This window comes from Synchiropus splendidus, chromosome 5 (assembly GCF_027744825.2).
Source record: "Synchiropus splendidus isolate RoL2022-P1 chromosome 5, RoL_Sspl_1.0, whole genome shotgun sequence".
Classification (NCBI taxonomy): domain Eukaryota; kingdom Metazoa; phylum Chordata; class Actinopteri; order Syngnathiformes; family Callionymidae; genus Synchiropus; species Synchiropus splendidus.
In genome coordinates, this window is record NC_071338.1 from 30,224,575 (window position 1) to 30,277,580 (window position 53,006).

At 42.3% G+C, this 53,006-nt stretch overlaps 1 protein-coding gene across 1 annotated transcript; it reads left to right on the forward strand.

Moving 5' to 3' along the window:
• The first annotated feature begins 309 nt into the window (after positions 1-309).
• Positions 310-28,278, forward strand: tspan15 (tetraspanin 15). The gene is made up of 8 exons (XM_053866483.1): positions 310-471; positions 9,563-9,748; positions 10,789-10,863; positions 12,678-12,773; positions 20,063-20,176; positions 25,165-25,215; positions 25,366-25,482; positions 27,214-28,278. Exons 1-8 carry the CDS (start codon positions 382-384, stop codon positions 27,379-27,381), a joined length of 897 nt encoding a protein of 298 aa, XP_053722458.1. The 5' UTR covers positions 310-381; the 3' UTR covers positions 27,382-28,278.
• Positions 28,279-53,006: the final 24,728 nt, after the last annotated feature.

A 53,006-nucleotide genomic window follows, 5' to 3' on the forward strand; every position in this document is an offset into this window, starting at 1 on the left:
AATCATAATTAGTAGTCGGAAATTTGTTCATTTCTTTGCCAACATGATAAATAAAGATGCACATTTAACTGTTGCTGTGGAACATACAAAATAAAACACATCAGCCGCTCGTGCGTGTATGTGTGATATGCATTAAACACCAGTTGTTTGCTGCTTTACAGCTCCAATATGAGCCAACATACATGAACTAACATGACCATTTCAGCGTCCTTCACAACGTCACTTCACGTCAGTGCCTTTGCTCTACCATCGTCCCGTATTGACGTTGCTTTGAAAACAAGCAGGGAGCCGCACGCGCCTCCAGGTGTGGTGACGACAGCAACGCGGAAGTGTTTTGGGAACGTTGCATGAAGCCGTCGAAGTGAACTGAAGTGGGTCGCGATGGGCAACAACGAAGAAGTTCGATACTGCAATAGATTCTCCTATTTCGTCCTGAAATTAATCCTCTTCTCATACGCCATCGTGTGGTGGGTGAGTGAGCCTTTCTTTGAATTCAATTGTCTTTATTTTCCTCAATGACTGTTTGTCCGATGACGCTCACAAATAATTGTTTACAAGTTGTAGATGCTCAGCGCGAGTGTTGTGAGAGAATTACTGGTGATTTAGAGCTGAAAAGCGACAGGTGTTGCACCTGTGGATCGCGTTCTCACACACGTTAGGACGAGGCCACACCCTGTACACCTTTACCCAGACTGTGTCACCTGTCACCAAACATGACAAGAGGCAAAAAGAATGAAGAAGGTCGAGAGGTTGCGTTTGCTGTGTTTATGTCCCGCTGCGGTCACACTGTCATGTGTCGGACATCACATGGATGTCCGCACTGGTTATGGTGAAGTTCTGTTTATAGTGTTGTTTCTGTTTTGGTTTGACTCTTGGGGAAAAAAACACGAAATGTTTCAAGTGTTATTGTGGTTTTCAATTTTTTTAGTCGAAGATTTTTCATGAAAATCATGGTTCTTTTACAATTTCTCACAAGAATCTTTCTTAAATGTCTTATTAAAAAGATGTTATAAGTTGCTACTGAGCCGATTTCTTTCAACTCCCACACCCATTGCTTAGAGGTTTTCACAGAGCCACATCCTGTATTTAGCAAGTGTTTACAAACCTCTGTTTGTTTGTCTGGTTTCCTTTTATACAGAAAAAAAGGTTTTGAGCCCAAATTGCTTTTGCATTTAGAATAACAATTATACAGTACATAAATAATCCAACAAAAATATGTTATTTAATTAAAAAAGGTTTATGGTTCAGATCTTGTAACTAAAAAAAATCTGTACCATCCCCCAAAGTCTAGTCTTTGGACTTCAATATCTGCTAAATATATGGATTTGAGAACTGCTCTGTTGTACTTCCCTTTCTTCTACCTGTGAGAGCCTCCTACAGATGTAGAGCATAAGTGAAAACATTTAATTTCCTTGTGTTTTAGGTGACTAATAACTCTGTTTTCTACACGTGTGTGTCTCGAATGTGCGGAAAACATTCGGCAACTGAAGGTAAATATGTAATGCGAAACCAACACTCACACGATAGTGTGATTTAGATCAGAATAATGTGAAGGACTAAACTAAATTAAAGTCACTGCTGGATCTGATCCAAGTTTGACTATTCATCTGAAAACTCATCTGGACAACTCAGTGTAATAAAAGACAGACGATTCAGAGTATCAGTCTATAATGATGATTATTCTTGCATAAAAATTCTGTTTAAAACTATGACACTTGCAGATTCATTCACCACACGTGATCGGTTGGTAGAGTCTTGATCTCTACTGTAGGCCATGTTCATATACTGAGCATACAGTGGTCCTCCGCCAGTTTCACGTACAAATGTCTAAACACCGTTGAGCAATGCTTGATAAAATAGTAGGGATAGGAAACCAGGTCTCCAGGTTGAGAGGCAAATGCTTGATCCTCTACTGTAGGTTTCATGCCGTTGTCACCTGCTAATAAAATACTGTGCAATGAGTTAGGACTCCATTTGTCCCATGTTCTGGAACATGCTCTGTGATGCTACATCATGCAGTGGGTTTGTAGGAAGACGGAAGGCGAATGAAGTGCTTCTGACCAGTGGTCAGAAGCATCAATAATTAATTTAATAAACATCAATAGTGGACTCAAAATATCAATACGTTATCACAATATCCCAGAGTGTTGATATTTTTTGATACCCTGACCCAGCAATTTATGTTGTATCTGTCACTCTTTTTACATCATGATGAACATACGCAGTTAGTGGATGCAGAAAAGCATTTTTCTTAAAAAAAAAAAAAAGACGGAAATAAAGGTGCAATAGCACACCCTATTGCTCAGCCGCCCTGCTTGCACCCAACTTTCTGGCATAGTTCAACTATCTACACTTGTCATTCATAGCATTATCTATCCATGTGTTTATTTTTATCTCTCTAGATTTGGTTTGTGTTCTCTTTGTCAATACATATGCATGAGGGAAATGGAAAAAAAAACAAAGAAAAATGTTCAAATACATTTTTAAAAATGGAAAAAAATGACATAAATAATTGCTTGCTCACTTCCTGTGTAGACTGTGAACGTTCCTTTGCCTCATTGTCTCTGTCTTGGGCCCGGAACGTGAAGTGACAGTGAGAGAAGTTGCTCATCCCGAGACGTACAGCTGCTTTCACTGAGAAACAATTATGATTGACACAACACTTACTGCTTACAGATAACCACTTCTACTTCCCACACTCGAGCTGTTTATGTGTTGACAAAGGGAGTACTCGGTTTGTACAAAAGGCACTAATGGCGGTCTCCTGGAGGATGAATGGTGTCCTGATAGGAAGATGAAATAGATAAAAGGCTTTTATTTATTTCGCTCTTGCTGCTTATTTCAGTGGTGTCGCAGAATCATCCGAGGTGTTTCCATGTTATCTTCCATGGGCTTGATAAAAGAGAACCAGTTCTACTCACTCATATGTCAGTTACATTTGCATCACCAGTTATATTTTCTTCAGACAAAAGTGTGTATTATCATTCCATTTCTGATCAGGCTTATCGAAGGGTATTCTCAACCCAATGAAACCATGGCTTCTGAGCATTTTGTGTGTGATCCATGACCACTGAAACTCATACGTTTCTCTGTAAAGCACAAATATGTAATTTGTCACAGCACTATGTTATTTAACTAAACTGTAGGTGTCCCACAGGACTGTTGGTCTGAATCATCTGCACAGTCAAATCCAATAACATCTGTCGGAACTTGGTTGTACACAATGATCTCATTCACTTCCAGCTCACTGCAGAAAATAGCTTAAGGTTTTCGTGGACAATAGAGTTGCATAATCTAAGCTGCACAATTTGACAACAACATTTTCCTGTCACAGTAAGAGGCTTATGATTGCACATTATTTAACCTTTGCCTATCAGTTGACTAGTGATATATGGTGCTGTTTATTTTTCTGAACAAACTGTAAAACTCACCACTCATTGTGTATTTAGCTTTTTAAATTCTTCATTTTCGTGTGTGCCCCTACAATGACTTCATACTAGGGATGGGTGATGTGGGCAAAAAAGAAAAATTATGATACATTTTGTCATTTTGGCTGTAACAACAATTCTAACAACAAATACATTTTCATTCTATAGTCTCTTTTGTAACAGTTTTTACAATGAATCTTTTGTTAATGTTTATATATCATAGCATAACTAAACGTCGGGGATGAGAAATTCAATGTTTCACAACCGGTCTGTCTGCCAGCTTTATTTAGGGGTTAAATGGAGCCGTCTGTCTGCTGTATCTCATGTTTCTTAACAGTTGACTTTAACTATGGACCAGTCTGGACACATGTTGGATGCAATTGAAGAAATATTAGAAATAATGCGAATTCTATTCTCAAAATCATTATACAAACTCAGTCCTTTGTCTAGTGTGATGAAAGATTTTCACAATTCTCTCTCCTAAAATGTTTTATCTTCATTGGCATGTTTGAAGATTTCACTAATTCTTCGACCGAATCAGAATTTGTTGATGGTCCCTAACTGATGCATTAGCGCTGCCTGTGAGAGTGTGTCCGCGACCAGTGAACCCTAATTGCCGCCAATAACGGAGCGGATGTCCGTCGAATATCCGACTATTTTCACCACAGTGTTTCGCCTGCATCTCTTGATGTGAACCAAGGCAAAAAACCACATCAGAAAACGTATTAGGACCACTCGAGCTAATAAAATAAACACAGTTCCAGGGACTCAGAGTCGACCAATACCATTGTCAAAGGTGCCAAAATTAAAACTACGATCCTGAACCAAAGTCCACCACGCTCTCCGCAACTGTCACACGCCGGTGTCGGCTGTCAAACGCAGCGGAGCTGGAGAGTGCGGTGTGCCGTCATGGTCTCGTCATGTTCATGTAAGCAGGTCCATTGCAGCGACGCATGCTTATTGAGTTGATCATGAGATGAATTTTGAGGATTGTTTATGGAGGTATGTCGTGTACAATAACTTATGGCCGATCATACATACTTGCATACATCTTCAGTTAACCTCTGCTACTCCTATATGCATACACATACAGGAATATGTGGATATTTAGATGCATGCAGAGAAAAGGAGAGAAAAGTAAATGGCTCAAAAGAAAATGCGTTTAGTTGTTTTGTTTTCACATTTAATTTCTTAAAATAGTTCTGCAAGAAGTTGCAAAGCCAGCCAATGCAGACCTGTGGGATGTTGACTTTTCTGTATTTTTATTGACAGAAGCAGCTTTTCTTTTTATCAATTTATGTCTTAATCTACGCATTAAAGGTTGAAGTCTCTTGTGACAGCCATTTCCTTGCAAGTGTCATCTACTTTGATCCAGTCAGGTTTTTATCCAAAATACAGTGGCTAAATGTCAGAAGGCATTTGACAAATAAATATCCTGTAAACTCTAGTAGAACATTCATCCTGCTCCGTGTTGATGGGAACAGACTCTTTGCCTTCCGTTCCTATTCAGCTGAGCGATAACAGTTGAACTGGAGTGTAGATTTGTTGTCAAAACATCAGCCATTGCTGCTGACAGAAAACATTAGTATCTTTTAGTGGGATGATAGTTCAAATGAATTGGGCTAAACTACGTTTGAGTGAGTGCCCAACCACATGGAAGGTTGATGCATGGTTTGTTTGGTGAAAAGAGAGTGCTGCCCTTCCCTCTGGAATCCACTGGCTATGCTGAAAAGGTGCTGCCCTTTCCTAAACTCTGTGGTTAAAAAGCAAAGGACTTTCAGTAAAACTTTAAATTAAGGTGAAGGTGAAATCACTCCATTGTGCAGTGAGGGCGGATCAGCCTGCCGCTGATGTCTGGCTCATGTTGTTTCAGAACCTTGATGTTGAATGATACCAATGGTTCCCTCTAAGCTGCGCGTGTGCACAATTATACACAGCTGATACGATCTCAGCACAGTAAAACAGCTAAGCGGCGCAACCAAAATGAATCCTGAATTGAATATAAATTTCCTCCGGGGCTTCTTGCTGTCAAGACACAAAGCCTTGTGACATTTAGAACAATAAAATGAAGTGCCCACTGCGCTGTTCGACCGTGTGTATCCTTCCCTGCCAGCATTGTGTAGTAGTGCTTAAGACCGTCCGCCGAGTCACACCACTACATACAGACAATGGAACGAACAGCAACTAGAAGAGCTGCTATTTGAATTGAACGATTGACTGCCAGATGTTTAAAAGCTGATTTCTCTTAAAGTCGCTTGTGGTTGCTCAAAATGTGCATATGCACTGCGCCAATTGGGGTGGCGGAGTTCCGCATAGGAGAGAGAATTGTTGCAGGTTTCAGACTACAATACACTCAGACTACATGCTAGTCAGGTGAAGAAATGAACTGTGTAGTCAGCGAAATAAACCTGTTCCTCCTTCATTTTAGCCTGATCCACACAGGCTCACAGTTCCATGATTCATGAGCCTTATCAATCTGTTTGAGAAAGGATAAATGTTTGTAAAAGTTGCTTGCAGTTCTTTGATATCCAGCGCCCTCAATGGTGTCATGTAACTTCAAAGACTACAGTTAGTTTGCTTATTGTATTGGAAGATTCTTCAAAACTGCCACGGCACTTTCCTGGCAGTTGGAAGCGCGAAATGACAGCAACAGTTTATTTTCGTTTAATTTCCCTGCTCTAATGATGACATTTTAACACATCGTTCCCAGACGTACGTTTTCCTTTGTCCTCCTCCTGCAGTTGTTAATCACTCTGAAAGCAGTGTAGACATGTTTAAACAAAGTGTAATAACCTGTTTATGCCCACATTAGCTTTGCCTCAGCTAAGTGCTCAGCGATAAACACAGTACGACAGTCAGGTTACATTACTGCCGCTACTTTAGTTGAAAAGTGCCAACCTGAGTGATTCACGAAACAGAATCACACAGTATCCAGTGTTAACAATATCTGTCACAGCTGAAAGTACCATCTGTTTCTGCCTTATCTCCTGGATCTCTTCTGACAGCCAAAGACTCACTGCTGGACATGTAAGGTCAAAACAGTGGTGAAAAGCACCTTCTTCACTCCTTACACCTCATCTGTTGACGGAGAAGCAAATAAACACGTCTTCTTCTTCTTTTCCTTTCGGCTTCTCCCTTTGCGGGGGGCCACAGCGGATCATCTTCCTCCATCTCATCCTGTCCTCTGCTTCCTCTTCTCTCAAACCTACAAACCTCGTGTCCTCCTTCACCACCTCCATCAATCTCCTCTGTGGCCTTCCTCTCCACCTTCTGCCTGGCAGTTCCAACCTCAACATCTTCATCTACCAATGTACTGGCTCTCTCTCTCTCCTCTGTACATGTCCAAACCATCTCCATCCAGCCTCTCTGACTTGGTCTCCTAAACACCTGAGCACATGTGCTGTCCCTCTGATCCTATCATCATCCTGCTCACTCCCAGAGAGAAGCTCAGCATCTTCATCTCTGCTACCTCCAGCTCTGCCTCCTGTCTTCTCCTCAGTGCCACTGTTTCCAAACCATCCAACATTGCTGGCCTCACCACCCTTTTGGACACTTTCCCTTTCATCCTTGCTGACACCCATTTATCACACGTCACACCTGACACTTTCCTCCAATTATACCACTATTCCCTAAGTTCTTAAAATCCACCACCTTCTTCATCTCTGCATCCTGTAACTTCACCTGTCCACTTGGCTCCCTCTCATTCACACACATGTATTCCCAACCTTCATTCCTCTCCTTTCTAAGGCAAACCTCCACCTCTCTAGCTTATCTTCCACCTGCTCCTGCTCTCACCACAGATCACTACGTCATCTGCAAACATCATCGTCCAAGGGGCTTCTTGTCTGTCAACCTGTCCTTCACCATGGCAAACAAGAAGGGGCTCAGTCCCACCTCCACCTTGAGCTCCTCTGTTACACCTGCAGCACACCTCACCACTGTCTCACACCTGGCATACATGTCTTGCACTGCTCAGATATTCAATTGAAAGTGTAGTAGACATTGCTGCTTATTTGATTTTTTTTTAAGACTGTAAATACACTGAGTAAATATTGCAGTTCTTCCTTCGCCCAATTCGGAATTTACTCTCTACCTGCCACTAGGGACGTAGTGTGGGTAATTTACATTTAACGCAGGTTAGTACATGTGTTGTTTTTTTAACTTGCCAATATAATATAATAATCTGACACGCCAGAATCATGGTGTGTCAGGGATTTGTAGCCACGCTGGTTGGCTGACCTTCAGTCAGGAGAAAGAGGGAGATGGACTGTGAAATGGTGGAAAAAAAAGTACAAAAAATGTACTAAGATGATTTAGGACGTGGTGGTGGTCCTCTGAGAATACAAAGGTGTTGCATATGTTGGTGTACCAGGATTTCTTTTGAGCAGAACTACTTTGAAGTAAAGGAAAACCACCCTCTTATCTTTGCAGTTTCTGGACATTACTCACCCTCAAGTACTGGCTCACAGGCTGTTTGGGGATTTACATTAGTGGCTGATGGACTTCATTTGTTTGTTGCATCACTGTGCTTCAGTTACCCTGTTTATCCCCTCAGTGTTTGCACTGATGTCTTTTATTGATCTGTAAACAAACCAGTACCAGAATAGCTGCTTGTCAATACAGTATGTTTGCTCAAATATGCTGATGATTCAATTATTCTTAGCCCTTTGCAGGACCAGGGCCTTCTTCAGTTAGTGTGACCAAAGGTCATTGATAACCTAACTAAAGCTCAGCCGCTTTGTTGTTGTTTGTTTGTTTCAAAATCCAAACTGAAGACCAGTTCTTTTAGTTTTAGAACCTAACAAGCACTTTAATGAAAGAGTAAAAGGTCTGTGTGAACAGGTTCAACAGGAAGTCGTGTTCGAAACCCTGCTACCTACCTGATGTTTTACCCATTTGATCAATGACTCTCATGGATTTGTGGGATTTTAGTTACTTGGAATGGCCTCCCTTCTGAACAAAAAAACTATCCATCACCCCCCCACTAAAACACCCTTCCCCCGTTACATTCCCCCATGTTTTACAGAAAATGTTGGAAATATAATTTGATCATCTTTAAAGCTAAAAAAAGAATCTTGCAAAGGTGTATCGCTGTGAAACAATACGTTTCTGCTTTAATTTAATGCACGGAACTGATGAGAGAGTTACTTTTTTTCCTCAAGAATCTAAGAATGAAGAAAAAATGCGGCACTTTCTACATGCAAGGAAAAAGAGAGAAAAGGTGCTGGTACTGGAGCACCTCTAGGGGCCCATCTGTGTGTGTCCCATCATGTCAGGAACGTTAGCTCCTCACTTTTTCAATGGTGAAAATAAATTCACCATCCCACCTGAGAATTCTTTACAACTCAACTACTGAGTATAACAGTGTTCTTTATAGCAGTGATTCTAAACCTTAGGGCCGAGGCCCATGGTTGGGCCGCCAGCGCCTCCTAGAGGGCCACTAAAAAGTTTTTTTTGGTTTACACCTCTGGGCCGAGAGATGCTCAGTTTTAATGCTTTTGTGTGTCATTGACTTGACAGCTGCAAATTTGTGATAGTTACCAACTATGGAGTTCTTGAAAAGAAAAAAATCATAAAGAAAGTGATGCTGCCTCCAACAGTAAACACTTGTTGAGTAGAGTTTTTAAAATAAATTGGTACATTTCATGGTGATACTATCATTTACAATTATACTTACACTATATATCTTTTAGTTTATTTTGAAAAAAATGTGATTTTTTTTCTTTCATTATATTTAGATGTAGTTTTATTATATTTATTTTATTCAGAATTTTATCAATGATATACAGTTTTTCCAGTTTTCTCAACAGTTTTGCCTCAACTTAATTTTCTTTCCTTCCTTTTTTTCTTTAGTAAATTTGCTGAATATGACTTTCACTTGGTTCTTGTGCTGGTTGGCTCCATGCCATTTGGTTTGTTTACATGTAAGTGGATTAAATATGGTTGTTGAACACAAATGAAGTCAAGAGTAATGTATCAGTTCTCACGGCTTTATAGCATCATTCCAGCCTCTTACACTGTTGACAGAGCAAACTTCCACTTACATATTCAGTTGTACAACCAGAAGAAAAGGTGAATTCTGTTTCATTTCCAAGGCCAGCTGCTTTTGTTCATCTGTCCTCTCTGTGTGTTAGTTAATAGGAGGCTGCATCCTGGCGATTGGCATCTATGCAGAGGTGGAGAGACAACGCTACAAGACGCTGGAGGGGATTTTCTTGGCTCCCGCCATCCTCCTGATCTGCCTTGGCATCGTTCTGTTTGTCGTTTCATTCATCGGAGTGTTGGGATCGCTGAGGGACAACATCACGCTGCTGAAAGTGGTGAGTGGTGTGTGGCCACTGAGAGCAGTGTTTTCGCTGGGTGTTCTTTTGAGATTGATTTAGTTCATTAGACATCTGTGGCCTTTCAGTGGAGCCACAAGTTGGGCACCTTGACCTTTAGTGACGTCACAACCGAAAGGTCTTATGTAATAGCCGTTTCACCAAATATGACTTGACCGTCTCAAAACTCTTGGGTTGTTAAAATACAAATTCTCACGATGAACGGATGAATGGATGGATGGATGGATGAATGGATGGATGCATGGATGCATGAATAAATGGATGCATGGATGCATGGATGGATGGATGGATGGATGGATGCATGGATGGATGGATGGATGCATGAATAAATGAATGGATGGATGGATGCATGAATAAATGAATGAATGGATGGATGGATGGATGGATGGATGGATGGATGGATGCATGAATAAATGAATGAATGGATGGATGGATGGATGCATGATGGGTGGATGGATGGATGGATGGGTGCATTTGGACTAGTGTTAATTGAACTGTTGGTACCCTGCTGGAGTCACGTGATCACGAGGCCGATATATTTCAAAATCTTTCAATGATAGACTTGTTTGACGTCATAGCTATATTGTTGGATTCAATAAAGGACCGCTGCTCCTGGGTCTTTTGTAATTATGCTTTCTTGCTGTGGCCACTGAAAAGATTCAATGGCAGTTTAATGGGAAAGTGAGGGGGCTTGGAGAAGTGGAGGTCCAGACAATAACAGTGGGAGGAAGAATGTGAAATAACTGTCAGGAATTTGGAAAGATATGAAGACTGGATATAGCTGTCCACTGAAGCCTGCGGGGTTCACACTGCAATACTGAAGGCTTGGGGATGGGGGGGATGAAAGGATAGCGAGGGAGGAAAGGTTCTCCAAAAGTTCTTCCTTTTAGGTGCAAAAACTTGCTCAGTTAAACTCAAAACTGTCTCCACTGTCACACGACAAAGCTGTGTAATCATTGTCAAGTCTTTTCTTGTTCTCTTGCTGGTACCTATATGATGCATGCTTTATCTGCTCACAGTTCATGTACACGCTGGCTATCTGTTTGATTCTGGAGCTGCTTGGAGGGGTCTTCGCTCTGGCTTTCCGGAACCAAGTAAGTTCTTTTAAAACTGCATGCATAGTTGCATTACCATGATCTCTCGCTGATACTCACCATAAGTCACTCCTCCACGTTTTTGTGCTTTGTTGCTGCATTAACTCCTCCACAACCCTATACATGTCTCGGCATGTTTCAAGTCCACCAAGCAAACTGATATTTTGCTCTGCGCATTGTGCCCAAGCAATGTGGGAGTGAAAGGTGCTTTATTGCATGTTTCAGTCACTTCCACTTGCTGAAGGAACACGTCTCAGCAGTGCAGTCCTGGTGCTCTATGCTGGCGCCTCGAGGCCGATAACCGATAATCTGCATTTGCAAGTCTCATGTGACCGTAAAGAAATGTGTTGAAATTGGTATGTTGTTGTCATGGAAACGCTGATAAATTATCTTTACACGTTCTTAGTTATAGCATATATTAGCTTAGTGTGAGGTCCATTCTGTGCGGGAGAAGACGTCGCCATTGATCTGACTGGAATGAATTTGTGTAGATGAGACAAATATATTGATTTTCATAAATCAATATTTGGATTGTCTGTCCCTGGGAGATGATTATCACTACCGTACCTTTTTCTTGGTGTTCGAATTATGATCTTTGTTAGACACCAGGGATGCTCGCTCACTGATCATGATCAGCTGATATCAACGTGATCGGTGAATGCGATCACTACCTGTCACTGCCGAACACAACAACCGATCACGTGTGACAGCCGGCGGTCTGATGAAGCCCCGCTGGGTGTACTGCGTCTGCTCCTCCCTGCTCACTTCTCACTCTGCAGCTGCATGTCTGCTGTGGAGGTAATGTAAAGTAAGTTTTCATCCTGCAGCACAGGCACGGGAAAATCAAGTAAAATTAAATACGCCATTAAAACACTGGCACCTGAGACCGTTGGTTCCTCAGCAGCAGGCTCTTAGCGCAGCTAATGCATAGCAACACCCGCCAGTCACAATGTAAATTGCCCAAAAAATAGGTGCCGACCTAGATGTCCAGCCTTTCTCTGGTGTCGTTACACGGACACGGAAACGACCGGATCCATCGCCGTTTTGGAGTCGGGTGCAGCGTCCGTCAGCCTCCTGAATCTGAAACTTTAAAAAAAGTCTGGAGTGGAAACTTTCATAAATGCAGCGCTCTCTGTCTTGAAGTCCTGCTACAAGTGGCCAGTATATCAATATTTCACGGACATAGCAAAGCAAAGAGATTCACCAAACTGCAAGGTTTTTCTAATTTTTACCTCCTTGAAGACGTACTGTGTCTGAATTAAAATGATTTAATGGTTCATTTTCAACATCGTGTAGACAGAAGGTGTCTCATTTTGATTACCAATTCATTGTCAATCCATTTGATCGGTGTCAGTGATCGATGATGATCAGCACTCTGGCTGACGGTATCGGCGATCGGCAGCAAATACCCTGATCGGACTTTATATGCTGTGTTTTGTACCCTACTTGAGTCCTTCGTGGTCAACCCTTCAACAACATTCCCTCAGTTCTCTCAGTGTTGTCACTGACAATAGTTCATAGTGAGGCTGTGTAAATATAACAGTACAGGCTTCTAATCCTATAAAAGATGAGATACTCATCCGACACAAGCTGTTACTCCAAATACCTGATGTTACTCCGCAGAACCTGATTGTGACTGACAGATGACGGCTGTCACCTTTTGTGTTTCCACTCCAGTGGTTCAGTCACCTTGACCCTTGAGAGCGTTTGCTCCCAGACTCTGTGACTTTAGTTTGAATTATTGATCAAGTGTGATATTAAGAGAGCAACCTCCACCTTTTCTGAACTGGTGTTCTTTGTCATTAACTTTACAGACTTTGGAGTTGATAAACAAGAACATTCGACGAGGGATAAAGAATTATTACGATGACTTGGACTTCAAAAACATCATGGACTATGTGCAGGAGAAGGTAAGAGTTCTGTGTCTTCATTGACAGAAGTTGAGGCGACTAAATGCTTGGACCAACCTCCAGGCAGTTAATCGAGAAACGGGGGCCAATAGTCGGTTATTGAGATGAATGAAATGGCCGCCTTACTAAAATGTTTTTTTTTTTACTTTTCATTTGAGTGTATGAGTGACATTGTTTTTAAGATTTGTTGTGCCCAGATTTTTGGCAGATTTTTTTGTTTTATTTTTACTTTTGTTTTGTATTTTTGTTGAGCAACATTTGGTTGCAACTGAGGTATTTTGAGGAGTGCAATAGACAAATGATCCCGGAGACAGTCTTGATAGCAGACAGGGCTTCAACTGTTGCAGTGTATTATGGGAATTTGTTTCATTGTGCTGCTCTTACTGACCATCAATGACAGAGCTGATGTGGGCCCTGTGTGATCACAGCTGGGATCTGATGTGACCCACAGAAGTTGGATTTAAGATCTCTGCTTTGAGTATTAGCACCAACAGCAACCCTTGGCTTTTCCACTGAAACTCATCGTAATGAGTGACATTGTTTTTAAGATTTGTTGTGTCCAGATTTCTGGCAGATTTGTTTTTTTTTCTTTACTCCAGTAATGCCTTTCCAGTCTGAAACCAAAGATCTCATTGCCAGTGTTCATGTGCTGGAGAGAGTGACTCAGTGCTGCAGGTTATATGTAGAAGCTCATAGCCACCTGTGTGATGCTTGCTTATTATCAGAAGTCAAAAAAGGCCCTTGTCCTCTCAGTCAGTGAGTCATTCGAAAATACGTTGGTGAAAGTCCGAGCGACTGCTGGACTGCTGACTGACCTGTAGTTCTGTTTGAACATGAAAGCTCCCTGGTTCTGATGTGCAGGTGAGATTGTTAATGAAGCTCCACTTCCTTCCAACATGGTTTAGCAGATTCTTAAAGTGATTTTTGCATGTGTTCCAAACTGGAAACACCTCCCCACTTCCCTTAAGGGATTGTCATGGCAACAGCTTCATTACTTGCCCGCTGCCCACAATTGCAACGCGGTAGAATACTGAACACAGCGATGGCATATCGACCTTTGCTGCCATCTGTCGTGCAGGGAGACGGGCGCTGCACTCTGATCTTCAGCCTGTGCAGTGGTTTCCTTTCGACTGAAGAGCACATGCTTCAGCTTTCAGCTTTGAGTAGTGATGGCCTGATGAGGCTTCATGAAACAGTGTCCTCATATTTCACGAGATGGCACTCTCTGCTCTAAAATCTTTGGATTATAACAACCACTTTCAGTGAAACCTCACATCATTTTTAAACCAAGAGCGCCACCTACTGAGCACCGAAAATGAGGACACTGTTTCATGAAGCCTCATCAGCCCATCACTAGCTTTGAGCTTTCTCCAGGTTCTCTGGATCTTATGGTTGTATTATGTATTGTAGATGATGGGATCTTCGATATTCCAAAACTTTTCATCAAATAGTACCTTTTTGTGACTAAAATTATTTGTTTTCTCAATGTAAAAATTCCATTTGTTTTCAATGATCTAGTCTGAATTTAGACCGAACAAGGCGTACCACCTCTTTTGGAAGTGGGTTGGCGCAATAAGTACTGTGAAATATTGTGGATATTCAAATCAAAGTACAACAGATACCAAACTCTGCACTTGTCCAGTAAGTAAACAGTAGTGAATACAGTATTTTCTTTAGATGTTTTTTATTGTGTTCAATTGTTTTCCATAGAATCTTGAAGTTCCTTTCAGTAGTGTACAACAGAGTTTTTCAACCAGGGTGCTGCAGCACACTCACACTGCCATGAGAGAGTGTCAGGTGTGACGTGGGAAAATGATCCAGTTTCACCTCATGTGTTAGGTGAAAGAGGTGGGCGATATGATGACATTAAATCATGACAGTTAGAAGGTGTTGAGGAGCAACCAAGGTGAGGAGATCACATGGATTCGCTGAGATTCTTTCTCTCCACCCTACTGTAGAGCTCCAGTGTGTTGATGCATTGATCTGTCCGTCAGTCAAAGCAGCGCTGCTGTGGTGCGTGGTGCTCCTCTGTCCACACACTCACAGCCAAGAAGCCGCTCACATGCTTCAACAACTTCCTGCTGTTTTTAAACCTGATGCGCCTCTAACTGGACCACACACTTTCACCACAGAACCATGGAGGGAGGGATCCAAAGACTGTCTGCACCACAGAGCTAACAACTAACGTGACGTCTCACTTCAATACTTTATTGATACTCACGGACTGTCAAAGTTTGCTTTGTGGTTTAAAAGTTGGCCAACAACTAAATGCACAACAAAATAAATGCGCTCCAAAATGTGACGAGAGAAAGAATAATTGTTTTTATGAAGCAAGTTCAGGCAAAGGATTTTGTCTGGATGCTCTACACTGCAATAAAATCATGCAAAAGAGAAGTGATAACATTGAAAAGTTATTTAAGGTAAGTAAGTAGATAAATCAGGACTTATTTTGCCATGTTGCCCGCCCCTTTCTGGACACCTTTGAAACAAATACATTTTCTGCAATTTGTTTCTGCAAATAGCCCGGCCAAATAACAAGCGAGTGTCAGTAGCTACAGTTTTTCCATAGGACTTTAAGTCTGCTTTGGCTGAGGTTCCTTTGGTGGTGAGCCTCTGGATTTTTGTCAATGAACCCAGGGTGTCGTGACTTGAAAAAGGTTGGAAAACACTGGCGTTCAATATAATATTTCTGTTCAGAAAGCTAAATCCCAGTGACGTTACCTGTTTCTGCTGTCATCGGCCATTATGGGATTTAGACCACTAAAGATTATTAAAGTTATACAGGACCACATGTCATCACAGGTACTGTTTTTTTTTTATTTAAAGGTGGAAATAAGAACACAATCCCAGATTTTCGTCCGGGACCACGGTGCCCCTCCGGAGGTCAATGTTTTGCGCTCTTAAAGCGACTCATCAGTCTATCTACGATCGGCACCTGGCCTTGGTTATTAGACCTGGCGAAACCGTGATGGATTGGTTTAGTTTACAGCATCTGGCCATCTGTCAGATCCAGAATGAGGTCGGTGGGAGAAGTCAATTATTCACCACCGGTGATGGATTATTTTGGCCTTTTTTCCCGACTGCTCGTCGAGTGGGATGTGCTCTAGTGGCAAGTTTCATTGAACTAGTTAGTGTCGTCTATATATAGGTTCTACGTGGAAATGCTCCGTATTACACTTGGAAACTGAAAACTTCTCATGCATCATTCGCTCCACAATCTAATGAGAATGCTGGCTTCATCTTGAGCTTGGCAATGACAAAAAGCTGCAGGTGTCAAAGGCCGAACCAATTGATCCCATTTTCTCCCTGTCGTTCTTGGACTTGTTAATTAGAGGTTATCTTGTTCCAAATGTAATTCTAATGTATGTGTTTGCCATTTTGATCTCAGTTATCTCTTGGTCAGAGTTAGGGATTAACGTTGCCGCATCTAATCTCTATTCTATCTACGTGTATCTGTGCTAATTAAAACATGGAAAAATTGTTCTGTTTCACGGCCAGTGGGTTCAGTATTTGATAATTATTCTCGTATTTGAAACATGAGAATTTCGATTTTGAGGAAAAAGCAAAATGTGCGGGAGTTGTGGAGGTGTAGAAAAATTTTGAATCTGGCCTTTCAGTTTGTACACATCGTTCCTCCCATCCCACACTTCTTTTTTTTTCCCCAAGTATTTTTCCTTAGCAGTTGAATACACGGATATAATTGTGGGTCCCCTGTGGGGGGAAAACAAACAAACCAAAAAAAAAAAAAAACATTTGCTATTTGAAATCCATTTGCTAGAACTGGTTTGTCCAGTTGTGGCACAATAGTTGCATGATTGGACAGGATCGCTGGAACAGAGAGAGAAAACGTTGTCAATGTAAAATCAGATTACTTGTTATGAAGTGAGCAGAGGAAGTGCACTGGTTCACTGCTGAGTACAGCCAGCTTCACAGTTAAAATGCTTTTTCTGTAAATCAACATGTGCAATTATTTTGTTTTCAAGCTTTATTTTTATTGCTCTTGCTCTTGCTGTTGTTGTTGTTGTTGTTATTTCGCTGAATAAGCATGGCATAGCCTTTGACTCATGACAGTACAAAAGTTTCATCAGACAGTTTTGCTTTTCAAATCTGTTGTGTAGGTGCAGTTTCACGAGACTGACTCCAGGAGCAGGAGTTTACTGCACTCATTGGGCCAAATTAGAAACCAGTTAGTCTTCTGGTGGACATCCAGACCTCATTACGTCCACATGCTTGGCTGTGATTTCACTAACTCCTTCTGGAAATGTACTTTATGAGAGACTAATTACCCCGGAAATTGTCATCCACTAACTCAATTCTGAAGCGTCTTCGAGGCGCAGGAAACTGGTTCAAATATTTCATAATGTTAATAATATACGGTAACCGTGTCATGTCATTTTGAAAGGCACAATTCAGTTTCAGTAGACTTGGCCCTGCAAAGATAAACTGCATGCGTAACACAATGTCCGCGCTGGTTGAGGCTTGGTTAGATTTTTATTTCAAAGCTTGGTGTCTGCAACTTGCCCATTTGTGTAACATGGAAAACAGTCTCAGGTGCTACAGTTTAACAGTATGTACCTGTAAAGCTGATGACACATTGTTAGAGTTCTGTGAAATTCACGTTTTCTATGTTTCTTTTTCTTCCATCTTAACACATTAAGAAGAAAACACACTCTCACCTTTCACAACTTGGTTTCAGCTCATCTGAAATCTCAAATAGGTTTCATTGTTTGGAAGTAAATCAACCACATGAGCAGTTAGTTAGTTATTAAAATCACCCATCATGAGTCTGTATAAAAACAATACAATTAAATGAGTGAAAAAAAAATCATGACTAAAGAATGCAGTCTCCGGCTGGGAATCTTTTGAGAGCTTATTAAAAAAGCAACAATCACCTCAGCATAAATAACAAATCCAATCATCTCCCTATTGACCTGAATACATTCGTGTCTTCATAATGTTGTTTCATGCGACTACTCTGTCGCCCATCTGCTGTTTTTATGACACTCATTTGGTTAAATCGCTGGTCCCCCTTGAGGGATGTGGAAGATATTCTCTTAGGACGGCGACACAGTTAACTGATGCGCTTTCTTCTGGTGTTTTTGTGTTTCATACAGCTGACAACTTGGGAAGTCAAACTTCTCTTCGCAAGCTTTTAGAAAAGTAGCAGACATAAATCAGAGCATAACTGCTTTGACTTCCTGTGACCCTTGTTTGGGACGTGACCTGGAGAGCCAGAAACTTCCTGGTTCATTGACACCTTGTCCGCATACTGATCACAGAAGCTGACAGAGGGCAAACTCATATTTATTCATGTAGTCGAAGCCTTTCTGTCTGTTTCAGCCTCATATTTCTCTGTGATCACGATTCTGGCTCTGCTCTTCCTCTGTCTCTCTCTCAAACCAAGATTGAGATTTTTATCGTTCTGGCAGCTGCTGGTCTTGGAAGCACAAAGGGATGCTTGCAACCGCAGGAATAAATAAAAGGTGTTGCCCTAAGTTAGTCTGCGGAGGCGTCCGCTGATGTGAGTAGAAGACAATAATTGCATTTATGTTCACCTCAAATCTTACACATTCAAGTGCGTTCACCTGCTTTTGTTTTTGTTTTGTTTCAGCCAACAAGGACTGAAGGATTCATTGCCTCATTCCAAACCGTGTGACTCATTTACAGAGACAACCCTGTTAATGAACTTGCACAGTCCTATTCCAGCCAAGAGAAAAATAATCACGCTCCATTACAGTAGACACAATTTCTGAGTGCAATTATCTTTTATATGAGTTTCTGCTGTTGTGGGCATCGAGAAATAATCGCTTCCTGGCTAATGTTCTAGCAACAGTAGCTTTCACTCTCATCGTTTATCTCCAGCACTGTTATTTAGTTGCCACTGCCGTTGTTGTTCTTAATAAAAAGTGCCAGTCTACTGTCATGACTGAGTTACTTTGCTGTTCTTAAGCATTTCCCATTGGACGTTAGCTGATCGAGAACGTCCTCACTAGTCACAGCTTGCCTCTTCATGTCAACCGTCACCACTTGCGTGAACCTCACCGACCTTCTTTTTGATGTGTCACCTCTCCACGAGTCCAAACCATTGGAGCTTGACTCGCTCTTCGGGTATACTCTCCTCAGAGGAACACACATCATGGCAGGTCTCACCACTCTGACTTCTCTGCTCCTCAGTCCAGTCACAAATCACTCCTAAATCCACCCACCACCCACCCCACCCCACTCTCCTCTTCTCTTCCCCTTGGTGTCTTCAACTGTTCTGCAATACTTGAACTCAGTGTAACTTGGATTTCTGAAAACCCCGAAGTCACCAGATGTTCTCACCATATAATTCTACTCTCGATGTAGCGCTGCAGAGGATAAAACAAATCGAAACAGGTGGATATTGATTTAAACAGGACAGTTACTGAGATGCCATGTGCTGTGGGAGGTGAAGTGAGAACATTTTGAGAACATTTGCCACAAGAAGCCACAGTTTGCAATTTGAATGAATCAAATGATGGAGCCATACATACATTTAAACAACAAAATATTGTTTATTTTGCATCTGTTTGACAATAGCACAGTAAATCGCGATGGTGGCTATATTCAAGTTTTTATATCACCTTATTTAAACTAAAGCTTTTTTAGTATCTTGAAAATATTTGTATAAGAATTTCAATTTTATAAGAATTTCAAGTACATTCAGCGTAGTGGAAACTCTGGCCATTGTGTAGTGAAAAACCTCCCTGAACCAAAGCAAACAGATGCTTTTGTTTGCTTTTGTTCAGGGATTCCTCCATGTTTGTTGTTGTTGTTCTCATCCTAGCTGCCACGTGTCTTGTGCATCAGTGGAACTCCTGCACTTACAAAGGTTCCCTGTTGTCTGGAGAGCAAACTGTTAAATTAAATTAAATTAAATTAAACTACATTAGTTTTTGTTTTAATTAATTAATCATAATAATGTTGTAATTAATTAATCGTAATTAACTTGTTTAAGTCCCACCACTAGTTAAATTAAGTTCAAATTAAGAAAAGTGAAGACTGACATTTCTATTTAGTTTCTACCTGTTTGTTGCTTGCTAATGATACATAAGCCGTGGTGTTCCAAGGCAAAGTTTCCCATGAGAGTCTTGGCCATCTGAACTGTCTGGATCCATTGTTCTGTTAATAACGCCTCATTCCAACCACACTCATAATTGTGGCAGCACAAAACCTCCTTTAATCTTCCATCTTTGGCGCTTTCGAGCCTTTGATGTTTACTTACTCCTCTTTCTAATTTGTGTTTTCACTGTCAATTTCCTGAACAGTTTAAGTGCTGTGGTGGCCAGGAGTACAAAGACTGGGGAGTCAACATGTATCACAACTGCTCTTCACGTGGCCCGCTGGCGTGTGGCGTCCCCTACACCTGCTGTGTCACCAAGGTAAGGGCTTCTTCAGGGTGACTTCATGAGGACCTCATGTCAGTGTCGGAGCAAAACTATACATGAAATTCATAGGTGTTAAAAAGCTATTAAAGATGATTAAATGATGCCCGTTTTTTTTTTTTCCTTCACTTATGTTACCAAGATTTCCAGCAAATATAAAGACAATCTTTGAAGAAAAGGTATATAAAATAATATAACGTCTACTGTGAAGGCATAATTACCCTTTTATTCTGTATTCTCCTCATTTATATCACTAAAAAAAATGATTTGGATAAAGTTCTGACCTTACAATGAGGTCAAAGGTCAGCTTTTTTTTTTTTTTTTTTGGTTGTGATTTGATCTGCAGTTGGGCACCACTCGGTAGAAGCAGTTCAGCATTCAGTATTCTTTTGACAACAAATCCGTTGTGTATTTCTTGCACGGAAGCAGTGGTCAGAATTGAGAGCAAGAAACCACTTAACCTGTCTGTACTCACGGTCTGTGTTTGAGCCTCAAAGCTGTTTGTACTTGACCTTTAATCATTGTCATTAAACCACCTACCTTCATCAGAAATTCATCCACCTTGATGTGTGATGAAGTGGTGGTACAGAATGGAAAATGGCAACTTCTCAACTCAACTTTCTTTAACCATGTGATGCAGCGTGTGTTGACCCAGAGTTGTTCTGTTCTTCCATTTTTCCTGTCGCCGTGATTCCTTTATTCTGCCTGTCTCTTCTGGCTAAACATTCTTCTTCCTGTCCGAGGGATGTTTTTCCATTTTAAAGGAATTTACGATATTAAATTTTGGTCAAGAATTTTTCAGTTAAAGTATTAGACTCCTGATTTTTTTTTTTTTTTTTGCTGGTGGAATGTAGCTTAGAAGGTAGCATTTTCTTGGTTAAGTGAATGTGCCGATTTTGGCGAAAGATTTAAGGAATAATTGATAAACTTGTGTGTCACAACTAGCAATGTTTTCAAAGCACGTGCTGCGACCTTGCCACGGGAGCTAGAACACCCGCCCTGCATCCTGCGTCTCACTCCTAACCACTTTAAGTGGCTCGCTCGCAGTGAAAGCACCAGTGTCCAGTGTTCTGATTTTATTTGCTGCCATACTGAGGAACACACTGAACTAACAGTTTATTGATCAACAGACTCTTAACAGCTGCAGTTGTTTCAAGGCCCTGCGTCACAACATGTTTACATGTACAACAGATCGATTAAGCCCCTGAGTCAGAGCGCAGCACCAAGCAATAAATCACTTTTCTCAACTGCCATGGAGGCCTGGTCGTAGTCCTCACTTTGGGGTTGCATTCTTCCATCCTTGGGCAACAAACATGGCTGAGAAGAAGAAGCAGATGATGCTCACCAAATTAAAGAAACAATCGAATGACATGGATCATAGGGGATCGGCAGGAAAGCGGTTCAAGATAAAGGATATGTGGGTGCACCTTTGTGAAGTCGGGGTACTGCAGTACGATGTGTTGCAGGGATGGGCAACTCATTTTTGACATCGACAGTTATGTTCAAAATAATAGCAGTCCCTCAACAGCAGCAAGGTAAATCACTGTTTTTGTTGAAATGTCAAACTCTACACTGCAACTAAGTGTCTGGAGGGTATAGCAAAGGTAGAGAAAACCCACAGGCCTGCCGTGCACGCCATCGATGCTGTGAAATGGAATGATTGACTGAAAGTGGTGTGTTCAAGAAAATGGTCAGTAATGACAGGTGTTGAAGCTGTGACTGGATTTGTGAACAGGCGGCCCTTATTTAAGGGTCAGGGCAACTGACATTGCATATGCTGACTCTGCATTTGGCCTGAAAAACTGAGTAAAATGGGTCGTTCCAAGAGACTGACCTCTGCTGAAGAATGTTTTTTTTTTTTTTAAATATCAAGAAATGGATAAAAGAGGGGAAATGATCTCAAATGCTTGATATGGGGATGTTTTCCGTACTACTGTGTTGGTCCTATTCACCGCATACCAGGGGTCATCGATCAGTTTGAGTACGTCAAAATACCAGAAGAAGTCATGTTGCTATATGTTGGAGAGGAAATGCCTTTGAAGTGGATGTTTCAACAAGACAATGACCCCAAACACACCAGCAAGCCAGCAAAACTGTGGTTCCAACGAATGGAGTGGCCAGCACATTCCACGGATCTTAATCCCATAGAAAAGTGGGCTGACATAAAAAATGCTTTCATGAGGCAAAACCAAGAACTGCAGAGGAATTGTGGAACCTAGTACAATTGACCTGGGCTGCTTGTTGACTGTTGCCAGAAGTTGGTCGACTCCATGCACCACAGATGCGAAGCAGTTATCCGAAACCATGGTTATGCTACAAAATATGAGTTTAGGATACACAGCAAAGTTCCATTTTCAAGACTTTCTTAGTTTATTAACCAAGTATGTTTGTAGTTATTTTTGAGTTTCCAAAGAGAGATGTCAACTCTTTTTTTTTTTACATTACATTTCTTGACTTTCTCCTTGAGTTGAATTACTTTTTCCAATTTTCTTGCTTTGAAATAGAATGTGCAGTGTCCCCATTGCATTTCAGAATCAGAATCAGAATAGAATATATTGCCATGGTCAGTGGGGGTCCCACCAACTAGGAAAGTGCTTCGAAATAAAGTGCTGTTAATAAATAAAATAAAACTAATATTAATAAATAAAATAAAATAAAAATAATAATAAAATAAAATAACAAAGGCTGATCACAAATTAAACAGTCTAATGGATGAGGGGAAATTAATTCAAAGTACAATTTATTTTTACATTTGCTCACCTTTTTTAGACACTGCTATTATTTTTACAGTGTCTACTGTGGCTGTTGTCAGGGACCGTCAAGCCCAAATTGTTATTTTAATGAAAATGACACGACAGGAAAGAGGCTAATAATGACATGCATGGCATTATTCACTGAAAATATTAATATGATAACATATTATCTTATCAAATTTTCATTTGTCAATATAAATACTGGAAATCCTGGTAACACAACTATGGCAAAAACTTCTATTTATTGCTGTCCCTTAATGGCTTTTTTTGTAGTTTTGCTCTGACCTCACGAGGGCCACCTAAGAATAGCTTTGTTCGCCTCTGGTCTATTGTAATACCTTTTCTTTTTGTACAATATCTGTTACTTATGGCGGGTTTTTGGGAAGGATGAGGATAAATGATGGAAAAATGAGATTTGACATTCACTGAACAGAAGTTGAGTAAGATAAATTGAGGCACCGTTTCATACATTTCTCAGTCATTTAGCCCTTTGTATAGTTTTCAGAATAAACAGTTTTTAAAAAAGCCTTTTTTCTTTTCTAAAATATTATTGTGGTGTTTATTTTATTAGCTCTTTAACTATTGCACCAGGAAATAGATAGATTTTCATTGAATTTTGACATTAATTAATTTCTCTTTATTTTAAATTTTAAATAAAAATAATTCTCTTCTATTTTAAATAATATTTAGATTTGTTTCATTGTTTGAAATATTAACTTGACAACAGAATAGGCCAAAAGACCTTACTACACCAGAATACTGTCCATTCCTTTGAGCTAAACCAGAGTTGACCCCAACCTGTGTCGCGTGAATACATTTCATTGTGGACAATGAATAATCAGTCCACACACAGATACAACACACAATATCCTCTGATGACGTCTTCGCCCACATGTTATTTGTCGGTGAAGGTGAAGCTGATTATTTAGTTCATCTTAAGTTTTGTACAGAAACCAACAATTGTTCCGGCGTAAGCGTTGGACCAGCATGACATGATTCTGACAAAGCAAATGCGTATGAAGGTAGTCCACCTCCTCGTGCACAGGCAGACAAAAGGGCGTCCGTCGAGAATGATTCATGAAATCCTTCCCTCAGTTGAATGAGAGCAGTGTCTGCGCCCCACTTGATCTAATCCGGTCCTTCTGAAGGGGGGGGGGCTTCTTCCTTCGGGGTTCGCCACAGTGGATCATCTACCTCGATCTCACCCTGTCCTCTGCATCCTCTTCTCTCAAACCTACAAACCTCATGTCCTCCTTCACCACCTCCATCAATCTCCTCTGTGGCCTTCCTCTCCACCTTCTGCCTGGCAGTTCCAACCTCTCAACATCTTCATCTACCAATGTACTGGCTCTCTCTCTCTCCTCTGTACATGTCCAAACCATCTCCATCCAGCCTCTCTGACTTGGTCTCCTAAACACCTGAGCACATGTGCTGTCCCTCTGATCCTATCATCATCCTGCTCACTCCCAGAGAGAAGCTCAGCATCTTCATCTCTGCTACCTCCGGCTCTGCCTCCTGTCTTTTCCTCAGTGCCACTGTTTCCAAACCATACAACATTGCTGGCCTCACCACTGTTGATACACCTTCACCTTCATCCTTGCCGACACCCTTTTGTCACACATCAAACCTGACACTTGTCTCCAATGATTCCATCCTGCCTGCACCTGCTTCTTCACCTCCTTCCCACACTCTCCATCACCTTGGACAGTTGAGCCCAAGTACTTCAAACCCCCCACCTTCTTCTTTATCTCTGCATCCTGTAACTTCACCTGTCCACTTGGCCCCCTCTCATTCACACTGTTACAGACAAAACAGTGTAAATAAAATTATTCTTCATGTCATGTTCTTAATGTTAACACTACTTATAATACTTTTATAGACAAATTATACTATTTACAGAGGCGGCTGAGTGTTGGGGGGCGCGAAACGTTTACTCCTTCCTGGGGGGGTGCAACAGAAAATAATTGAGAAGCACTGATCTAAAGGAAGGCAGTGGTCATGCGGGGAGCAGAACATTTGCAGTTCAATATGAAACCTATCATCACAAAGAAAAAGTGAAGTCGTAATCCTACCGTGTGCTTCATCCAGATTAACAAAAAGAGCACTTTTCTCATGCATTGAAAGGGTTCGTGCTTGGGTCTCACTGACTTGAGGTCACTTTTGGAAGCAAATTCTGAACTTCTGTGTGTTTTATTGATTCATTTTCCTCCCTGTCCTGTTTCTGTTCTGCAGCTCCACGAAGTGGCAAACACACTATGTGGATACAAAGTTTTGGAAAAAGAGGTAAGACCAGGCCGATCCTGAAATACTTGCGTTATGTTTTTATCCTTGATGCTCTTATATCGCTAAGCCATGTGAATTCAAGTCACCACACAAGAGCAAAATGGCACCGTGGAGTTGTGAGGCTGATCGATCATGTCTGATGTCTTGAAGCGTTATGACCTCAACAATGTGATACACATCAGAGGCTGCACCGACGCCTTTGTCATCTGGCTGACCGACAACTACAAGATCATGGCTGGCATCTTGTTAGGCATACTACTGCCTCAGGTACGGACTCACGAAACACTTCATTACACGGTGGTACTGCGGGTATTCATCCGAATAAACTCCACCCGCCGGATGTCGCAGCACAAACAAGCGTGACGGAGCACAGTTGTGTGTTTCCCAGCAGATCTAACAAACACGCAACACATCTCTCCTCGCGCTAAATCAGATCCATTTGTTGGTGAAAGTGTGGCCTCACCATGTGACGTCCACACAAAAACCTGCCTCTTCAAATGGCTGGCGGGGAGTTGCACTTTTTAAAGTTTGGCCTCATTTGTAGCCATCCATATTCAGCAGCTTGTTCGGGAAGCTAAGTGGGAGAAAATTGCTTCACCTCCAGTTCATCCCAGAAACACACTCCAGGGTCAACAGCGCCAGCAGCGTGTCGCGCGCCTACTTCGGATGACTTCAGCGTCCGAGCTTAATAATCACTCAGGCGTGGATTTATTTGTTGGTGGTTCAGGTCAGCAGCCCACTTAGAGCTAATGTGGCATTTTTACTATGAGCACATGTCCACGTGCTTCTCACTTCCCACATCAAATCTGCTCCAGTAGATGAGGTGGGTGTTGACAGGCAGCTTCATTTCAGTCGCAGTTTTTCCTCCCAGTGACACTCAACACTGTTCAGTCTGTTTACTTCAGGAAAAAAAAGATCTTTTGAGTTCAGCTTAGTCTGTCTTGCGCAGACGCTACACCACATCCTTCTCATGTGTGCTGTATTGACAACTATCAACCGTGTCACCAACAAGCATCAGGCCATCCACCCGCTACTTATTTTCCAGACGGGATTCATCGCAGGATTAGTCTTTTAGTGGATAAACGTTACACGTGTTGTGATAACAACTTTTAAATCTTCATTTTACGTGTCATTTAATAATAATAAGATAAGCAAACCCAAGTAGCAAAAGCAAAAGGTGACACCAAATGCACTGTGCACATGCTTTAACACTTTTCAATCACAACTCTTTCATTTGAATTTAACATTTTGGTAAATTATCTTGTAGCACAAAGTAGGGCAGGCAGTTCAACACAATAGGGTACGATCCTGAACTGCAAAGTTCAAAGGTCGTCCCCACTCCTTTGCGCTTACTACACTACCCAACAATGAGGTCTATCTATTATCCAACCATGAAAACTGCGTCTCGCTTGAGGAAAATGAAACACTGTTGTCCGTAACTGTGTACTATTATTGGGTGGTTTGGGCGTTGGTTTGTTTAAGGGTTTGTCTGAAGAAGAAGGTCCGACCTTTGGACTTTGGCTCGTCGTAATTGGAGATCTCGCCCTGATGAGGAACAGTACATCGATCACCGAAGAGCTTAAACACACAGAAAGGAGATGGAATACTCTCAGATATCAGATATATCTCAGATACTCGCACGTATACAGTCGCTCTCGCAACAATATTCCAAGTTTAATTGGAGTGACGGGTTGCCGTAGTAACCATCTCTGCGAACTATGATGTGATTAATGAGTTCAATGTCGAGCTGTCAATCATCCACAACTGATGCGTCCTTATTAGATTAGCAGACTTATGTAAGGCCTGACCTGGCCACGTGTGGCTCTGGAACCTTCACTGTCCTCAAAGGATGTGTATATATCGGATGGTGAATAGAGGCACACTGTTGCAAAACACTGCACACAGTATAGCAGATTCACTCTCATGCTTTCATTCATTCACTCATTTTTGTCTGTATGTTTATCTGATCTCCTTTCATACGTGCCTCTCTCCCTTCAGTTCTTCGGGCTGCTGGTCAGCTGGTTGTACATCACCCGTGTGGAAGACGCCATCAGTGAGTGGGGCAACTACACCGACGGGCTTTTGGACGCCCAGCAGCAGAGTCGGCCGCCAATCCATCGAGGTCGCGTGTCCAAGTGGCTCAAGTGCATGCCAGACAAGTGCTGATCCGCCGTTCACCTCTCTTTACCTCTGTCTCTTCCTGTTGACATCAATTCTACTGTGTGAAATAGTTGCAGAAGCAAACCTTCCACCTGAGCAGCAGTTTACTGGCGCTCCAGCGTGCTGCTGGCTCAGGGAGGACCTTCTGAAGACCGCTGTCCCGTCATCTCTTATGTTCCTAGCCTTCACTGGGGCTCTGAACTTGTTTGTTTTTTGAACTGTAATGACTTTTCCTCCAAGAATTTTGACACCAAGTTTGAGATATTTTTGAGAAACTGAATGGATCTGACACCATTTTAAGTGTTAAGCTGAAAATGTGCATCAGTGCGCTTTCCAAGTGTTAACTGGAATGGAGGGAATCACTCTGGGAATTTCTTTTTGGTTCCTGTTCAATGTTTAGTTTTGTCTTTTGGAGCAGGTCACTTGCATGTCCATGGTGCCTGACTCGTGTTTGAAATGACTCTTCTACATGAACAGTTGGATATGAGAAGTGAAAAGAACCGCTGAATGTCCGACGTCGCAGCCTGCCACACTTCACTCCCCGTCTGCTGTGAGAGAACCCAAATGCGGCTTTGCTGCCTTGTCAAGTTTTTAGTCCTCAATATTGGTTCCATATTATCGGTTGCTTGCTACTTTGTAATTCAGTGTTTTTGCTTCATGAGATGTTTAGAATGTTCAGTGCAGTATTGACAGAATCCAAATAAACATGTTATGAAGTGCTAAAACAGAGGTGGGCGAAGCAACTTATACCATAGCGAAGCAACGTGCCATGTGCTACGTTAAGCTTTTTATTTATTACTTCAGATTCTAAATAGAATGAATATGTATGTTATAGTTTGCTTTTTTTTTTTTTCTTTTTTCAGTTCAATGGCTGTTTTTGTCCCCATACACACACACACACACACACGCATATATATATATATATATATATATATATATATATATATGTATATATATATATATATATATAAAAAGTGCCTTTATAGCTTTGGTTTTTACTCATAAAAATGTGTTCTAATATATCTATGGTTCAAATTAAATGTCAATAAAATCAAAGGGAAAAAAACAAGTATCATGGCGTGATTATGGGACACTTTCCCATTATATATGATTGAAGTAGCAAGATATAAGTCACTCCAGACCGCATCTGTTTTAGTGAGGTGTGTCTCTCTGCTAGAGCTTCATAAGAAACCTGCCGACCTCACCCTGAGGTCTTGCTCACCACGTTACCTCAAGGCAGTTTGTGTCCGTGACAGGAATACATTCTGAGCCTCTGCCATTTTTACTTTTGAAAAACGTGCTCTGAAAAGACCATATTTGATTCAGAAATATGCGCTGGACTGGATCCGTCATGGTAACACGCGGCCCTGCTAGCTAGATCGATAGCTCTTTTGTTCTGAGGTCACACTGGATTCCAGACCCCTGAAGGAACATCTCTGTCCACTGTAGGCAATTTTGAGGATAAAAATATAAATAAATAAAAGCTGTCATTCATCCTCTGCTAATTCCCAGCATGACGTGGAGCAGCGATTTAATCCCAAATGACACGGGGCCCGAGGTGGTCACCCGTAATAGACACATCGACCACCGGTCACACTGTCCTGGACTCTTGTCCTCCACTTTTCATTTGCTGAAGAAGAAAATAAAAACATGTTTACATTTGCTCTTTCATCGACGAAAACAGCACCAGCAGTGTGGTTCAATAAACCGCTACCTCTGTGTTTCATTAGTGCAAATTGAGAATATTTTAATTCATGTTGACGTGTTTAATAAACCTGCAGTGCTGAGAGAGCCGTATATTTCCATTTAAACTCCGCACATTGGAACCATTCTCCAGTGCAAACAATGGCGAAACTATAATAACGTTTGCAATTATGTGTTGAACCGGCTCCCGGATGCAAGGTCCTCCACTGGAATGAGCTATTGAGCTGCCGCCTTTCTTGCTCGGAGTGAGTGAAGAGGAGCTCTTGTCAGTTCATTCTCTCGCAGCCGTGTCAATCTCACACGCACATTAGCATGAGGATTCACTGTAAAATACTTTAATAAAATGATGGGAATTTTATACGGCTGAGGAAATTGCTCACGAATGATGACGCAGTGATGTTACCCTTTATACACTACAGCCACAAAAGAATGAGAATTCTAACCGGCAGGGATTGATCTGCACAGTGGTGAGTTTATTTAACATTATTTGATCTGAAAACTGGTCTCAACGCCGCCATTCTAAGGCCTTGGTCTTGGCATTTAGACTCCACTTTAGACTGCAATCGAGTTTTTCTGAATCATAAATGTGTGAAATTCTGCAAAAAAAATCTCAATACTGAATACTAACATTGTTCTTAAGAACTGCCACCCATGCGACTATTTTTCAAAATGACAAATGATTCTGTGTTCTGTATTCAGTTTTGGACTTGGTCTCATACTCACCCCGTGAGAGTCTTGGATGAGTCTTGCTCTTGTGTTCTGGTGTCTGTCTCGGGTTCTGTGGTCTCGACTACAGCATTAATTCTTTAAGTTGTCATTGAAGCACTTTCTGAAAAGTGCTATTTAGATAGAGTAGACTATAGTTTAATCTAGTTCCCGTAATTTCCGGATTCTGAGCGGCTACTTTTTTCTCGCGGTCTGAACCCTGCGGCTTATACAGCGACGCGGCTAATATATGGATTTTTAAAGGCTAAAGAGCGTCACGCTGCCAAAATACTGAGTCTCCTCACATCAAACTGATGAAACCACAGGCGTTTTATTGCGGTGTTTTCTCCCGTGTGTCCGCAGCTCCTCCTACAGAGCCGATCTCTTGGAGGACCGGACGCTGGAAGGCGCAGCTGAGACCGGCTGTGGTGTCTGAACTTCAGACACATGGGTGAAAACAGCGTATTGTGATCGCTTTAATGTCAATAAAAGATGTGAGGAGTTGATGATTCAAGTTCGGAACATGGCCCAGTTTGTTTCATGAGTCAGTCTCCATGCTGGAGCCTGTTTTCCAGACCAGTTTAGAAGTGATCCCTATGCATTTTTAAGCACCACTGACCTTTCTTCTGAGCAGACAGCACCACTGCACCCGCGGCTTACAGACTGCTGAACAATCCATTTTCCTTCTTAAATTTAGTGGGTGGGGCTAACATCCCGCTGTAGTCTATAGTCCGGAATTCGTTCATGATCTCACACGAGACTTTCACCAGCTCTTTGTGACGTCACAACGGGTCCCGTGCATTGCTCAGTGGAAACTCCACCCACCCAAGTTCACGCTGCACCACATTCTTTTTCCACTTCTGTGACGTCTCCACACCAGCACTTTAGACTGCAATCGAGGTTTTCTGAATCATAAATGTGTGAAATTCTGCAAAAAAAATCTCATTACTGAATACTAAGATTGTTCTTAAGAACTGCCACCCATGCGACTATTTTCCAAAATGACAAATGATTCTGTGTTCTGTGTTCTGAAACTCCACCCACCCAAGTTCACGCTGCGCCACATTCTTTTTCCACTTCTGTGACGTCTCCACACCAGCACGAAAAACAATTTAAAAATGTAGTAGGCGGCGCGTTTTAGCATTAGCATCCCCTGCAGAAGAGTGTGTTAAAACACAAGGCTTCTTGCCTTCTCATCCAAATCACTGTGCTTCCTTTTAATAACAGGACCCACTCTAGATTTGGAGGGGGGGGGGCTCTGCTATAGGTTCAGTCCAGAGCCAGGGACTTGGAGTTCAGCCACTTCAGCGTGTAGGAGGGCGACGGTGCACGGTTCCTCTTCATTAGAAAGTTTGTCAGCAGCATCCAGCTGGCGGGAGACCTCGGCACAGCCTGAGCACATGATGTCAGGACTGAAATGTACACTTCAATTTGAGAAAATATCTTTAATAAAAACTGCATCTGCTCCACAATTACAAGTTCCAGGATTAAGACCCTTGCTGGAGGAGTTCGCTCTGCCTTTGCAGACTCTGCGGATGTTACTCATTCAGCTTTTGTTCATCGATAAACAACTGCGTGTAAACATGTCCTGAATGAGGCTCATGACGTAAACAGCATTGGAGGTTGACGTTTATCTGTTCTGCTTCCTTGTCCATCATTCAAGGACTGACACACATGAATATTTCATGGTGACCACGACAAAGCGCAAGGACATTAGTTCAGCTTTAACAGGGCCCGTAGACAATGTTCACTGGGTCTAAAAGGAGGAGCCTCTCTACTGCACCAACAGATGAATGACGGTTGACCTTGACCCAGCATCCTTGGAGAAAATTGGAGTTTGGCCAATTGAGATTCAAGGATGGCGAATCAATCGTCCAATCTTTTAAATGACCATGTGATCAAGTGGAAATCTGCTTTCACAGCACAACAGTTCTACTAATGCAGTTCCTGCTTCAGAGCATTCAGACCAATGAAGACAATCCATAGGCTGTTACTGAGGGGTGGATGGTTATGTCGTGTGACTGTTGTGAGTGAGTGTCAAGCAAAGAGAACGACGAACAAGAGCCTCAACAGGCCGATCCAGCATGTCCTGTCTTATTCATACGCTCATCATGAAGATGCTCCCTCCAAACATTTGGTGAATATTTCACATTTCATTTTCATTTTTGTGCAAAAAGAAAAAAACTGCAGCATCGAGATCCAATATCACTTCAAATGTCAGCAGCAAAGGTCCCCTTCAATAGGATGGGATTTTTTAATTTTTCTTTTTAAATGTACACTTGAGTAACAAGGGGAAAAATTCATTGTAATAAGAGTGTAATTATTCCACACTAAAATACATCAAAGACATTCAATATAAACCACAAAAGAGGAGCAGGATATTTCATTTTATTTTGTAACGCAAGACGTACTTACAAAAACTGAAAAGGAGGTAAATAGAATGATATTCATTCTTTAATTTGCAATAGTAATAGATAATAAATGTTTGTTTATAGGTTGCTAGTGGTCAGACATGACCAGTTGTATCCCCCGCACTTGCCTCTGTGCAGGTTCTCAGGATGGAAACATGTCGACATCAAGCTTGAACATCACCCAACGCTCCCTTTGGTTTTGTGTTTCTTTCTATTTCAACTGCAGCACTGGTGGCTATTCAGTGAAACCTGTAGATCACAGTCTTTGCTGAGCTGCTTTTCGACATTCCAGTAGTCAAAAATATTACTTCCAGCAGTTAAAAAAATAGTTGGTTTTTTTCATCTAAATCTTGCCATGGTGGAATGAGCAAGATATTTCAGTCAAAAAATGAAAATATTGATACAAAGAGATGGAATCCACATCGTGGTGTCAACATGTAGAAAGCCGGCAGCCTGGGGCCGTGAAGCCCATCTATCATCTTCCTCAACCACTTATCTGTTGCCAAGGAACAAGGGCGATGGTACAATCAGGCATTAGTGTTTCCCCAAGGTTTGCTGGGTTGATAGAAAACAACAACCAATGACTTGCAAACATCCCATAAAAGACAAAATGGAATAAGTGACGGTCTCAATGCTGCTATTACGGATTCACTGGCTCCCTCTCTCTTTGTTCAAATGGCTTATAATATGAATTATTAATATTTAGGATTCTGTTTTCCCGTTCTAGTTTCAGGCAACACTTGTCCATCACGCTCTCTGAAACTTTCTTTCCTCTTGTCTTCTACATGCATGAACCTCTCGGGTGGTCTTCCTCTTCTTCCATCTCCAGCGTCCAGCGCTGCCACTCCCCGTGTCCAAACCCTCTTGCGTCCCTCACTTGGACTCCACTCACTCCTTTCTGCCACGGCAGGACATTGTGCTGCAAATTAAAGAACAGAACGCGGGGATGTGGTGCGCTCTACTTTTGACTGAACTGAGAATGAGATTTTCCTTCCAGCACCTGTTTGGCGTAGAACTGTGGCACATCACACGGGAGATGAATGTGAGCGCACCTGCGTCTGCGAGTGTCCAGATCCTGAGTGGATACCAGGTGTCTCTGAAACACGGCGTTGAGACAAAGTATTGGAAACCATCAATCACCCTTCCACTCATGCATGACCACCTGCTCTTCTGCATTTCCGAGTGATGAACGTGGGACAGTTCAGAATATACTGTGTGTGTGTGTGTGTTTAAGCATATCTGTCCTAGTGATGTCCAATTTTGGGGCCCTTTTGCTGGACCCGTCAAGGTTAAGCCTCAGAGTCCTGGATCAGGTGAGCCATGTGTTTTGCATGGTTAGGTTTAGGGTGAGAGGCTGGGGAAAGGGTTATGGCAATGAGAGGTCCCATAAAAACATGACTATGGCTTGTTTATCCTACTTTGTGGGGACCCATCTGTCCTTGTGAGGACGGTATGACTGTGTGGGGACATTGGTTTGGACCCGGTTATATATGACATTAAACGCTGAGCCGCCAAACACAGGGCGTCTTTAGTGGCAGATGAACATTCTCCGTGTCAGCACCCGACATACAGCACATCCTGAGCCTCACCACCTTCGCCTCTGATTCATCTGAGATGGGTTCCATGCTTGCGTAAATACATCAAGCAGACACACTCAATATTGTGTGGGGCTCATTTGTTAGTCTGGCTATCAGATGCTGGCATTTCACTCAGCAAACAACTCAATAGCAAACTGGACAAATTGATTGAGTCCAAAAGGTAAAAGAAGATTTTATTATAATAGCATAGTTTGGCTCCATCGACCAAACGCTCGGAGCTGCATCGTAACTGCGTGGATTAGTTGTTACGACTGAGTTCCGGTTGAACTGGGGAATGGCTTCTGGGTGTTTGACTCAATCCAGAACAACCTGCACTATTGAGCTGTTCAAGATAAACGCCGGCCTCTGGACGCTGTCAATTTCCAATTATTCCGTCGACTGAAGAATGGTGAGACGTCTGCCGGAGCCATAACATTATGCACGTCTGACCTTACCTTTATCTCTTCAGTGACATTATCATCAATTCATTAATTCAAATTAATTCTTTGCCCACTGCCAAACCTCCCATTTAGAACCTGTGCGCCCGGAATAAAAGGCAGCAGGGATCAGACAGCCTCAACATTTCAAGATGTGACTAGTTACAGGCGGAAACACTACGCTTCATTATTGCCTGACTTAAGGGCAGCATCCTGAAAAGGAACAGTGTGTTTGTCTAAGAAAGTAGTGCTTTGGGGGCTGAGAGACAGATGAATTGAAGGGATATTTATTGTCGCCGTAGTTGAGTAAGAATGATTCCTCTGTCACGTTTACAACTCGGTGCTCAGGGGACGGACTCTGAGATTTTAACCTCAAAATTACTGGTTGATAACAGGAGAGTTATCACGCAAGAAAGATGGATGGATAGGAAATTTTCAGCAATTTACTTTTGTCACCCCACGGAGAAATAACTATAGTAAAATCTTTAAATATCTGATTAGATTTGGGATTGTTGATGAAAAGATTTTATTAGATGTGGGAGAATACTGCAGTGCAGAGAAGTCATTTCTGACATGCCAAGTTCTGACAACAACAATTTGCCGGGTGAACTGTGTCGGTGGAGCAGGGTTGGTGTAGTCCACCGAAACTGGAATTGTAAATCAATTGTTGACTGTAATACAAATTAAAAAAAAAGAAATAAAACCAGAACAAAATTGTCCTTTATTTTCTTCTTTGTTAGTTTAGTATTTACTATTTATTTAGCTCTGCTGTTTTTTTGTTTTGTTTTTTTTACAGTGACTGGACAGGTGTGGCACTTTGAGGTCTGTGACGTCACTCGTGTGGACGACCTGCCGACGCTGAGCGCGCGATGTTGAAGTTGGGAGAAAGCGTCCAAACTTGATACATTTTTGAAGTGGTGTCCTAATTTTTGAGACCAATATCTACTCAACACCAAGAAAAAATTCCCAGTGAGAACCGGGTGCAGCCGCACCTGAGTAAACACCGTTTGTTTGGCTCACTCCTGCTGATTTTAAATCTTCAGCGTATGTGAAACAAATGTGAGGAGTATTGTAATGTATTGTAATGAATAGAGGAGCTTGAAGTGATTATTGATTCAATAATACTGGATTTAAAAATAAAGCATCAATTGTAGACTATGGAAGCTCTGGACTGCCATGGTAAGTTATTTTTATTTATGTATTATCTTGTTCATACGAGATTAATATTACGTTTGTACAAGAAAAAAACATGTTTGTACGAGATAATTATTACATTTGTATGAGTAAAAATGTGGGGTGACCAGAGAGCGCCGAGCCGATGCTCCGACAGCACCTGCTTCTCAATGGACGGACACGATGGTGCAGCACCTTGAGAAGCTGCGGACTGTCAGAAGACCATATTAAGAAGCTCCAGGATGACAAAGTCTGAAACGCATGTCAATTCATTTCACTGTTGGCCGGACAGTCGGCCATTTAAATGCTCAGTCCATTGAGAAACACGCGCTGTCGGAGCATCAACTTGGCGGTCTCTGGTCATCCCACATCCAACGTATGAACATGCTTTTTTCTCATACGAACGTAAGACTTGTCTCGTACGAACGTATACTTATCTCGTACGAACGTATACTTATCTCGTACAGATTTTTGCTCGTACGAACGTAAGCCTTGTCTCGTACGAACGTATACTTATCTCGTACAGATGTTTTTTTTTTGCTGGTACGAACGTAAGCCTTGTCTTTTACGAACGTATACTTATCTCGTACAGATGGGTTTTTTTTTGCTCGTACGAACGTAAGCCTTGTCTCGTACGAACGTAAGCCTTGTCTCGTACGAACGTATACTTATCTCGTACAGATGTTTTTTTTTTTGCTAGTACGAACGTAAGCCTTGTCTTTTACGAACGTATACTTATCTCGTACAGATGGGTTTTTTTTTGCTCGTACGAACGTAAGCCTTGTCTCGTACGAACGTATACTTATCTTGTACAGATGTTTTTTTTTTTGCTCGTACGAACGTAAGCCTTGTCTCGTACGAACGTATACTTATCTCGTACAGATGTTTTTTTTTTTTGCTCGTACGAATGTAAGTCTTGTCTCGTACGAACATATACTTATCTCGTACAGATGGTTTTTTTTTTGCTCGTACGAATGTAAGCCTTGTCTCGTACGAACGTATACTTATCTCGTACAGATGTTTTTTTTTTTGCTCGTACGAACGTAAGCCTTGTCTCGTACGAACGTATACTTATCTTGTACAGATGTTTTTTTTTTGCTCGTACGAACGTAAGCCTTGTCTCATACGAACGTATACTTATCTCGTACAGATGTTTTTTTTTTTGCTTGTACGAACGTAAGCCTTGTCTCTTACGAACGTATACTTATCTCGTACAGATGATTTTTTTTTTTGCTCGTACGAACGTAAGCCTTGTCTCGTACGAACGTATACTTATCTCGTACAGATGTTTTTTTTTTTGCTCGTACGAACGTAAGCCTTGTCTCGTACGAACGTATACTTATCTCGTACACATGGTTTTTTTTGCTCGTACAAACGTAATAATTATCTCGTACGAACATGTTTTTTTTGACTGCAAATGTCACAATTATCTCTTATGAACATGTTTTCTCGTCCAAACTTAATATTTATCCCGTACGAACGAGATAATACATGAATAAAAATATCCTACCATGGCAGTTCAGAGCTTCTGTAGTAGACTATTTTAATAATAATAATAAAAAAAGTAAATTCACAACCTTGCGCGATAAAAACGTGTGCACATGTGCTCACCGGTAAACATTAGTTGTGACTAACCTACAGTTCCAGCACCGGAATTTCCAGTCCACGTGGGGCAGGCGGACCAGATCAGCCAGTGACATGCTCTACAGAGGTGTCCAGTCAGTAGAGCTCCACCCACCAGAAGACTGCGGACAGTAGCTCTGGCAGATCGTGAGACAGCTCCACCCTAGGTTTGTGTGTACTGCAGAGTTGTTACAACAACAGCCCACTAGTCGGGAGCTAGTGGTCACTCCTGCTGAAGAGGGATACATTTAATGCAAAGAGTAAATTGCCTTGGTGACAGTCAAGTGATGTAAATGATGATATTAAGAAGCACAAAACACAACCAGAAACACACAGTTTCTCACCATAGAGAATGAGAAGGAGTGTTTTTGTGAGGTGGGAGATCCATCTGCGGTTGAAGTGAAATGTTTCTCTGACTGAAGGAAGTAGTCAACATTTTGCTTCCTGTTTTCAAAAGTGGAGCAGACCACCCTGAGGGTGACCCTGGGAGGCCTGCTGGACATTTTTCCTCACATTAAATATTAAATAGGTGATGAATGTTAAACAAACCAATGCATGTTTTGAAACTATTGCCTCATTAATATCTTATTTTATGCTCCACCTAAGATTGATCAGCGCATTGAGTCTGTGCATAGACTTTGTCAAATAAACAAAATATTCTGCATAGCAATAGAACATTTATGAGTATTTTTGCTCCACGAGATGGATGGAAACGATGGAATTGTTTCATCGACCTTGATATATAAAAAAAAATAAAATCAACAATAAAAATAAATAAATAAAATGACAAAAGTTGGATTTCTTTTTTATCCAGAGAATAATAATATTAATAAGTTAATCAATTAATGACAAGTTATATTAATAGTTTGTGTGTCCTAAATTATAAGATAAACATATAAGCACTGTATAATTTAGAACGTACGGTAACATGATGAGGTTTGGAGTGTAAGAACTACTACTGATTAATGTTGCAAAGCTTAACTTGGCATCACGTGGCTTCAGTGCAAACAACACATATCACCAAACCATCTTGTCGGTGTGGTATTTCAGCTTTACTTTATCTTTATTTTCATCTTTGGCATCTGAGGCCAGTGTCTTGACTCGAGAAAGTAAACCATGAGTATGGGCAAGTCTCTGAAAGTACTTCAAAGTTTGGTGAAACATTATTCAGAAGAGAAAATCCAGAGAGCCATGACGCGCACCACCCAGCTGAAGTGCTGCATTTGTGCCATCTTCCTGGTGCAAAGAGCCGGTTGACGGCACCTGTCGGAGCTTGCTTCCAAGTGTTGGCAATACACCTACCGTGTACCTCCGCGCGCTTATTTACTAGTGAGAATGACTACCAAGAATCCAACAAGTTATATCCAAGACATTTATTCCCTGACAGAGGAGTCTAATACAAAAGCAGAATTCTGGGTCAGCAACTACGCCTGACTCATCCTTAGCAGTAGTCCAGAAGAGCGACAAAAAAAAACTATCTGAGGTCTTGACCCTTTATACACGAAAGTTTCTCTACATGGGCTCCGTCCTCGTCCGATTGGTCCTCCGCTGTTGACGCCAGTCCTGGTCGCTGGCTCCCTCGTAACCATGGCAACGATCACAAGGTACGCGCCCCCGTTCTGGACCCAGGCGGGTCTTATCAGGATCAGCTCCTTCCAGCTCTGGAGAAGATGGTACTTCCCAGCCTCCTCCGTCTGACCTTGGATCCTCTAAGGAGTTTGTTCCTCCAGTGTGGTTCACTCCAAATTCTCACACACACTCAGCCACACTCCCTCTTTCACCATTCCTGTGGATAACTTCTTTATTAGTAGATCAAACAATGGATAATATTAATACTGTAGAATACTTCCCATGACAAGTCATCCAGTGGCGGTCCTACAGCGAATGACTCTCCAGGCGATCCCTCTTCACCGCACCTCTCACACCAAAAAAACAAACGTTTTTAACTTTCCGTTAAAACATTATACATTTGACCTGTGTGAACATAGTATTTCGAAATACGTCAACAAAAAATAAAATATGCCCTTTCTGGCATTTCTTGATGCAAGTCCTCAACTATTTCCACAAAAGAAATTTGCCGTCCAGTTGAAGAGTTTGTGCTGATGACAGCAGAGACGTGGAAGATCTCTGGTATGAGTTTCAGTTTTGAGAAGCTCCTCTACGGTTACGTGATGCCCCAGAAAACCAAACCGACCTTTCATGTTCGACAGGGTGCAGAGCACAGTGGCCTGATCTCATCGCACCCTGGACTTTGCTGGTGCCTGCATGAAGGACATGGTGGAGTCCTTGGTGGCCCATACTGTCCTTGCTGGGTGCTTCTTCATCCTCGGCTCACCGGTAGGACGTTGGACGCTTGGCTCCTGAGGTATGGTCTTTTTTCTTTCAGGCCATGCTGGGAGGGCACTTATCCCAGAGGCCTTTAACCAAAAGCGAAGGCCGTCTGAGAGTGTAGCACATATGACATAGAAATATGGGTTACTTTATGTAACCACAGGTCTGTGAATATGTGTGTCGCCCTCTAAACTGGCTTCTGTGGCTGAGTTCCAAAAGAGGCTGAGCCACGGAAGCCAAGGGGGTCATAGTGGGCGGTGCCTAACTGGACGGTGAGCCAGTCAATCAAAAGTCTCAGGCCTCGATGTGGATTAACCAATAGCAAAGGCTGTAAGAGGGCAACACACACGTTCACAGAACGTGAACTGTGGTTACAGGTTAAAGGTAACCAAGATTCATGAAGAAGAAAATGTCTGGTTTATATATATATATATATATATATATATATATATATATATATATATATATATATATATATATATATATATATATATATATATATATAGTGTGGCTGAGTGTGTGTGAGATACACATATATATGCAGCTCGGACTGAAAATGAAAAAGCATTTCTGTTAATGCGTTTTAATTACAAATATGAATCGCTTCCACAGTCACACGAGGGAAATGGGACTCCTTCCTTTCATGCTACTGCAGTGTCGCCTGCTGGTGATGTGCGGCATTAGACGCGGTGCAGGTGCCCCTGTCCCATCAACAGAGGGCGCCCATAAAATCCCCCGCACCCCTAGTTTTGGATTACGTCAAGGTTTGATGCAGACTCTTCAACCTTAGAATAAAAGGGTAAATAAAATGTTTATTTTTTATTTTTATTTTTTTATTTAACTTGTTTTTGCCTTGCGTAGGTTTTTGTCTTCAGTTTGATTTCATGGTTTAGTCTCGGCCGCCGACGATATGTCATTGCTGAGACTCAGACTCACTTTTAGAGATTTCTTTTTCATGTTGGAATTTATTTGTTTTTTAAAGTGGCCACACATTGGAGGAAATGAGCTCTGTTTCAGGACTATTTATTTTGTTAAATTATTTTTTAATACATAGAAACACATTTTTTTAAATCAGTATATATATATATATATATATATATATATATATATATATATATATATATATATATATATATATATATATATATATATATATATATATATATATATATATATATATATATATATATATATATATATTAATCTCTTTATTTTTTTGGCATTGAAAAAAATGGACAGAAAAAAGAATGGAGGAACTGAAAAACAGAATTTTGGCTGAAACATTTTTGTATTGAGGTTGAATACTAGAATGTTATCAAAATTAAAAATAAGAATATATTTCTATATTTATTTTTTCATCCAATATTCATCAGACTCAGCATCAAAACATCACACAGACAGAGAGAGTGTTTCAGAAGCATGGTGCGTTTATTGACAACAACAAGAGTGTGCACTTTGTTTCTCGGAGAGGTCAAAGGTCAGCGCTTATTTACAAGCGTCACGGCGGCTCAGACCGGAGCCTCTACCTGCGCGTCTGACTCTGGAGACAGCTGGGACATCTCCAGCTCCTCCACAGCTGCTGGGAGCTGCTCTCCCCTCCTGCCCCTCCACACCACCACAACAACAACAACAACAACAACACACAGCATCATCAGCACCACAGCACTGAGCAGCACGGACCTCAGCAGGTGGTGATCAACCCCTGGCTCGCCGAACATAACCAGGGTCTCAGATCTGAACACACAGTTGAAATGGCCTCTAAAAGCCACACACCAGAAGTGTCCACTGTCCTGCAGAGAGACGTTCCTGATCACCAGGCTGCTGCCAGAGAGGTACATGTTGTCTAGTTGTTGTGACTCAACATCAATGACTCGTCCTTCGGTTCTGTTGGACCTCATGAACCACTGAACCCAATCAGTCTGATTCCAGTCCCCACAGGGAAGAGTGAGGTTCTCCCCTCCAGTGAAGAGCTCCACAGCAGGAGGTCCAGGCTCAGGACACACGTACAGGTCATAACGCTCAAGACCAGAAGCACCGAGTACACAGATGTATTCACCTGTGTGGGCCAACGTCAGAGATGGAAACATCAGAGAGGAGTTGGGAGTGACGTTGTGAGAGCCCAGTGAATTAAATATGGTCCACCTGCTTGTTTGGTTCCTGCTGCTGTCAGAACAGTTCAGCTCCAGACTCTCTCCCACCGAGCGCAGGATGACTTGTGGTCGGACTCGAACATAGAAATGACTGTGAAGGTGGCACCTGAGCTGCTGCTTCTCCAGACAGAAGTAGGAGATGATAGAAGAAAGTCTGTCAAGAGTGACCAGGATGGAAGCCTTGTTCTCCAGCAGCTGGACTTTGTGGTCTGAAGGTGTTCCCTCATCTATGAACACAATTCCATCCCCTGAGTAGCTGTCATAGGCCCACTGAACACTCTGGTTTGGTCCCACACTGTCACAGCTCAGCTCCACTGTCTCTCCACCATTCACATACAGAGGCTTATGATCTCTCGTCTTCTGGTCATCACACACCAGGAGTGTGGAGTTCCTGTCCAGTGTCAGGTTGCCCTGAGTCCAGCACTGCTGCTGGTACTGACCTGAGTGGGAAACATCCAGAGGGTCTACGTCATAATAGTAGTCTGAAAAGTTCCACACCACCTGCATCCCCTCAGAGGTCCATCTGGAGATGGAGCAGAAGTCGGCATCGTCGTCCAGGAAGAAGAGATGATTCTTCCCTGCTCTCAGGATGATCTCAGCGTGGATGTCGGAGCAGAGCAGCAGCACCAGCAGCAGCAGAGCAGCCATGGTGTCGTGTGTGAGGGGCTCAACTCTGACGGCTGCTTCATCGTCTCTATCTCAACACCATCAGCTGCTGCGTGGAACTGAAGGTCAGATCCGGAGGAGGCTGCATGCTACTTCCTGTCAAGTGTGAAGAGTGGAGCCGCAGAGTTTCACATGAACGACACCAGACCAAGCTCCGTCCTGCCATCCCACACCGAGAGACAAAGTTATCTCCACATTCAGACACTATCCAGGACAAGTGAGGAACAGATTACACAAAGATGCCACTATCCGCAGTTTCACCTCAACACTGTGAAGGCAAGTGGGATCGGTTACTGGATATTGGATCACGGAGAGATGGAAACGAAACTCAAATTAAATTATGAAATAAAAATAACTCATGGAGATAATCTTCACAAATAAATAAATACATATACAGAATAAGACAAACATTTACAAAATGCATAATGTCATTTCTGACTCTGTTACACAGACGTGCAGAGCTCCACTCGGGCTGGAGTGTTTGAAAAGCATTGTTTCCACAGGCACAGACTCATGTCGCTGTAAAGTCAGGGCCCAACACTGCCCTATGATCTGCCACTCACTACTTAGTGTCCACAGTAAAGGAGCAGGGTTTCCCGAGAGCAGAATGTGGTGCTGCGTCACCACACCTCTGCACACAGTGCAGTGCAGCTTTCAAGGTGCACTTCATCACCACTGTTGGACTCTGTTATATCACCTGTATGATTTCACCAAAAAATGATCAATATTCCTCTCAATTTTACTGAGCCGCACACCTGGTAAGAATAAAAAGTAAAGTGCGCGCACTTTTTAGTAAATTGTGAGACCAAAATACTAAAGAGTGTTCAGCAGTGTGGTGCCTGTGGGGACAATAGAAGTAGCAGACAGAACTGTTTAAACATATATTTTGAGAAATTCAGATAGATTTTTGGTTTCCCTAACTCATCAATAATATATCAGTGCATTGGAGGAATATAATTTATCATCCATAATAATAATAAGAAGAAGAAGAAGAATCCACAATGTTCTGTTTTTCTCAATCCACATGCAGCAGAAAGAGTTGTGGAGCAAATGGAATGAATCAATATCAGATCAGTGCCTGCAGTTTCCACATTTCATGGGCACACTTTAGTATTTCGTTCCCACGATTTACTAAAGCGTGCGCAGTTTATTTATTTATTTTTAACCGTGTCAAGTCTGGGGCTCCGTACAATTTTGTTAAATATGAAGTGTAAGTCGTACAGATGAGTTTAATAATAATTTGGAGAAACTGAGTAGAGATATATGTAGGATATATACGTCAATATATGGAGGCAAGAAAGTAACTTTGGACCTTCCCTGTCTGTAGAGGTAGATCGGTTCTGGACATGTCGTATCTGCTGTGCTCATGAGCTGAACTTCTCCTGCAGAGAACACAGGCTAATATATCATATCCATCTCCACATCCTAGAAGAAAATGTGTCAAAGTGAATCAAGGCTGAAGTCAATATTTTGTTGTTTAAATGTATGTATGGGTCCATATTTGTCAGTAATATACCAAATTAATTCAAACTGAAAAATGTGGCTTCTTGTGGCAAATATTCTTATATCAGTAAATATACTGTATGTATATGTATGTGTGTATATATATATATATATATATATATATATATATATATATATATATATATATATATATATATATATATATATATATATATATATATTTATATATATATATATAATTGAAAACCAGAATATTGGCTGAAACATTTTTGTATTGAGGTTGAAAACGAGAATGGAATTAAAATTAAAAATAAGAATATATTTCTATATTTATTTTTTCAGCCGCTATTCTATTTTTCAATGCCAATGTAAGCTGTCCCTGTTCTAGAGACGGCTGGTCCCCATCAGACTCAGCATCATAACATCACACAGACAGAGAGAGTGTTTCAGAAGCATGGTTCGTTTATTGAAGCCCAACAAGAGCGTGCACTTTGCTCATCAGAGAGGTCAAAGGTCAGCGCTTATTTACAAGCGTCACGGCGGCTCAGACCGGAGCCTCTTCCTGCGCGTCTGACTCTGGAGACAGCTGGGACATCTCCAGCTCCTCCACAGCTGCTGGGAGCTGCTCTCCCCTCCTGCCCCTCCACACCGCCACAACAACAACAACAACAACAAGACACAGCATCATCAGCACCACAGCACTGAGCAGCACGGATCTCAGCAGGTGGTGATCAACCCCTGGCTCGCCGAACATCACCAGGGTCTCAGATCTGAACACACAGTTGAAATGGCCTACCCTAAACACACACCAGAAGTGTCCACTGTCCTGCAGAGAGACGTTCCTGATCACCAGGCTGCTGCCAGAGAGGTACATGTTGCCTAGTTGTTGTGACTCAACATCAATGACTCGTCCTTCGGTTCTGTTGGACCTCATGAACCAGCGAACCTCACCAGTCTGATTCCAGTCCCCACAGGGAAGAGTGAGGTTCTCCCCCTCAGTGAAGAGCTCCACAGCAGGAGGTCCAGGCTCAGGACACACGTACAGGTTATAACGCTCACGACCAGAAGCACTGAGGTCACACACGTAAAAACCTGAGTGGTTCACTGTCAGAGATGGAAGCATCAGAGTGGAGTTGAGACTGATGTTGTCCAGTGAAGAGTCCAGTGAATTAAATATGATCCACCAGCCCTTTTGGTTCCTGCTGCTGTCAGAACAGTTCAGCTCCAGACTCTCTCCCACCGAGCGCAGGATGACTTGTGGTCGGACTTGAACATTGAAACCACTGTGAAGGTGACACCTGAGCTGCTGCTTCTCCAGACAGAAGTAGGAGATGGAATAATAAGAAAGTCTGTCAAGAGTGACCAGGAGGGAAGCCTTGTTCTCCAGCAGCTGGACTTTGTGGTCTGAAGGTGTTCCGTCGTCTAAGAAAACAATTCCATCAGTTCTGTAGCTCTCGTAGGCCCACTGAACACTCTGGTTTGGTCCCACACTGTCACAGCTCAGCTCCACTGTCTCTCCACCATTCACATACAGAGGCTCATGATCTCTCGTCTTCTGGTCATCACACACCAGGAGCGTGGAGTTCCTGTCCAGCGTCAGGTTGCCCTGAGTCCAGCACTGCTGCTGGTACTGACCTGAGTGGGAAACATCCAGAGGGTCTGTGTCATAATAGTCGTCTGAAGAGTTCCACACCACCTGCATCCCCTCAGAGGTCCATCTGGAGATGGAGCAGAAGTCGGCATTGTCGTCCAGGAAGAAGACATGATTCTCCCCTGCTCTCAGGATGATCTCAGCGTGGATGTTGGAGCAGAGCAGCAGCACCAGCAGCAGCAGAGCAGTCATGGTGTCATGTGTGAGGGACTCAACTCTGACGGCTGCTTCATCGTCTCCATCTCAACACCATCAGCTGCTGCGTGGAACTGAAGGTCAGATCCGGAGGAGGCTGCATGCTACTTCCTGTCAAGTGTGAAGAGCGGAGCCGCAGAGTTTCACGTGAACGACACCAGACCAAGCTCCGTCCTGCCATCCCACACCGAGAGACAAAGTTATCTCCACATTCAGACACTATCGGGGACAAGTGAGGTACCCGGGGATGAGTCTTGTCTACAGGGTTTGACCCACTAGTCTTTCACCATCGGCCTGTTGGGCCAGGAAATCAGCCACACAGGTGGATCAGCACTTCAAGGCTGTCGGGAGACTTTATCAGACGATCGGAAAGTCTGCTCATGTGGTACCAACGCCAGAGGACATGAAGATGAAGCCGATGCTGATCCAACAAAATCCAGTGAAAAATGATCATTTATGGTTCTGGAACAATGCAGTGGGAAATAAGGACCTTTACTCATGAGCTTGTCATAAAACTTGTCAGGTTTCAGCCTAAAAAAAGCTCCATGCTGCAATGATTTTATCAAAACATGTTTTATTTGCAGTTCCAGGGGGAACTCCCCCTGGGGTGGCTCGGGCATCTGATCCGGATGCCTCCCTGGACGCCTCCCTGGGGGGGTGTTCCGGGCATGTCCTACCGGGAGGAGACCCCGGGGAAGACCCAGGACTCGCTGGAGAGATGATGTCTCCGCTCTGGCCTGGGAACGCCTCGGGATCCCCCGGGAAGAGCTGGAGGAGGTTTGTGCGGATCGGGAAGTTTGGGCTTCCTTGCTCCGAATGCTGCCTCCGCGACCTGACCCCGGATAAGCGGCAGAAGAAGGTGAACTTGAAAGTGAAGGTTTTATTTGCATGAAGCAAGTCTGGATGGTGGGAAGGTAGGGTTCCCTGAGGTGTGCCACGGAGGCGGACCTCCACTCTGCTTCAAGTCAGCGATGGTTGTAGTTTTTGTAGTTTTCCACCCACCACCAGAGTCATTCAGGTGAGGTGAATCATGTCGTGATAAAACACGAGACGTTGTTCGCATTTCACTATAAAAGAACAAACAGGAAAACAGGACCGCAGCTCGGCGTGGTGCTAAAATCCGACACCAAAGCCCGACACAAAAGTCAAGCATAGTTTTAAAGGGTACCTACCACACAAGTAAGTGATCAGCTGACACTGTTGATGTGGTTGAGACTGCTGACACACTGCCAGCTGAATCAGCAGATTCATGAGCCGCTCCAGCTGCTGCCAGAGAAACTGCTCTGATACTGGTGGATCTGCTTCCATGAACCTAGTTTTAAACTTGTTTACATCAAGAAAACACTCAATCATGGCATGAGTCGTTCTGAAGCCTCCGATCTGTTCTGATGGTCTGTGCTACCCCGGGATTACACGGTCATATCTGTAGCAGTGGAGCCACGTTTGTTCAGAGAACATGTGTTAGAAAAATTCCAGCGTGAAAAAAAAAAGTCCCAGTAATGAAATATCGTTGATGGCTGAGATTCAACCGTGAAACCAAAGTGAAGAAGAAGCCCTGGCAAAGTCGAGTGAAATAAAACTATTTCATTGTATGGTTGAAGAGTCGCCATAAAACCTTGACATATAGAAGATAAGCACCATAAAGCAGATAAGCATTTCCAGCTAAACGCACTTACAGTAAGTCACATGACACTCTGGGCGGGGGGTAAGGGCGACCTCTATTGATGAGTCAGAGAGAAAGAGAAACAGCTGCAGAGCTTGACTCGCATCCTTGGAGCAGCAACATGTGGGACACCATGAGGGTGACGACCACCGGTCGGTCGGTACATCCCTAAACAAAAGTGTCTCCGATGTGACTCCTGTCCTCGGACTACTATCACTTCGCTGAATCTTTTTTTTATTTTGTAGTTTACCAAACCAAAGTGAAGAAAGAAGTGAAATAATGGTTGAACAGCCTCCATAAAACCTTGACATAATTCAAAGCTGAGACTGAAACAAAATGGATTTTAGAAGATAAGGGTGGGGGTGAGGGCGCCCTCTTTTGAAGAGCTGGATGTCAAAAATGATGAGTCAATTCAAACTCTTTTGAGGTTATTCTGCACCAGCTCCACGACACTGGAAACGCAAAATGAAGTGAAATAAATCCATGCGCTGAGTAGGTCCACCGTACCTACACACACGATTATACATGAACACAATCGAAGCTGTGACACGGACGAGACCTAACTACCAGCTCAACACAGGTGAGCACGTGTCACACAAAAACACTTTCGAATGTATTCACAAAACACGGTACTTACAGCATGAACGAAAAACGAACAGCACAACCTTCACAATGAACACCGAGAAGACATAAACATGAAGAGATTACACAAAGATGCCACTATCCGCAGTTTCACCTCAACACTGTGAGGGCAAGTGGGATCAGTTACTGGATATTGGATCACGGAGAGATGGAAACGAAACTCAGATTAAATTATGAAAGGAAAATAACTCATGGGGGTAAATGTTCACAAATAAATAAATACATATACAGAATAAGACAAACATTTACAAAATGCATAATGTCATTTCTGACTCTGTTACACAGACGTGCAGAGCTCCACTCAGGCTGGAGTGTTTGAAAAGCATTGTTTCCACAGGCACAGACTCATGTCGCTGTAAAGTCAGGGCCCAACACTGCCCTATGATCTGCCACTCACTACTTAGTGTCCACATTAAAGGAGCAGGGTTTCCCGAGAGCAGAATGTGGTGCTGCGTCACCACACCTGTGCACACAGTGCAGTGCAGTTTTCAAGGTGCACTTCATCACCACTGTTGGACTCTGTTACATCACCTGTATGATTTCACTGACCAGCCACCAAAAAAATGATCCATAATCCTCTCAATTTTACTGAGCCGCACACCTGGTAAGAATAAAAATTAAAGTGTGCGCACGTTTTTGTAAATTCTGAGACCGAAATACTAAAGTGTGTTCAGCAGCGTGGTGCATGTGGGGACAATAGAAGTAGCAGACAGAACTGTTTAAACATATATTTTGAGAAATTCAGATAGATTTTTGGTTTCCCTAACTCATCAATAATATATCAGTGCATTGGAGGAATATAGTTTATCATCCATAATAATAATAATAAGAAGAAGAATCCACAATGTTCTGTTTGTCTCAATCCACATGCAGCAGAAAAAGTTGTGGAGCAAATGGAATGAATCAATATCAGATCAGTGCCTGCAGTTTCCACATTTCATGGGCACACTTTAGTATTTCGTTCCCACGATATACTAAAGCGTGCGCACAGTTTATTTATTTATTTTTAACCGTGTCAAGTCTGGGGCTCCATACAATTTTGTTAAATATGAATTGTAAGTCGTACAGATGAGTTTAATAATAATTTGGAGAAACTGAGTAGAGATATATGTAGGATATATACGTCAATATATGGAGGCAAAAAAATAACTTTGGACCTTCCCTGTCTGTAGAGGTAGATCGGTTCTGGACATGTCGTATCTGCTGTGCTCATGAGCTGAACTTCTCCTGCAGAGAACACAGGCTAATATATCACATCTGTCTCCACATCCTAGAAAAAATGTGTCAAAGTGAATCAAGGCTGAAGTCAGTATTTTGTTGTTTAAATGTATGTATGGGTCCATATTTGTCAGTAATATACCAAATTCAGTCAAACTGAAAAATGTGGCTTCTTGTGGCAATTATTCTTATATCAGTAAATATACTATATGTATATGTATGTATATATATATATATATATATATATATATATATATATATATATATATATATATATATATATATATATAGTAGGAAGTGTAGTCGCAGCTTGCTTCCAAGTGTTGGCAATACACCTACCGTGTACCTCCGCGCGCTTATTTACTAGTGAGAATGACTACCAAGAATCCAACAAGTTATATCCAAGACATTTATTCCCTGACAGAGGAGTCTAATACAAAAGCAGAATTCTGGGTCAGCAACTACGCCTGACTCATCCTTAGCAGTAGTCCAGAAGAGCGACAAAAAAAAAACTATCTGAGGTCTTGACCCTTTATACACAAAAGTTTCTCTACATGGGCTCTGTCCTCGTCCGATTGGTCCTCCGCTGTTGGCGGCAGTCCTGGTCGCTGGCTCCCTCGTAACCATGGCAACGATCACAAGGTACGCGCCCCCGTTCTGGACCCAGGCGGGTCTTATCAGGACCAGCTCCTTCCAGCTCTGGAGAAGATGGTACTTCCCAGCCTCCTCCGTCTGACCTTGGATCCTCTAAGGATTTTGTTTGTTCCTCCAGTGTGGTTCACTCCAAATTCTCACACACACTCAGCCACACTCCCTCTTTCAGCATTCCTGTGGATAACTTCTTTATTAGTAGATCAAACAATGGATAATATTAATACTGTAGAATACTTCCCATGACAAGTCATCCAGTGGCGGTCCTACAGCGAATGACTCCCCAGGCCATCCCTCTTCACCGCACCTCTCACACCAAAAAAACAAACAAAAATCTTTCCGTTAAAACATTATACATTTGACCTGTGTGAACATAGTATTTCGAAATACGTCAACAAAAAATAAAATATGCCCTTTCTGGCATTTCTTGATGCAAGTCCTCAACTATTTCCACAAAAGAAATTTGCCGTCCAGTTGAAGAGTTTGTGCTGATGACAGCAGAGACGTGGAAGATCTCTGGTATGAGTTTCAGTTTTGAGAAGCTCCTCTACGGTTACGTGATGCCCCAGAAAACCAAACCGACCTTTCATGTTCGACAGGGTGCAGAGCACAGTGGCCTGATCTCATCGCACCCTGGACTTTGCTGGTGCCTGCTTGAAGGACATGGAGGAGTCTTTGGTGGCCCATACTGTCCTTGCTGGGTGCTTCTTCATCCTCGGCTCACCGGTAGGACGTTGGACGCTTGGCTCCTGAGGTATGGTCTTTCTTCTTTCAGGCCATGCTGGGAGGGAACTTATCCCAGAGGCCTTTAACCAAAAGCGAAGGCCGTCTGACATAGAACAGCACATATGACATAGAAATATGGGTTACTTTATGTAACCACAGGTCTGTGAATATGTGTGTCGCCCTCTAAACTGGCTTCTGTGGCTGAGTTCCAAAAGAGGCTGAGCCACGGAAGCCAAGGGGGTCATAGTGGGCGGTGCCTAACTGGACGGTGAGCCAGTCAATCAAAAGTCTCAGGCCTCGATGTGGATTAACCAATAGCAAAGGCTGTAAGAGGGCAACACACACATTCATAGAACGTGAACTGTGGTTACAGGTTAAAGGTAACCAAGATTCATGAAGAAGAAAATGTCTGGTTTATATATATATATATATATATATATATATATATATATATATATATATATATATATATATATATATATATATATATATATATATCAGTGTGGCTGAGTGTGTGTGAGATACACATATATATGCAGCTCGGACTGAAAATGAAAAAGCATTTCTGTTAATGCGTTTTAATTACAAATATGAATCGCTTCCACAGTCACACGAGGGAAATGGGCGTCAGAAAGGGACTCCTTCCTTTCATGCTACTGCAGTGTCGCCTGCTGGTGATGTGCGGCATTACACGCGGTGCAGGTGCCCCTGCCCCATCAACAGAGGGCGCCCATAAAATCCCCCGCACCCCTAGTTTTGGATTACGTCAAGGTTTGATGCAGACTCTTCAACCTTAGAATAAAAGGGTAAATAAAATGTTTATTTTTTATTTTTATTTTTTTATTTAACTTGTTTTTGCCTTGCGTAGGTTTTTGTCTTCAGTTTGATTTCATGGTTTAGTCTCGGCCGCCGACGATATGTCATTGCTGAGACTCAGACTCACTTTTAGAGATTTCTTTTTCATGTTGGAATTTATTTGTTTTTTAAAGTGGCCACACATTGGAGGAAATGAGCTCTGTTTTAGGACTATTTATTTTGTTAAATTATTTTTTAATACATAGAAACAGATTTTTTTTAATCAGTATATATATATATATATATATATATATATATATATATATATATATATATATATATATATACATATACATATATATTAATCTCTTTATTTTTTTGGCATTGAAAAAAATGGACAGAAAAAAGCGAAATTAAAAATAAGAATATATTTCTATATTTATTTTTTCATCCAATATTCATCAGACTCAGCATCAAAACATCACACAGACAGAGAGAGTGTTTCAGAAGCATTGTTCGTTTATTGAAGCCCAACAAGAGCGCGCACTTTGCTCATCGGAGAGGTCAAAGGTCAGCGGTTATTTACAAGCGTCATGGCGGCTCAGACCGGAGCCTCTTCCTGCGCGTCTGACTCTGGAGACAGCTGGGACATCTCCAGCTCCTCCACAGCTGCTGGGAGCTGCTCTCCCCTCCTGCCCCTCCACACCACCACAACAACAACAACAACAACACACAGCATCATCAGCACCACAGCACTGAGCAGCACGGATCTCAGCAGGTGGTGATCAACCCCTGGCTCGCCGAACATCACCAGGGTCTCAGATCTGAACACACAGTTGTCAGGGCCTCTAAAAGCCACACACCAGAAGTGTCCACTGTCCTGCAGAGAGACATTCCTGATCACCAGGCTGCTGCCAGAGAGGTACATGTTGTCTAGTTGTTGTGACTTAATATCAAAGACTTGTCCTTCGGTTCTGTTGGACCTCATGAACCAGCGAACCAAACCAGTCTGATTCCAGTCCCCACAGGGAAGAGTGAGGTTCTCCCCCTCAGTGAAGAGCTCCACAGCAGGAGGTCCAGGCTCAGGACACACGTACAGGTTATAACGCTCAAGACCAGAAGCACCGAGTTCACAGGTGTATTCACCTGTGTGGGCCAACGTCAGAGATGGAAACATCAGAGAGGAGTTGGGACTGACGTTGTCAGAGCCCAGTGAATTAAACATGATCCACCTGCCTGTTTGGTTCCTGCTGCTGTCAGAACAGTTCAGCTCCAGACTCTCTCCCACCGAGCGCAGGATGAACAGTGGTCGGACTCGAATACTGAAACGACTGTGAAGGTGGCACCTGAGCTGCTGCTTCTCCAGACAGAAGTAGGAGATGGTATAAGAAAATTTGTCAAGAGTGACCAGGAGGGAAGCCTTGTTCTCCAGCAGCTGGACTTTGTGGTCTGAAGGTGTTCCCTCATCTATGAACACAATTCCATCCGTTGAGTAGCTGTCATAGGCCCACTGAACACTCTGGTTTGGTCCCACACCATCACACCTCAGCTCCACTGTCTCTCCACCATTCACATACAGAGGCTTATGATCTCTCATCTTCTGGTCATCACACACCAGGAGCGTGGAGTTCCTGTCCAGCGTCAGGTTGCCCTGAGTCCAGCACTGCTGCTGGTACTGACCCGAGTGGGAAACATCCAGAGGGTCTGTGTCATAATAGTAGTCTGATGAGTTCCACACCACCTGCATCCCCTCAGAGGTCCATCTGGAGATGGAGCAGAAGTCGGCATTGTCGTCCAGGAAGAAGACATGATCCTGCCCTGCTCTCAGGATGATCTCAGCGTGGATGTT

Coding starts and splice junctions, on each gene's coding strand:
- tspan15 (XM_053866483.1), top strand. CDS start 382: ATGGGCAACAACGAAGAAGTTCGATACTGCAATAGATTCTCCTATTTC. Junction 20,177..25,164: donor ACACCTGCTGTGTCACCAAG/GTAAGGGCTTCT, acceptor TCTGTTCTGCAG/CTCCACGAAGTGGCAAACAC. Junction 25,216..25,365: donor ACAAAGTTTTGGAAAAAGAG/GTAAGACCAGGC, acceptor GATGTCTTGAAG/CGTTATGACCTCAACAATGT.